Raw genomic sequence first — 60948 nt, forward strand, 5'->3', positions numbered from 1 at the left:
TTTAAACTTGGCCATAATTGGCCGAACTTGAATTAGTTTTTGTTCAATGGCAACACAACCCCAGTTATTTGTTTGGAACCAAGTGTTACATTTTGACCTTGTTCAGGATTCTGTGCTTTCAGTCAGTCCTTGTGAGCTTCCTCTCTTAGAGGTACAGTACACACCTCCACCTTCGTAAAACTACCACTGAACCACAAAGGGAGCAAACACGGGGTTTCCTTTTTCGAAATGGAGTTGAGAAACGGTGACAGTGCTCCTCATGGAAGCTCACCCTGATTCAAAATATGTTGAAGAGGGTGCCTGGGGAAGGATGGGGAATTCTGGGAGCAGATGTACGAGACTGACACGAGGGCAGACGAGGAGACCGTTCAGCTCATTGAATCCACGCCACCCTGTGCAGTTCAGAGCAGGCAGTCGACTCATTCCAACCGCCCCTCACGTTCATGCCAGCTTTTTTTTTTTGGCAGGCTGTCCAGTAACGTGCTAATTCTGTGTGTAAAAAGAATCTGCAATTGGGATGAATGTACCAGCAGAGAGATCTTCAAATTCTGCCATTCGAACCTACCTGAATAATTGTGTGGAACCACCTGGCTGCTTGTGATGCAGTGCCCACATCACTTTCTCCAAAGCCCGACAGTGAAGGAAGAGGTTGTTCGGCCCACCGGGTCTGCACCAGCTGTCCAAACGGCATCCCACCCCAGCTATCCCTGTAACCCCACACTTGCCATGGCTAATCCACCCAAAGAGTACACCAGGCCATCGTCACTGCTGTAATGTAGGTCGACCTGTGGAGTTGTTTCGTTTTTAAAAAAATCTGTCACTTGTTCAGTGTTCGAAATAACAACGTCAAGGAAGCCAGTTTGAAAAACGTGGCTCCCTCTTCCATCCCACATCCTGGAACATCATTAACTAAAAAACAAACAGCCACAAAGCAGCGTCATTCGAAGAGGAACCTGGATTCAGTTTATCGAGGGACTCCAGAGACGACTGCAGTGTAAAGGCTGGATCTCCATTTTAAACATTTACTCCTGCAGAAAGCGCAATGTTTCTGGAAACCGCAGAGCCAACGAGAAATTGCTTGAGCAAAGACGTTCGTTTCGCTGAGCATCGCCTTCTGTCAAAAGTCCAACTCCTCCTTCGATCAGTTTTCCCACAAAGTTGGCTTTTTGATCTGGTGTGTATTGTATCCATTCAAATGTATTAATGAAGGTGAGCCTTAAAGTGGGTTTCGATTAATCAATCTATATTTGCCGTAAGACTGTAACATTGTTCATTCTGTGTGTATAAAGAATCTGCAATTGAGATGAATGTACTAGCAGAGAGATTTTCAAATTCTGCCATTTGAACCTACCTGAGTAATTGTGTGGAATCACCTGGTTGCTTGTGATGCAGTGATAATGTCCCTACCTACAAGCCAGGAGGCCTGGGTTCAAGTCCCACTTGCCTCAGTGGTGTGCCTGAACAGGTTGACGGAAAATATCTCTCAAATCAGCTCAACGGATCACAGGAAACCGTTCATTTGAGAGTGGCTGGGGAAACTGACCGGAGATCCGATTTTAGATTAGATTAGATTACTTACAGTGTGGAAACAGGCCCTTCGGCCCAACAAGTCCACACTGCCCCGCCGAAGCGTAACCCACCCATACCCCTACATCTACATCTACCCCTTACCTAACACTACGGGCAATTTAGCATGGCCAATTCACCTGACCTGCACATCTTTGGACTGTGGGAGGAAACCGGAGCACCCGGAGGAAACCCACGCAGACACGGGGAGAACGTGCAAACTCCACACAGTCAGTCGCCTGAGGCGGGAATTGAACCCGGGTCTCCGGCGCTGTGAGGCAGCAGTGCTAACCACTGTGCCACCGTGCCGCCCACTAACTGATTTTAACTGAACCCGGGAACGAAACTGATGACCGAAACCTACTTTACCCGTGAGGTGATGGTCACGTCAATGGTGAGGCCACCTTTGGAACACCGGATTCAATTCCGGTCTCCCTGGCCTCGGAAACGAGTTGTGATAGGGTGCAGGAAAGATTTACAAGGATGTTGGAGGGTTTGAGCTGTAGGGAGAGACCGAATAGGCTGTTTTCCCGGAAGCTGAGGGGTGACCTTTATCCAGGTTTACAAAATCATGAGGGGCATGGGTCGGGAAAACTTTCCAAGGTTCGGGGAGTTCAAGACTGGAGGCCACAGGGGAGAGGGGAAAGATTTGAAAGGGACCCAACGGGCAGCCTTTTCAAGTCGAGGGCGGTGGGGGTATGGACGAGGTTTGCCAAAGGAAGTGGTGGAGGCTGGTACAATTACAGCATTGAAAAGGCACCTGGACGGGGACATAAATAGGAAGGGTTGAGGGAGATATGCGCCAAGTACTGGTCAATGGGACAAGATTATTTCAGGATATCTGTTCGGCAGAGACGAGTCGGACTGAACGGTCTGTTTCCGCGCTGTGCAACTCTGACCCTTTCGTGGGGAGCTGACATCCGCCATCTCCTGACACCCTGTTAGGAGAGAACCGTGAAATTCCGACAATACCCCAAGAGGCATTTGGCCCATTGGATCTGAGCGATCCTCCGAAGAGCATCCCGCCCAGACCCTTTCCCTGTAACTCTGCGTGGCTAACCCTGCATAGAAAGGGAGGCAATTGCCTTGGTGTAGTCCCGTTAGACCATTCACCCAGAGACCCAGGTACGGTTCCAGGGGACCCGGCTCTGAATCGTGCCACGGGCAGCCAGTGGTATTTGAATTCAAAGGCAAAACGTGGAATTAAGATTTTCAGTCATTTTTCCACTGGAATAAAGAGTCCAATGACACCCATAAACTCATTGTAGATTGTCAGGAAAATCCCATATGGTTGACCAATGTCCTTCAAGGAAGGAGACTGCCATCCTTACCCTGGTCTGGCTGACATGTGACTACCATCCCCCCCACCCCCCCGCCCCCCCGACCCTCCCCACACAGCAAAGTGGTTGACTCTTAATTGCCCTCTGGGGAAATTAGGGAGGGGCAGTGTGAGACCCCCTCATCCTGTGAATAAATAAAGAAACTCTGGGACGATATCTCACGGCCAAACCACCTAACATCTTCGGAAACCTGCGCAGACACCCGGGGAGAGAAAGTGCAAACTCCACCCAGATAGTCATTGAATCCCCACAAGTACAGAAACCGGTCCATTTGGACCAACACGTCCGCACCAACCCACCGAAGAGTAACCCACCCAGACGCATTCCCCTACTCTACGTTTACCCCGACGAATGCATCTAACCGACAGATCCCTGGACTCTATGGGACAATTTAGAATTGGGTAATCCAACCCAGCCTGCACAACCCTGGGCACTATGGGTAATTTGGCACGGCCAATCCACCCTAACCTACACATCCCTGGGCACTATGGGTAATTTGGCACGGCCAATCCACCCTAACCTGCACATCCCTGGGCACTATGGGTAATTTGGCACGGTCAATCCACCCTAACCTGCACATCCCTGGGCACTATGGGTAATTTGGCACGGCCAATCCACCCTAACCTGCACATCCCTGGGCACTATGGGTAATTTAGCACGGCCAATCCACCCTAACCTGCACATCCCTGGGGCACTATGGGTAATTTAGCACGGCCAATCCACCCTAACCTGCATAAATTTGGACTGTGGGAGGAAACCGGAGCAAACGCAGTATGGACAGTCACCCGAGGGTGGGGATCGAACTGGGGTCCCAGGTTCCGGGAGGCAGCCGCGCTCACCCACTGAGCCGCCGTGCCCAGCCCCCCCCCCCCACCCCCCACCAAAGCGACTGCCGGTGAACCCGCTGGTGCCTCCGCAGGTAGGACGGCGGCATTGAAGCGCATATCCCGCACCGGGAGCTGGGAGGGAAAAGGCTTCTCCCCGGTGTGGACCCGGCCACGGGCTTCCAGCTCGGACGGGGAGCGGAAGCGCTTCTGACAGTCACCGTGTTTCCGTGATTTCTCCATCGGCTGCGTCGCCCTCTCTCTCAAGATCCGACACTCGGGTAGAAATCCACGTGGAACAGCTAGGATTGAGACGATACTGTTTCCAGGCTGCACAGCTCAGTTCACGCACATGTTCAGATTTGGGCTCTCCCAGACACACCGAAGTTTATGCAGAATGCACTCCTTGACTTGCTGCGCTTTTCCAGCACCGCTAATCCAGAATCCGGTTTCCAGCCTCTGCCGTCATTGTTTTTACTTTGACTTGCACCGACTCTGTGACTGAGAATACACAACACAGCTTACAGGTCTCTATAACGAAATGTGAAATCGTACTCAATGTCCATTATTGCCAAATTGTGAAAACAAAAATCTTTCGATCCTACAATCCCCATCGTGTGGAAACAGGCCATTCAGCCCGACAAGTCCACGCCGACCCTCTGGAAAGCATCCCACCCAGATCCATCCCCCTACCCTATCCCTCTGACCCCACATCACCCAGGAATCCTGAAGAAGGGCTGATGCCCGAAACGTCGATTCTCCTGTTCCTTGGATGCTGCCTGACCTGCTGCGCTTTTCCAGCAACACATTTTCAGCTCTGATCTCCAGCATCTGCAATCCTCACTTTCTCCTCGGGCAATTTAGCTTGGCCAATTCACCTGACCTGCACACTTTTTAGACTGTGGGAAGGAAACCAGAGCACCCAGAGGAAACCCATGTGGACACAGAGAACATGGTTAAAAATCGTACAACACCAGGTTATAGTCTAACAGGTTTAATTGGAAGCACACTAGCTTTCGGAGCGACGCTACTTTATCAGGTGACAGTCACCTGTTTTTCTTTATAGATATTTTTATTGGAAATTTAACATTTTTACAAGTTTAGAAAAAGGAAGAAAACTCTCAAGTACAAACATTAATATACAAATTAAATCTTGAATAAATAATAACCAAAGTTTAACAAAAGAAAAATACCGAGAGAAAAAAAACAAAACTAACTACTAATCTAACCTACAACTAACCAGAGTGTACAATTAAGTCTCTTACGTTATTCAAATAAGAGAAAGAAAAAAAAACAACAGATAACACAGACATTGGGTAGTGAGATACATGCTCGGAATGTGTTAACATCAAATCTAACAAAACCCGGATTCGTGCGGGATTCCTCTCCCAAGGGGCCCCGGACCAGCCAGCTTCGCAATTTCAATTAAATAAAAGCCCTTGTTAGGATAGCCGAAATATCTGTATTTATATAATTCAAGAAGGGCTGCCACATTTTATGAAATAATTCGGTCTTTCGGTGCACCATATTTGTAAGGAAGTCAAGGGGAATAGATTCCATAATTAATCTGTGCCAATTTGAAAGTCCGGGGGGGGGGCCCTCAGCCACCCAGTTCACCAAAATATTTTTCCTTGCACAGAAAGAGAGAATAGAAAATAGTCTCTTCCCGTACATGTCCAGGGAGGGTAAGTTCGAAAAGCCCAAAAGGAGAGATACAGGGTACACTTTAATTTCCGTTCCTAAAATTTCTGTCCGGGTACTTGCTACTTTAGTCCAGTATGTATGGATCTTTTGACAGGTCCATAGGCAATGTACAAGAGTGCCCACCTCTATTTTACATTTGGGACACATTGGAGATGCCCCTGCCTTAAATTTTGCCAATCGAACCGGTGCTATATGGGCCCTATGAAGTATCTTCAGCTGGATAGCCTGGGTTCTGTTACAGATAGCGATTCTTCTGGCGTTTTCCCAAATATCATTCCACGTTTCTATAGAGATTTCTAGTCCCAAATCCTGATCCCATGTTTTAAGTAGATTGTCCATATCTCCCGATACTTCATCATGTAGTAAATGATAAATAGTACTGACAGAAGATACCCCCATTGGCCATAGCACTCTACATTCTCTATCTGATTTATAAAGACTAGCTAATAACGTAGTCTTTTTCTGTATATAATCTCGAATTTGGAAGTATCGATAGAGGTCTCCATTAGGTAATCCGAATTTCTGACGCAGCTGTTCAAAAGACATCAGGACCCCATCTTTAAATAGGTCCCCTAGACATGAGATACCCCTGGATCTCCAGAGTTTAAAAGTGGCATCTGTAAACCCCGGTTGGAATCCCCATGCTCCCACTATCGGTGCTTAGGGGGATGTTTTATGTGAATTACCCTCATTTTGCCGCATTATATTCCAAGCTTTAATTGTGTTTAGTATTATAGGGTTTTTACAGTGATCCGTAATGATTTTCCTCTTGTCTGAAAATAAAAGGTTAATAAGTGGGCATTTTACTTGAGAAGCCTCGATGTCCAGCCAGATTGATTGTGGATCAGACAAGACCCAATCAGCTATGTAGCTTAATAGGGAACTTAACTGATATTTCCTAAAATCTGGGAAGTCCAATCCTCCCCTTGCCTGTGGAAGCTGTAGCTTCTTCAGCTTAATGAGGGGCCGCCTATGATTCCAGATAAAGGAGTCCAACCCTATCAAATGCCTTTTCCGCATCTAATGAGACTACTACTCCTGGTATCTTTCCCTGATGGCAGGCTTGAATCTTATTCAAAACCCTTCTAATATTATTGGATGATCTACGGCCCTTAATAAACCCCGTCTGATCCTCCTTTATGATATGTGGCGATACCCTTTCTAGTCTCAATGCTAACGTTTTCGAAAGGATTTTAAAATCTACATTTAGCAAGGATATTGGTCTGTATGACGCGCAATCTTCTGGGTCCTTTCCTTTTTTAAGGATGAGAGAAATATTTCCCTCTTTCAACGAAGGCGGGAGACAGCCCTGACTATATGCATAGTTATACATGTCCATAAGTGGACCAGCCAATATTCCTGTAAATTCTTTATAGAATTCAGCTTGAAAGCCATCTGGGCCCGGTGCCTTACTGCTCTGAAGTTGCCTGATTGTGTCAAGTATCTCTTGGACTGTTGGGGGAGCATTTAAGACCGACACCTGGTCCGGAAAGGTCAAAGTTTAAAAAAATGATTGCATCCTCCCCCCCTAAAATTTTCTAAAGATTGCGTTAATCCTTTTATGATCATGAGTCAAAATACCCGTACTTTCCTTGATAGACGTGATCGTTTGAGGGGGTTGTGTGATTTTTAACTTTGTACGGTCCAGTCCAACACCGACATCTCCAAATCATGCAGTGAACATGCAAACTCTACACAGTTGCCCGAGGTTGGAAATGAACCCAAGTCCCCAGCGCTGTGAGGCAGCAGTGCTAACCACTACATGTACATTATTACTGAACAGTGAAAGAAAAACATACATTTAATACACAAACGAAAATTATTCATTTATTCAGGGGTTTTTAGATTAGATTAGGTATTAGAGATTATATTAGATTACTTACAGTGTGGAAACAGGCCCTTCGGCCCAACAAGTCCACACCGCCCCGCCGAAGCGCAACCCACCCATACCCCTACATTTAGCCCTTACCTAACACTACGGGCAATTTAACTTGGCCAATTCACCTGACCTGCACATTTTTGGACTGTGGGAGGAAACCGGAGCACCCGGAGGAAACCCACGCAGACACGGGGAGAATGTGCAAACTCCACACAGTCAGTCGCCTGAGGCGGGAGGTGAACCCGGGTCTCTGGGGCTGTGAGGCAGCAGTGCTAACCACTGTGCCACCGTGCCGCCCATTAATTTCCCTTGAGAAAGTGCTGGTGAGCTGCCATCATAGAATTAGACAGCCAGGAAACAGACCCTTTGGTCCAACCCATCCAAGTTTCCCAAACTCAACTAGTCCCATTTTCCTGCATGTGGCCCATATCCTTCTGAACCTTATGTTACTCTCTCTATCCTGCACGTACCATGTAAGAATCACAAAACATTGAGTTGCAGGCAATTAGGAAGGCCTTTCATTGTTACAGGGATGGAGTTTTAAAAGTAGGGAGGTTAAGCTGCAACTGTACGGGATGCTGGTGAGGCCACACCTGGAGTACTGTGTGCAGTTTCGGTCTCCTTACTTGAGAAAGGAGGTTTTGGCACTGGGGATGTGTACTCGGATGATTCCAGACTTGAGAAGGTTGCCCTATGAGGAGAGATTGAGTAGACTGGGACTACACTCGTTGCAATTGAGATGAATGAGCGAGGAGGATTTTGTAGAATCAAACGTTGTCAACCCCCATCCCATAGAGTCTCTCTCTGCTGTCCCTAATATACATTTATCCCTGTTTTCCTGATCCACCAATCACAGGCTCTCTTTCTCTTGCTCCGTACATCACATGGCTGAAATGTGTGACGCTGGAAAAGCACAGCAGGACAGGCTGTAATCCGAGGAGCAGAAGAATTGACGTTTCGGGCATAAGCCCTCCGTAAATCACATACCCTGTCTCTCCTGCTATGCCAGCTTCTCCAAGCTTGAGTTCCCTCTCTCGCAGTCTTGTCAGAAGAAGATAGAGTCGTACCTCTTTGGTTCGTGGGGTGGGGGCGGTGGCAAGATAAATTCTCGCTTGCTTCAAGCTGAGTGATCGGCCAACTCTTGGAACATTCCCTGCACATAGAGATGTACAGCATGGAAACAGACCCTTCGGTCCAACCCGTCCATGCCGACCAGATATCCCAACCCAATCTAGTCCCACCTGCCAGCACCCGGCCCCTATCCCTCCAAACCCTTCCTATTCGTATACCCATCCAAATGCCTCTTAAATGTTGCTATTGTACCAGCCTCCACCACATCCTCTGGCTGCTCATTCCATACACGTACCACCCTCTGCATGTGAAAGTTGCCCCTTAGGTCTCTTTTATATCTTTCCCCTCTCACCCTAAGCCTATGCCCTCTAGTTCTGGACTCCCCACCCCAGGGAAAAGACTTTGTCTATTTATCCTATCCATGCCCCTCATAATTTTGTAAACCTCTAAAATGTCACCCCTCAGCCTCCGACGCTCCAGGGAAAACAGCCCCAGCCTGTTCAGCCTCTCCCTGTAGCTCGGATCCTCCAACCCTGACAACATCCTTGTCAATCTTTTCCGAACCCTTTCAAGTTTCACAACATCTTTCCGATAGGAAGGAGACCAGAAATCACAGCAGGAGTAACTCACCAATCTTGAGTTCCCTCTCTCGCAGTCTTGTCAGGAGAACATACTATAAAAACATAACAAATCACGGCAGGAGTAGGCCAACTGGCCCCTCGGGCCTGCTTTGTCATTCAATGAGATCATGGCTGATCTTTCTCGTGGACTCAGCTCCACTGACCCGCCCTCTCCCCATAATCCTTAATTCCTTTAGAACACAGAACATTACAGTGCAGTTCAGGCCCTTCGGCCCTCGATGTTGCGCTGACCTGTGGAACCAATCTGAAGCCCATCTAACCGACACTATTCCATTCTTGCCCATCTGCCTATCCAATGACCATTGAAATGCCTTTATACTTGGCGAGTCTACTACTGTTGCAGGCAGTGCGTTCCACACCCCTACTATTCTCTGAGTAAAGAAACTACCTCTGGCACCTGACCTGTAAATATATCACCCCTCAATTTAAAGCTATGTCCCCTCGTGCTAGCCATCACCATCCAAGGAAAAAGGGTCTCACTGTTCAACCTATCTAACCCTCTGATTATCTTGTATGTCTCTATAAAGACGTCTCTCAACCTTCTCTTTAATGAAAACTGCCTCAGGTCCGTCAGCCTTTCCTCGTAAGACCTTCACTCCACACCAGGCAACATTCCTGTAAATCTCCTCTGAATCCTTTCCAAAGCTGCCACGTCCTTCCAATAGTGCAGTGACCAGAACTGTACGCAATTCCCAAATGTGGCCACACCAGAGTTTTGTACAGCTGCAGCATGATTTCATGGTTCTGAAACTCAATCCCCCTACCAAAAAAGGCTAACACACCATATGCCTTCTTAACAACCCTGTCAACCTGGGTGGGAATTTTCAAGGATCTATGTACCTGGGCACCGAGATCTCTCTGCTCATCCACACTACCAAGAATCTTACCATTAGCCCAGTATTCTGCACTCCTGTTACTCCTTCCAAATCGAATCACCTCACACTTGTCTGCATTAAATTCCATTTGCCACCTCTCAGCCCAGCTCTGCAGCTTATCTATGTCTTTCTGTAACCTACAACATCCTTCGTTACTATCCACAACTCCACTGACCTTAATGTCATCCACAAATTTACTAACCCATCCTTCTGTGTCCTCATCTAGGTCATTTATATAAAATGACCAACAACAGCAGACCCAAAACAGATCCTTGTGGTACCCCACTAGTAACTGAACTCCAGGATAAATATTTCCCATCAACTACAACCCTCTGTCTTCTTTCACCTAGCCAATTTCTGATCCAAACTTATTCCTCTCTAGATTATGTTAAGTACTATCTCTTATAACCCTTTCCAACACTTCACCCACAACCGAAGTAAGGCCCACATGTCTATAATTTCCAGAGTTGTCTCGACTCCCCTTCTCGAACAAGGGAACAACGCTTACCATCCTCTAGTCATCTGGCACTATCCCTGTACAGAATGACTATGTAAAAGTCAAAGCCAAAGATTTGCTGTTCAAAATAAAAAGATCTATCTTAGCTTTAAAAACATTTATTAAGAAAGTCTCAACTACTTCACTGGGCAGGGAATTCCATAGATTTAGAAGCTTCTGGGTGAAGATATCCGTTCTCAATTCAGTCCTAAATCTGCTTCCCCTAATTTTGAGGCTATTCCGTCTTGCCCTTGTTTCACCCGCTAATGAAAACATCCTTTCGACTCCTATCTCATCTATTCCCATCATAATCTTATATGTTTCTGTCAGAATCCCCCCCCCCCCCACTTCATTCGTCTCGAGATAGAATGTGTTAGAGAGAGCAAACCTCTGTCTCGATAAGCTGGAAGAGTGCTCTGGCTGGTTGTGGCCCCAACCAGGAGCTGCAGACAGGCCATCAGCACTCGGTCTGACTCTCTGCTGGACAGGGCCGGAGTGCTGATGAGGGTGGTGTTGGGCAGCACAGTTAAGAGTGTCAGACCAGGGAGATGAGGGCCTGAGTATCAGGGGGTTGAACCAGAAACAGAGCCCTAGCTTCGACCATGCAAGCTAGTGACGCTCCTCATGCAGGTGCAACATTCGCTTGGGTCTGGAACAAATCTGCTTCAGGAGAACTTTGGTTCATTCTCCATAAATTCTGACAGACACAACTGGTTCTCCAGCACTGTTCTATGTCAGCCTTCTAGCACCCACGGTGTTTTGCTTTTAAACTAGCCCAGATCTTGCTCTTTGCTCAGGACTACCTAAGGAAGGAAAGGATGCCAACGTCCTGAGTTAATATTCCCAGAATTTGCACCCTCCTTGAATTCACTCTTCTTTCCCTTTCAGTCAACAACGTAATCACAGAATGAAAACAGAGAGTGGAGAGAAGAAGAACAGTTGTGCTCTCAGATGTTGGACAGAGGAGGAGGTTTCAGTCTGGAGTGAAACTCAACCTCCATTCAAAGAGAGAGAGAGATGAGCAGCTTCAGAAAGTCCAAGGGCTGCCTTCAGGCAACAGGGCGGTTCTGATTGGTTGGAGGACCTGGGTGCTTCCGGTCCTCCGAAACCTCTCATTGGTCGGTGGCCATGAACGGGCGGGGTGAGAAGCAGCCAGAAGGAGACCCGGCGCGCGGCGGGTTCCAGAGCGCGCAGACACACGCGCCCCGCCCCCATCCATTGCCTCCCTCCTCGCCCCGCCCCCTTTTTGGAGCCTGGGTTGCCAGGGCAACCGGGTCAAGGCCGGCGCGAGAAGCGCCACCCCCCCCTTCACTTCAGGGGCTGCCGCTCCAAAAAGAAGCTGGCGGCACTGCGCCTGCTCCGGGCCGCCGGGCCCGCTACTGCGGCTGCGCGCTGATTTCCCCCACCTACCGGATTGAAGGGGTATGGCACCCTACAGAATCATCTTCCCTTCATTCACCTCCTGTGTGCAGAGATGTCTCTAATTAAAATCACTGGAAGGATACACAGAGTAGATGGAGGTATGAACTCCAGGAGATCTTTCTTCTCCTCGAAATCTTTGAAATTTTCAATGACAGGGGGCTATGGTTGCTCAGTGCACTGAGTAGATATTGACAGGTATTACCAATGCTGCAAACAGAGATGTGGATGCTGTGGGTTAAAACAAAATCATTGACTTGTTCAATCGGTTGTGATTAGAGGTGCAAAAAAATCATGAGAGGCGTGAATAGGGTGAATAGCCAAGGTCTTTCCCCCCCCCCTCCATGGTAGGGGAGTCCAAAACCAAAGGGTTTAAGATGAGAAGGAAAAGATAATCATTGACTTGTTCAATCGGTTGTGATTAGAGGTGCAAAAAAATCATGAGAGGCGTGAATAGGGTGAATAGCCAAGGTCTTTCCCCCCCCCCCCCCCTCCATGGTAGGGGAGTCCAAAACCAAAGGGTTTAAGATGAGAAGGAAAAGATAATCATTGACTTGTTCAATCGGTTGTGATTAGAGGTGCAAAAAAATCATGAGAGGCGTGAATAGGGTGAATAGCCAAGGTCTTTCCCCCCCCCTCCATGGTAGGGGAGTCCAAAACCAAAGGGTTTAAGATGAGAAGGAAAAGATTTTAAAAGGGCAACTTTTTGACGTAGAACGTAGTGCATGTATGGAACAAGCTGCCAGAGGAGGCGGTGGAGGCTGGTACAATTACAGCATTTAAAAGGCATCTGATGGGTACATGAATAGGAAGGGTTGAGAGGGATATGGGCCAAATGCTGGCAAATGGTAAAAGATCAGATTAGGATGTGAGTGGCCGTGCTGTGTCTCTGTATTAAATGTCAGAGCAGGCTTGACAAGCTGATTGGCCTACTCCTGTTCTTCCGAGTCACACAGTCTTATCTGAAAACAGCACAGGATTTCTTTCTAGTTTCGCACTTACTAAATTCTCATTCGTACAACATGTATCAGCGAAAACACTTACTTCTCAGAATTACAGAGATTTGTTGGGCTCTGGATCTGAGGGAGAAATCTGGGAATATCCTCTTTATTGCATGAACTAATCCTGCTCCTATTTCTGATGATCTTGTGATATCTGTGTGTCCAGGACAGGAAGAGGTGAGTTTGAATTAGTTAATCACTGTAAAATCAACAATTTTAGGAGAATGGGGAGGATGTACACTCGGGACAGCAGAGTGAGAGAATGGAAGGTGAATGTGTGGGATGGAGATTGACACACCTTGGAGAAAGAGAGAGGAAAGCATGTTCCACAGAAACTGGAATTCTGAATTTCTAGACTGTACTGACAGTAACAACTTTTGTAATCTCTGTCTACAGGATATTGGAATTTTGGGACGAAATTGCAGAAAGAAATCTCAAATCAGACATCCTTTCCAGATTTGATGGAGCCACTTGCTTCATGGGGACCTGAATGCCATTAGCCTTTGACTTTTGAAGGAGAAATATTTGTCTGTCTGTCATCTTTGAAAGAATTTAAATACCAATGTGAGGGGATCAGCACCAAGACACTCATATACCTCCCCCTGTCCAGGTGAGTGTGTTCCATAGCTTTACTTTATTTCACAGTTTGAATAAACATCACACCATTGACGGTGGAGGGAGACTGTGTTCTTTGTCTATTCAACCAAGATAACTGTAAAGGCACCATGGTGAAGCCGTGGAAATGCGGGGACTGTGCAAAGGAATTCCGTTCCCCGTCTGAGCTGGAAGCCCATCGGCGCAGTCATACTGGGGAGAGACCCTTTACCTGCTCTGTGTGTGGGAAGGGATTCAGCAAATCATCCACCCTGCAGACACACCAGCGGGTCCACACCGGGGAGCGGCCTTTCATCTGCTCCGAGTGCGGGAGGGGCTTCACTCACTCGTGGAACTTACAGACCCACCGGCGGGTCCACAGCGGGGAGAGGCCATTCACCTGCTGCGAGTGCGGGAAAGCCTTCAGTCGCTTGTGTAGCCTGCAGACCCACCAGCGGGTGCACACCGGGGAGAGGCTGTTTGTTTGCTTGGAGTGCGGGCAGGGATTCACCGACTCCTCCAACCTGTGGAAGCACCGGCGAATTCACACCGGGGAGCGGCCCTTCACCTGCTCCAGGTGTGGCAAGGGATTCGGCGACTCATCCCATCTGCTGACCCACCAGCGGGTACACACCGGTGAGAGGCCGTTCCCCTGCTCTGTCTGCGGGAAGGATTTCACCCAGTTATCCAACTTGCTAACCCACCGGCGAGTTCACACCGGGGAGAGGCCGTTCAACTGCTCCGCCTGCGGGAAGGGCTTCACTCAGTTGTGCAGCCTGCAGAAACACCAGCGCGTTCACAAGTGATTCCAGGGTTGGATTCTGATATTATTACCAGCCCTAACCGTGTTCAGGAACCATGTTTTTTTCTGAGAATGGTGAAATGGAAAAGTGGAAGACTTCCTTGCAACCGGACTGCCCGGAATCATGACTTTGCTTCCAATGGGATTAATGCTGTTTGAGTCTTACTGTAAAAATATAGTTTTGTATTTCACTTGGTTTAAAAATCATTGTGCGTTTGGAAAGTGAAGTAATATTCGGTATGTATTTCTATTTGAATCGTTCCAAAACATGCTGCATTGCCATGGAGATGGGCTGTGGGGGTTTAGAAGCTTCTTTTGTTTCATGTCTCTCCCAGAAGTCAGCTCCATACCTTGCGTGGTGACTGTATGTCAGGGAGAAAGAACCTGGATGACCTGCTGTGGGAAAAGATTTGCTAACCCACGATAGGCTCACAAAAGCAAATTGGTCTAATTGTACCAGGACACCCAGAATTCCCCGAGCAGCTCACAAACTGGGTCAGACAGCACGCAGACAATGGAATATGCTTTCAGCTCCCATGGACATGTCAGAGATCTCAAAGCCCTATGGGCAGTTTCACAACCCAGCGATACCAAAGCCACACAAAGAGCAGGACAGACAGAGAGGCACTACAGGACAATGGAAGCACCTCACCACTTTCCTGTGGAGATGAATGGAACCACGATACTGTCAGGATGCTGCATGGTGTGAAAGAACAGGACATTCATCCGATAAACCGTTTTCCAATTGGCATCCTTACAACTAAATTACCCCATTTCCAGAAACATTGTAGTTTCTCATTGTGCAGCATTACTATATTACTCATCCTCAGCCCTAGGGAGAGAAATCTGATCTGTCTGTGCAGACTGTCGGTTCTGTGTCAGCCTGGGTCAATTTCTCTTCCAGTGATATCGCTTGCAATAAAGTGTTTGTCAATTTCACTTCGAACTGTGCTTTGTGACCTCTAACCTATTGGGCAAATTTCCACGACACCTGCCAAGCTTGAGTTTCCAGGAGGAAATCTCGAGCAGTCCCCACGGAGCCATGTGGAAGAAAGCAGTCAGTTTGGAAAGAGCTGTTGTTGCCACTCACTGGAACAAAATGCTGTGTTGACAGTTAGCACAAGACTATTTAGTAAAGTTAGATGGGATTCAGAGTGAGTTTACCAATTGGATACGTCATTGGCTTGACTGCAGGAGACAGAGGGCAGTAGCGGAGGGTTGTTTTTTCGGACTGGAGACCCGTGACCAGCGGTGTTCCTCAGGGATTGGTGCTGGGTCCACTTCTGTGTGTCGTTTCTGAAGCTAGAAAGCATGGTTAGCCATGCTAAATTGCCCACTAGTGTTAGGAGGGAAATGGTTCTGGGTGGGTTACTCTTCAGAGGGTCGGTGTGGACTGGTTGGGCCGAAGGGCCTGTTTCCACATCGTAAGGAATCTGATCGAATCCAAGTTTGTAGATGACACCAAGATTGGCGGTATAGTGGATCGTGAAGAAAGTTATCAAAGTTAAAAATCACATGACACCGGGTTATAGTCCAATGGGTTTATTTGGAATCACTAGCTTTCGAAGTACTGCTTCTTCAACAGGTGGGCTATAACCTGGTGTCGTGTGATTTTTAACTTTGTCCACCCCAGTCCGACACCGGAAGCTCCAAATCAAGGTTATCAAAGATTACAAATGATTCGGAGATGCCGGTGTTGGACTGGGGGTGGACAAAGTTAAAACTCACACAACACCAGGTTATAGTCCCAACAGGTTTAATTGGAAGCACTAGCTTTCGGAGCGACGCTCCTTCACCAGGCGGTTGTGGAGGGCTCGATCGTAAGACAAGGTTACAAAGACATCTTGATCGATAGAGTCAATGGGCTCAAGAGTGGCAGATGAAGTTTAATTTGGGTAAATGGGAGATATCGAACTTTGCTAAAACAAACAGGCGCAGGACTTGTACAGTTAAAAGCAGGGCCTTGGGTCGTGTTGTAGAACAGAGAGAGACCGAGCGGTTCAGGGACATACCGTATTTACTCGAGTAAGAGTCGATCTCATGTAAAAGTCGACCCCCTATTTTTGGCCCAATAATCCGGAGTTTTCCATACACCTCATGTAAAAGTCGACCCGAGTTCTTCACGGATAACAGATTCAACGTTTGTGAGTCAGTGTGCCAGCCTTCACGTCCCGGTCCAGCATTCCAGTCTGCCGGTTGTTCCGTTCCCTCTCGGTCTTCCAGTCTGCTGGCTGTTGTGCTCCGCTCCGGGTTTTCGGAATGACCACAATTCGTGGGCTTCTGCGAGTGATGCTGTCTGCAGTTTGATGGGCATGAATTTCAGCCCCTCAAAAATTGTATCCATGTAATAGTCGACCCCATAAATTTATCCTTAAAAATTAGCCAAAACGTGTGACTATTACTCGAGTATATATGGTAATGTCTTAACATCGCATGTTAAGAAGGCATTTAGCACACTTGCCTTCCTTTCTCTCACCTTTTGAGTATCGGAGTTGGGACGTTATGTTCAGGTTGTCCAGGATGTTGGTGAGGCCTCTTCTGCAGTACTGTGTCCAGTTCTGGTCACCCTGTTATCGGAAGGATATTAATAAGCTGGAGGAGGGTTCAGAAAAGATTTGCAGGGATGTTACCAGGAATGGAGGGTTTGAGTTACAAAGAGAGGCTGGATAGACTGGACTTTTTTTTCACTGGAGCGAAGGAGGTTGAGGGGTGACCTTATCAAGGTTTATAAAACCTTGAAGGGTAGATGGGGTGTCTTTTCACAAAGGTCGGGGATTTCAAGTCCAGGCGGCATTTTTAAGGTTAGAGGAGAAAGATTGAAAAACGACAAGAGGGGCATTTTTTTTTCCACAGAGAGTGGTTTATGTGTGGAATGAATCTCCAGGTAGATGCAGGTACATTTTACAATGTTTAAAAGACATTTAGATAAGTCCATGAATAAGAAATATTTGGAGGGATATGGGCCAAGCGCAGGCAGGTGGGACTAGTTCAGTTTGGGATTGTGGTCCAAAGGGTCTGTTTCTGTGCTGTGTGAATCTATAAAGATAGTGAAATCTTCACAGAGGGAATAGCTCTGGATGTCTAAGTTGAAAAACAGAGGCAAAATCGGGATGAATTCCAGAGGCCTGTGGCATACCATTGCCTGAATCCTAAAAAAAAATGGATAAACCTTCAAGATTTTGTAAGGATGAACTCCTGGGGTGGGGAGACATGTAAAAGTGAAACTGGATTCAGACCATAAATCGGGGGCAGCTCGGGTGGCTCAGTGGTTAGCACTGCTGCCTCACAGCACCAGGGAACCGGGTTCGATTGTCTGTGCGGAGTTTGCATATTCTCCCTGTGTCTGTGTGGGTTTCCTCCGGTTTTCTCCACAGTCACAAAGATATGCAGGTCGGGTGAATTGGCCATGCTAAATTGCCCATAGTGTTAGGTGCATTAGTCAGAGGGAAATGGGTCTGGGTGGGTTATCCTTTGGAGGGTCAGTGTGGACTTGTTGGGCCAAATGGCCTGTTTCCACACTGTAGGTACTAATCTAGATATATATTCTGTAATGTTAAGGCTGTAGTGTGTATTGTGTTTCTTATTTTTCTATAGATAATAAAGTTTGTTATGGCATAGTTCTTACAGATTTATGCAATGTTCAGATTCCTCTTTAATTGTTCACTTTCCCTTCCCCTATTGTAATATTTTAGATTGCTAAAAAAGTTGTCCAGAGTCAGTCAGTGTGAATCTACCCACAGAGCAAAGCAGCAGGCCCACAAAATGAATTTGAATTGAATCATTTATTGTCAGGTGTATTCAATATCAAACAGAGTGAAATGTTTAAAATGTCGCCGTGCCTCGGTGTAATTTTGAGTAACCTAAAACGAAAGATCATTTTTTAAACAAAAACTTCAAGAGAGTTCAACGCTGTCAATAGCCATCTCCCGAATACTGCCGCCAGAGTCATGATCCTGGCTCACTAGCTGGCCAACTCTGTAGCCATGTTGCTGCCAGGACTTGGGCCTACAACACTACAGCCTTCTCTGAAGCTGCCACCGCTCCGGGCCCCATCGAAATGGCCTTCCTATCGATCGAGCTCTCCTCAGATGGTAAGTAGGGCCAAAACAAGAAAAAAGGAGAAAGAGAAAAGAGGAAGAAAAGAGCACAGAGTGGACAAGTCTCAGGCTCAGGATGCTAACGACTCCACTGCCACCATCTTGGAAACTGAACAAGTGCACGATCATGTTCCAAAAGGGGACAATGTTGCACATTCAGGATTTGGTTTAGTCACAGGGGTTGAGAGAATGGCTGCAAATCAGAATAAGAGTTTTTAAGGAGACTTTTCCAGAGGATATCAGCGTTATCCACCTTTGTTCTTGTTCAGGTGGTTGGTGAGCCCACCATCTTGAACCACCACAGTCCATCTCTGTCTGGTACAAGTGAATGTCTTCCTGCATGCTGACCGAGGGAGGGTCAAGGGTCAACCACCTTTCTATAGGCCTGGAGTTATGTACAGGTCAGCAAGGTTAGGAGAGCAGATTTCCTTCAACTGATTGCCACGCCGAACAGAGAATTCTCAATACCGTCAGCCCTCTCGGGAAAGACACTTATAGAGTCCTGACTTGGTGAAAGTGGGCCATTCAGCCCGCACCGACCCTCCGAAGAGCACCTCACACGGACGCAACCACTCCCGCCCTATAACCCTGCATTTCCCACGGCCAGTTCACCTAACCGACACACTACGGGGCAGTTTATTGTGGCCAATATCCCTTCACCGCATGGTAGAGCACCCAGAGGAAACCTGCACAGACACTGGGGGGGTGGAGGAAGGTGAAAACTGCACAGAGACAGTGACAGTTGCCCAAGGGTGGAATCACCCCTGGGTCCCTGGCGGTTGTGAGGCAGCAGTGCTAACCACTGAGCCACTGTTGCAAGCCTGGGTTTACATTTAATCTTTTTCAACAAATTCTGTATTACCAAATGATAATTTCTGTATTTTTCTTTAGAAAAGCCTCTTCTTCCACCCCAGCCTCTCTCACCTTTCGCCCTGTCCCATCGTCACGTTCTCCAATCTCTCTCTCCCCCCCCCCCCCTCCCTTCTCCTCGAGAGGCCAGGCCTGATGGCACGTTTCCTTCTCAGCTGGAGGACTGTGACAGTCGGAATAAAGGATGAAGAGAACAAAGACAATTTACAGCCCAGGTACAGGCCCTTCAGCCCTCCCCCTCCCCCCCCCCCCCACCTTATCTCAGTCCCGAACCCCCCGGATTCAGCACCGCCCTCTTGACCTGCAATCTTCTTCCCGACCTCTCCACCTCCCCCCCCACCCCCTCTCTGGCCTATCACCCTCACCTCCTTCCACCAACGTTCCTCCCCCCAAATTCCCTCCCCCCTACCTTTTATCTCAGCCCGCCTGGCACACCAGCCTCATTCCCGAAGAAGGGTTTATGCCCAAAACGTCGACTCTCCTGCTCCTCGGATGCTGCCTGGCCTGCTGTGTTTTTCCAGCACCACATTTTTCAACTCTGGTCTCCAGCATCTGCAGTCCTCACTTTCTCCTTCGGCCCTCCTAGCCTGAGCCGATCCAAATGTACTGTCTAAACCTGTCAATTCCTAAGCATCTGTATCCCTCTGCTCCCCACCTACTCATGCATCTGTCCAGATGCGACTTAAATGAATCTACCGTGTCTGCCTCTACCACCTCTGCTGGCAACACGTTCCAAACGCCCACCACCCTGGTCACTTCTTCCGGGTGTTCGCTTCCCGAAGGGCCAAATTGAGGCGAACCCAGTCCCCCAATCCGCCTTTGGAGGTTAATGGGCCTCTCTGTCTTTCCCAATCGCTCATTCTGTTTCCGATCACTTGGCAGGGGGCTTTGACCAACCGCCCGGCCCGTCGGAACGCCAACGCCGCAGCCGGGAGAGGCGGTGGAAATGCCGGGGACTGCGTGGACGGCTTCGACCACCCGTCCGAGCTGAAGGTCCAGAGGCACACCCGCACCGGGGAGAGGCCATTCGCCTGCTCCAACCGCGGGAAGGGCTTCACTCAGTCCTCACACCACCTGAGGCACCAATGGGCCCACAACGCAGCGAGACCACACAGACGCTCGGACCGCGGGAAATGTTTCAAACGTCCCACGGGCTGGTTCACACCGAGGGAGAGGCCTTTCAACGCCCACGTTGCGGGAAGGGCTTTCAGGTTGCGGGGAGTGCGCGAGCCATCGGGCCTGGTTCCGGTGCTCCCGCTGCAAGGGCCCACTTGAAGCGGTCGTCCCACCTCACTGCCCACCAGTGGGTCCACACCATGGGAGAGGCCGCTCCCATGTTCCGCGTGTGGGGAAGGATTCACTCAGTCATCGCACCTGCTGAGTCACCGGCGGAATCATAAGTCATAGTGCGGAAACAGACCCTTCGGCCCGACTTGTCCATGCCAACCAGACATCCTAAACTGATCTGGTCCCATTTGCCAGCACTTGGCCCATATCCCTCTAAAGCCTTCCTATCCACGTAGCTGGCTTTTAAATGTTGTAATTGTACTCGCCTCCACCACTTTCTCTGGCAGCTCGTTCCACACACCCTCTGTGTGAAAAGGTTACCCCTCGAGTTCCCTTTTAAATCTTTCCCCCCCTCTCACCTTGAACCTATGCCCTCTAGCTTTGGCCTCACCCGCCCCGGAGGAAAAGACCTTGGTCATTCACCCGATTCATGTCCCTCGTGATTTTATAAACCTCGATGAGGTCACCCCTCAGCTCTCGATGCGACAGGGAAAACAGCCCCAGCCTCTCCTTGTAGCTCAAACCTTCCAGTCTCGGGAACATCCTGGTCAATTGTTTTTGCGACCTTTCCAGTTTAGTCAGATCCTTCCGATAACAGGGCAGCCAGAATGATTCACAGTATTCCGTAAGTGGCCTTACCAATGTCTTGTACAGCCATAACACTGACAGAACATCTCCTGTGCTCAGTGATGAAGGCAAGTGTGCCAAATGTCTTCTTCACCACCCTATCGACCTGTGATGCCACTTTCAAGTGACTGCAGGAGTTGGATTGTTCTGTTATTTACATCCAGGATGCAGCCACCTTCAATGGATGCGAATAAAGTCCGGCCCGCTCACTGGTGTTTATTCTTTTAGACAAAAGTGAAAATAAATCAGATTTGGCTCCTTTTCTGTCCTGTCGCATCCATCCTTACCGCCAACAGCACGTGCGAGGGGCTCACACCACAGTTTTGACACGAAGATCAAAACAGTCCAGTCAAATTGCCGACGCCACTTTCTCTCCCTCCCCTGGAACAAACTGCCTCGGAAACCCTTGCTGATCTGTGAAATCACACCACTCTCCTGTCTCTCTCCTTTTTTTTTTTGATTCATTTCAAAAATATATTTCATTCATAAAACTCGTTGCACACATAATCGCTGGAGCAGTACTGTACAGTAGTAGCGCACCGAGATTAAACAAATATTGGAATTCAACTTTCCTGATGGTTCCAAACAGCCCAAGGCATTTCTTAGTCGAAGAGTCTGGGGCTGGAAAAGCCCAGCAGGTCAGGCAGCATTCGAGGAGCAGGGGAATCAATGTTTCGGGCAAAAACTATTCATCAGGAATTTCTGACTTGAGCAAGATATTATTTACACATGTTTGAGGCACGGGGAGGATCCAATATCCGAAAGGGCCCCCATTTAACTTTGTCAGAAAGATCTCAGATGGTGGCCTTTCCCCACTGCACCTTGGCAGCAGCCACCCCAAGCTTGAGTGCATCTCTCCAAGCACGTAGTCCTGGACCTTGGAATGTGCCAGTCTGCAGCCCTCGGTCAATGTCAACTCCTCGCTCTGGAAGACCAACAGGTTTCGGGCAGGCCAAAGTGTCCCCCCGCCCCAATCCCAGTTTTCTTCCCCTCTCTCCTCTGTCTGTCTCCAGCTCCCGTTCTGAGAATCCATTCAATGCAACAAATGAGGCCTATTTTTTTCTAGAATTTAGAAGGTGAAGGGGTGATCTGACTAAAGTCTTTAAGATATTAACAATAGACAATAGGTGCAGGAGTAGGCCATTCTGCCCTTCGAGCCTGCACCACCATTCAACATGATAATGGCTGATCATCCTTAATCAGTATCCTGTTCCTGCCTTATCTCCATAACCCTTGATTCCACAATCCTTCAGAGATCTATCCAACTCTTTCTTAAATGAATCCAGAGACTGGGCCTCCACTGCCCTCTGGGGCAGAGCATTCCACACAGCCACCACTCTCTGGGTGAAGAAGTTTCTCCTCATCTCTGTCCTAAATGGTCTACCCCGTATTTTAAAGCTGTGTCCTCTGGTTCGGCACTCACCCATCAGCGGAAACATGTTTCCTGCCTCCAGGGTGTCCAATCCTTTAATAATCTTATATGTCTCAATCAGATCCCCTCTCAGTCTTCTAAACTCATGGGTATACAAGTCCAGTCGCTCCAGTCTTTCAGTGTAAGGTAATCCCGCCATCCCAGGAATTGACCTCGTGAACCTACGCTGCACACCCTCAATAGCCAGAATGTCTTTCCTCAAATTTGGAGACCAGAACTGCACACAGTACTCCAGGTGTGGTCTCACCAGGGCCCTATACAGCTGCAGAAGAACCTCTTTGCTTCTATACTCAATCCCTCTTGTTACGAAGGCCAGCATACTATTAGCCTTCTTCACTACCTGGTGGACCTGCATCCTTAACCTGAAAAGATAAACTATTTCCCCTGATTGGGGTTGTAGAATTAGGTCCAAACCGTTCAAATGTCAGGAAGCACATCTATACACAGAGTAGTAGAGGTTTCACAAATGACAATGGATACTGGATTAATTGTTAAAGTTTAAATGGGAGTTCCCAATTGCAACACAGAAAATTCAATCCAGACACAACCTTCTCTGCCATTGACCCACACTGCGCATGCTCCAGCTCTCAAAATGGGCGGCAGCTGATTGATGGCAGCATTGAACCAATAGGGGCAGGGAGCGGTGCTGGAGGACCATGCGGTGGGCTGGTACTCCAACCAATCACAGTCGACGTGTGTGATTGGGCGGAACTGGAGGACCAAGTGGGCACAGCAGGTCCTCCAACCAATCAGACTGAATGACGGGAGGGGCTGAAACTCTTGTCTCATTTGGATACCTGATTTCTGTGGAACTTCAGAGCTTTCCTTTCTGTAGCTTCAAACAGTTGGAAGTCTGCAGGGCTGCAGCAAAACGTTTCAACAGCACTGTTTAAGTTTTAACCCCAGGCAGTCCCATCATCCAAAGACATGCAGGTTAGGGTGGATTGGTCTTGCTCAATCACCCACAGCGTCCAGGGATGTGCAGGCTAGTCATGGAGAATGTAGTTTTACATGCATAGTGTAGGGGGTGGGTATGGGTAGGATGCTATTTGCAGGGTCAGCATGGACTCCATGGGCCAAATGGCCTGTTTCCACACTTTAGGGGTTTTGTGATTCCATGAAAGTAGAAGGTGGAGGGGTGGTGGTGGAAGGTTGCTTTTCAGACTGGAGCCCTGTGACCAGTGGTGTGATCAGTGCTGGGTCCACTACTTTTCGTCATTTATATCGATGATCTGGATGTGAACATAGGAGGAAGAGTTAGTACGTTTGCAGATGGCACCAAAATTGGTGGTTTACAGTGGACAGCGAAGAAGGTTAGCTCAGAGTACAACAGGATCTTGATCATATGGGCTGAGGAGTGGCAGATGGGATTCAATTTAGATAAATGTGAGGTGCTGCATTTTGGAAAGGCAAATCAGAGCAGGACGTATACACTTAAGGGTAAAGTCCTGGGAAGTGTTGCTGGACAAAGAGACCTTGGATTGCAGGTGCATCGTTCCTTGAAAGTGGAGTCGCAGCTAGATATGATAGTGAAGGAGGCATTTGGTATGCTTTCAGTATTGGACAGAGTATTGAGTATACGAGTTGGGCGGTCATGTTGCGGCGACATTGATTAGGCCATTTTTGGAATATTATATGCAATCCTGGTCTCCCTTCTATCGGAAGGATGTTGTAAAACCTAAAAGGGTTCAGAAAAGATTTACAAGGATGTTGCCAGGGTTGGAGAATTTGAGCTACAAGGAGAGGCTGAATAGGCTGGGGCTGTTTTCCCTGGAGTGAAGAGACTGAGGGGTGACCTTATAGAGATTTTTAAAATCATGAGAGGGCATGGATAGGGTAAATAGACAAGGTAGTTTTTCCCTGGGGTGGGGGGCGTCCAGATGTCGAGGGTATAGTTTTAGGCTGGGAGCGGAAAGATTTAAAAGGGACCTAAGGGGCAACTTTTTCACGCAGAGGGTGGTGCGTGTGTGGAATGAGCTGCCAGAGGAAGTGGTGGAGGCTGGTACAATTACAACATTTAAAAGGCATCTGGATGGGTATAGAAGGATAGGGGCCAAGTGCTGGCACATGGGACTAAGATTAGGTTAGGATTATGTCGGCATGGATGAGTTGGACTAAGGGGTCTGTTTCCATGCTGTGCATCTCAATGACTCTATGATACTGTACACATACACTCACTCTCTCTCTCTCATTGGTTAGTGAGAAATGAACCAGCAACTGGCTGCTATTTTGTTGAGTTGAAGTTAGCATTCTACATGTAGATGCAAAGAATTGGCCCCAGTACGTTCATATATGTCACTTCCAGTAAATATGTTACACTATTTGCAAACTGGATGAACAATTCTAAATTGGTTGTGTGCATAATTCTTAACAATACTTTAGTTAGCAAATGATGTCGACTTGCAGGATTACTCCACATGCTGGACACTGATTTGATTTGATTTATTATTGCCACAAGTACCGAAGAACAGTGAAAAGTTTTGTTATGCATGCAGTCAGCAGATCATAACGTATCGAGTCACAAAGATCATAACGGTGTTTGAACAGAGTGAAAGAATACAAAGTTACAGCTGCAAAAAGGAGGTAAATCAACGTTAGATTTGAAATTTGAGAGGTCCGTTCAGAAGCGGGGAAGATGTTTTTGAACCGGTTCGTATTCGTGTTTAAGCTTTGGTGTCTTCTGCTCAATGGGAGAGGTCAGAAGAGATTATAACCAGGGTGGGAGGGGTCTCTGATGATGTTGGCTGCCTCTGCAGCAATGAGACATGTCGATGGAGTCAGTGGATGGAAAGCTGGTCTGCATGATGGACTGGGCTGTATTCACAACTCGCTGTAGTTTCTTCCGGTCCTGGGCACAGCAGTTGCCACACCAAGCCGTGATGCATCTGGACAGAATGCCTTCTGTGATGCATCTGTCAAAGTTGGTGAGAGTCTTTATGGACATCCTGAATTTCTTTAAGAGTCTTGAGGGAGTAGAGGCGTTGTTTTGAGTTCTGCAAGCACAGTCTGGTTACGTACGGTCAGTTCCCGGCCAGCTGCAACAGCTGAAGGGACATGGTCTTTGATATGATTTGACCAGTCTTTGGATGGGCGGCCTTCAAACCTAGCATCACGCCAGCACTGAAAATGCAATACTACATCACAAACTTGTGCGATGGACAGACTAGCTGATCACAGTTATACAGTCATAGAGTCATACAGCATGGAAACAGACCTTTCAGTCCAACCAGTCCATGTCGACCGTAATCCCAAATTAAGCTGGTACCACCTGCCTGGGCTTGGCCCATATCCCTCCAAACATTTCTTATTCATGTACTTATCCAAATATCTTTTACACAATGTAACTGTACCCACATCCACCACTTCCTCTGGCAGGTCATTCCAGACACAAATCACTCTCTTGTGAAAAATAAGTTGCCCCTCATGTTCTTTTTAAACCTTCCTCCTCTCACCTTAAAAATATGCCACCTCGTTTTGAACTCCCCACCTTAGGGGAAAATACCCTTGTCATTCACGTCATAAACCTCCTACACTCCAGTGAAAAAAAGTCCTAGCCTACTTTTAACAACTCAAACCCTCCATTCCCGGCAACATCCTGGTAATATTTTCTGAATCCCTCTTCAGTCTAATAATATCCTTCCCAGACAAGAGTGACCAGAACTGCATGCGGTATTCCAGAAAAGGCCTCTCCACGTTTCCATACAATCTCAACATAATATCCCAACTTCTATGCTCAAAATGGCAGACAGCTCTCAAGTTGCTACAATGACATTATAAGAAGTGAATGGCTTCCCATCAGGATGCAGGGATTCAATGGTGGTGCCGTGAGAAATACGTTTTTGATGGAGCCTCAACGTTTTCAAATTTCCAATGTGAAGACGACATATTTGTTGTATTTGAATTGGCAGCCGTGTTTAAGAAAGTCCTGATAAAAACAAGGCAGTGCAGCTGCTGGAAATCTGAAATAAGAACAGGGCATGCTGGAGAAACTCAGCAGGTCTGTCGGCGTCCGAGGAGAGAGAAACTGAGTTAACGTTTCAAGTCCGGCTGAGCTGAAGTGACTGGGAAAACAAAAACCAAACAAACTGTGGATGCTGTAAATCAGGAACAAGAACAGAAGTTGCTGGAAAAGCTCAGCACGTCTGGCAGCATCCGTGAAGAGAAATCAGAATTATCGTTTTGGGTTGAGTGGCCCTTCCTCAGAACTGGGAAAATGTTGATTTTTACGCTGTTGGCAAAGAGAGAGGAGAGGTGAGTGGAAGGTGCCCAGAGCAAATGTAGTGCTAAAAGTAGTGAGGAGCGACAGAGATGTAAAGATCAAGTGTTAATAGCAGCAAATAGGGCAGCTCTGCTGCACCCAGACCTAGTAAAGGAGTGAGCGTGACTGCGCAAGAGAGAGGCTGGTAGAATAGACAAGAGGGAAGATAAGTGATTTTACTTTACCTGCAACGCGATCAGAACTTTGAAAGAATCTCCGAAATCCTTAATCTCCACAGCCTAGTAGGACCAGGCACCAGATGCATAACCATCCCCTCCAAGTACCCTGCCATGTCATACACTGTCCAGACTTGTCTGCTACTGGATGAACAGAAATTTCCTCCACTGAAACTTGGAAAGAATTGGAACCATCCATTTCTAACTGCATCCAAGCTAATTCTCACTAAGATGCGTTCACTTGGGGGTTCCTACATTTGGCTTTGGTCTTCCCGATATGAAGGAGATTGTACCTTGTTCACTCTTGAATGTTGGACAAGGTAGGACGGCGTTTGATGGGGATGACATTCACATACACACGCTGCCCTGGTCCTTCTGTCAGGATCAGACTGCGGGTTTGGGAGGTTCTATTATGGGTTGTAGAAATGTAAAAACTCCTACTCCTTTAACTCTTCCCGTCTCTCCCTTGCAGGCCCGATTCTTATCTAGGTTAAAAACAAGGGCTGCAGATGCTGGAAACCAGAGTCTAGATTAGAGTGGTGCTGGAAAAGCACAGCAGATCAGGCAGCATCCGAGGAGCAGGAACATTGACGTTTCGGGCAAAAGGCCTTCATCAGGAATAGAGGCAGGATGCCTGCAGAGTGGAGAGATAAATGAAAGGGGGTGGGGGTGGGGAGAAATTAGCATAGAGTACAGTTGGTGAATGGGGGTGGGGATGAAGGTGATAGGTCAGACAGGAGGCTGGAGTGGATAGGTGGAAAGGAGTTAGGCAGGTAGGACAGGTCATGAGGGTGGTGCTGAGCTGGAAGGCTGGAGCTGGGGGGAAGGGGAAATGAGGAAACTGGAGAAATCCACATTGATGCCCTGGGGTTAAAGTGTTCCAAGGCGGAAGATGAGGCGTTCTTCCTCCAGGCGTCGGGTGGTGAGGGAGCGACGGTGGAGGAGGCCCAGGACCTCCATGTCCTCGGCAGAGAGGGAGGGGGAGTTGAAATGTTGGGCCACAGGGCGGTATGGTTGATTGGTGCGGGTGTCCCGGAGATGTTGCCTAAAGCGCTCTGCTAGGAGGCGTCCGGTCTCCACAATGTAGAGGAGACCACATCGGGAGCAACGGATACAATAAATGATATTGGTGGATATGTAGGTAAAACTTTGATGGATGTGGACAGCTCCTTTGGGGCCTTGGATAGAGGTGAGGGAGGAGGTGTGGGCGCAGGTTTTGCAATTCCTGCGGTGGCAGGGGAAGGTGCCAGGAAGGGAGGGTGGGTTGTTGGGGTTGGGGTGGGGGTGGGGGCGGGGACATGACTAGGTAGTCACGGAGGTCCAGTCTAGTCACTTGGGTTTCAGTCACAATCTGACAGCCTTTTTGAGTTTTTTTGTATGAGTACCAGCCTCACAAATTACCAGGTTCATTCAACTCACTTTTGCGTTCCTGTGAGTTTCTCACTCGCCTTTTCTATCGCTTTCCAGCGGTTTCCCGGGATGTCGGACAGAAAGAATTTGCAGTTTGAGCCAAATGTCACACTGGAACAGTCGCCCAACTTTTTCTAACCCGAGAGTCAATGACCTTTTAACGACGGAAGTGGGGTGGGGTGGGGGGGAGAAAAAACACCGTTTCAGCTGGCTGCAGTGTGAGTTACCAAGAGAGGGGACTCCTGGCTTCATCTTGGACTCTTGGTCATGATTGACCAGTAGCGCGGACTTCTGGTTATGGGTGAGGCACCAGCGGAGACAGGAACTCCTGATTGAGGGAAGAGTGCGGGTTCAGCATGGGATTTGGCAGTGGTGGGCCCAGCAGCGTAGAGACGTGACTTGATTTCTTGTCATGTGTACTAAAGTACAGTGAAAAGCTTTATTTATGAGCAGTACAGGCAGATCATTGTGAGCAAGGATGTACAGCTCAAAGGAGCTTAAGACAGAGGCATACAAGTTCCATTGCACAAGGCGTGCACTAGGCAGGATCAACGTTAGCAAGGTCAACGTGATGTGTGGCTAGAAAGTCCATTCATCGGTCTATTGACAGCTGGGAAACAGCTGTTTTTGAACCTGTTGGTGCATGTGTTCAGACTTCTGTATCCTCGGCCTGACACAAGAGGTTGCAGAAGATCATACCTGGGGTGCGATGGGTCTTTAATAATATTAACCGCCTTTCTGCAGTGGCGAGCCGTGTAAACGGAATCCGTGGATGGAAAATTGGCTTCCGTGATGGTCCGGGCTGGGCACACCACCTTCTGTAGTTTCTTACGGTCTGGGCCGAGCAGTTGCCGTTACGCACCCGGACTGTACGCTTTCAACGGGGCATCTGTAGAAGTTGGCGAGGGTCCTGGCAGACATGCCAAAGTTCCTGCCTGAGGAAGAAGAGGTGCCTACTTTGGCGAGTCTGGTGCAGGTTGTGGCAGAGAGGAATTGGAGGAAACTCTTTCAGTTCCACGAGGTTGGGCGCTAGTCTGGACTGTTATGCTGACCTTTTTATTTCTCGATTTTTCTATTATTTCTTTTCCTCAGAATTTATACTTAAAAATCTGTAGCTAGGTACCTTTGTACCTCAGGTGGCACTTGTAAACTTTTCACTGTGCTCATTTGAGTACATGACGCTAATTCAACTCAATGCGAGGTGAAAACCATGGAAACGTGGAAACTATGAGGAAGAATGCAGATTCCGGTCTGAGCTGGAGGTGAATTGGCGCAGTCAGACCAGGGAGAGGCTGTTCTCCTGCCCAAAGGTGTGGCAAGAGATTCACTGTTATCAACATGTCAATACACAAGTATATTCACACTGAGAGAGAGAGAGAGCACTAAGGTGCACTAACTGTGTACAGGACACTAGTGAGGCGACTTTTGCAGTACCGTGTCCAGTTTTGGTCGTCTGCTAATATGAAGAATGTTACTAAACTGGAAAGGGTGCATTAAAAGATTTACAAGGATGTTACCAAGACTGGAGGGGGTTTAAATTATAAGGAGAGGCTGGATAGGGTTGGACACGTCCCTGGAATGTCAGAGGCTGAGGGGTAACCTTACAGAGGTTTATAAAATCATGAGAGCCATGATAGGGTAAATAGCCAAGGTCATTTTCCCCTAGTTGTCGGGGAGTCCAAAACTAAAAGTTTAAGGTGAGAGGAGAAAACTTTAAAAGGGACCTGAGGGGCAACCTTTTCCACACAGAGGGTGGTGCATGTATGGAATGAGCTGGCAGCTGGTACAATTACAACATCTAAAAGGCAGTCGGACAGGTACATGAATAGGAAAGGTTGAGTGATATGGGCCAAACGCAGGCAAATGGGACTAGTTCAGCTTAGGATACCTGGTCAGCACTGACGAGTTGCATGGAAGGATCTGTTGCCGTGCTGCAAGAATCTATCAACTCTCTATGCACAATGAATAGAGGATTTCACAGGAGCTCGTTGATCGTTGGTACAATTATACAACAGATATTTGAGGTCCCAAGAGAGGTCGACTTGCAGCATTTTTCGAAGATCTTTATTTTTTTTTAAACATGTGTATTCCTCCTGCAAGGCCACGCCAAAGGATGCTAACAGGTCAAGAGGGACGGCAGGCTTTAGTTTCCCTCTGCCGCACTGACATCAGATGTCGTTGCAATAAGAGCTGTCTTGGTGCTGTGGCAAGGTTGGAAATCTGATTCAAACTAGGAGCTCCAGGAATGGTGTGGCAGGTTTGGGAGGCAACAAGGCATTTGAGGGCTTTGGGAAGTGAAGAGAGTTTGGAGGTGAGGCAGTTACTTGCAAGGGGAGGGAAGTGAAGGATTGCTTCCTCAAGGACGGGGTGTAATCCATTTCTTTGAGAAGATTTGTAGCTTAAATTGATGGTAAGTATGCAAGGTAGCTCGCTGAGCTTGAAGGTTTGTTTTCAGATGTTTCGTCACCATACTAGGTAATATCATCACCTAGTGAGAATCTCCGGTGGACCGTTGGTGATATGTCCCGCCTCTCTATTTATAGGTCTTTGTTTCTTCAGACATACCACCAGCGCTTCACTGGGGACTCTCACTGATGATGTTACCTAGTATGGTGACGAAACATCTGAAAACAAGCCTTAAAGCTCAGTAAGCTAACTTACAAACTTAACAGGGAGTAATACATGGGGAGAGAGTTAAGTTGATACATAAAGACCCTGGAACAAAGGAGCAAAGACTGTTCCCAATGTGATCATGGTTGATCCGTACCCACTTTTATCCCCCTCTGTTTCCCTTCAGCCCCAACAACTATACATCTAACTCCTTGTTGAAAACATCCAACATTTTGGCTCGACCGCTTTGCGTGGTCGAGAATTCCCCAGTCTCACCCCACTCTCTGGTTGAAAACCTTTCCCCCTCCTCTCAGTGTCAAGAACTGACAGAATTACGTGAGTAACATCAGCTCACACAGGAAGTCAGTTGGTCAGACGTGTAATGCGAAAGGGGGCTGAGGCAGCAGAGTGTGCACGGTGTGGACGAAATGTGAGTTCTGGAAGGGCATGGGACAGGACGGGAGGCAAACTGAAGAAAATAAAGAGCTCAGGGCAGGAGCAAGGGAAAATGCTGCAGGTAGTACCACCTGGTAAGCGAGCAGAAGGAGTGGGAAGCAGCACAGATAGATGATCAAATCATCTCAAACTCATTAAGAAACAAGCTCCATGACCTCTTAATGCTTGTTTTTTTTAAAAAACATTTATTCATTTGTGGAATGTGGGTGATGCTGGCTGGCCAGTATTTATTGCCCGTCCCTAGTTGCCCTACAGAAGGTGAGGGTGAGCTGCCTTCTTGAACGACTGCAGTCCACCTGCTGTGGGTTCACCCACAATGCCCTGAGGGAGGAAATTCCAGGATTCTGACACAGCAACCATGAAGGAACAGGGATCTATTTCCAAGTCAGAATGGAGAGGAGCTTGGAGGGGGTGGTGTTGGAGTTTAAGGTGGCAGTCTTCCTATGTATCTGCTGCCCCTTGTCCTTCTAAGATGGTAAAGGGCATGGGTTTGGAAAGGTGCTGTCTAAGTTTTTGCAGTGCATCTTGTAGACGGTACACACTGCTACGACTGAGCGTAGGTGGTGGAGGGATGGATGCTTGTGGATGTGGTGCCAATAGAGTGGGGGGGGGCGCTGCTTTGTCCCTGGAGGGTGTCGAGCTTCTCCAGTGTTGTCAGAGCTGCCGCCCCACCCCCCCACCCCATCGGGAGCAAGTGGGGAGTATTCCCTCGCCCTCCTGACTCGTCCCTTTTGTCGGAGGTGAGGAATGACACAGGACGGGGAGCCCCTCAAAAGGAAACAGGCCTTCACAAACATTTAAAAGACCCACCACACGGTTTACAAACAAAGCTGATTTATTTGACTTTCAGTCATGATTATTAACCCCAAACGCTAGGCTGCCGTTTGAGGAAACAGACGACAAAAAAGAAAAGATGTACGGCTCAGTCCTATTTGTAAATAACAGCAGAATCCTATTGGACTGGGTTCTGGCAAACTCATGGGTGTCTCAAACAGGTTGGACAGATTGGTAACTTCCTCCATGCACAGTCCCCCCCCCCATCGTGTGAATTTGCTGACGGACAGCAAGTTGAACTGATTACCGGAACCCAGTCGGCAGTGAAGAGTCTCGATGTGATAGCACTTTGCACTGGTGGTGGGGGGAGTGGTGGGGGGGACGGGGACATTGGTGAGGTTTATTTGTCCGTGTGGGTCTGCCGGTGCTTCTGCAGGGTTGGACGACCCGGGTGAACCTCTTGCCGCACACGGAGCACAGGTAGCGTTTCTTCCTCCATCTCCAAGTCTGACCATGCCCAAGGGAGGGAGGGAGGGGGGGGGGGCGAGAAACCCCGACGTGACGGATTGTGTTGCCTGACTCTTACTAATACTCCGCGAAACTGATTTGAAAACAGAGAAAAATAAAAAAAAGGGGGTGGTGTGGGTGGGGAGGGAATAAGGCGAGAGAAAGAAGCCGTGTAAACAGAGGTTCTGCCAACTGAGCTGAAGGGAATCTGGTCACTTTGGAGCAGCATGGGGAAAGAGAGAGGGACTGGGGGAGGATGTGTACATCACTGAGCTCCCCTCCAGGTCTCACACCGCCCCTGATCTTTCTGCCAATTGGACCTTAACAAATCAAAACGTCCTCTGGTTGAACACTGCAAAGGCTGAACTTACCAGGGTAAAAACAATGACTGCAGATGCTGAAAACCAAATACTGGATTAGTGATGCTGGAAGAGCACAGCAGTTCAGGCAGCATCCAAATCGACGTTTCGGGCAAAAGCCCTTCAACAGGAAAAAAGGCAGTGAGCCTGAAGCGTGGAGAGATAAGCTAGAGGAGGGTGGGGGTGGGGAGAGAGAAGCATAGAGTACAATGGGTGAGTGGGGGAGAGGGGATGAAGGTGATAGGTCAGGGAGGAGAGGGTGGAGTGGAGCTTCAGCGCAGAGGAAATGACCTGGGAGTTGCAGTGGGAGAGGGATTCCCTGAGATTCTGGTTAGAGAGAGGAGGAAAACTTCTTCAAGGCAGGCATCCTTGCAAGAGGATTCGCAGCGGGGACGGGGTCAATCCCCCACTGATCCTGTCCACACGTCCGCTTCTAACTCGCATAACCTCCGTCCGTCCAGCCCGCCTGCCGAGAGGATGCTCAAAAATCCATAAATGAAACCACACAGCAGGTACAGGGAAAGCAGTTCTGACAAAAAAGGGTGACTCGTCCCAGAAACGTTCACTCGGATTCCTCTCTGCCAGACCAGTCGAGTTCCTCCAGCCCTTTCCTGTTTTCGTCTCGGGTTTCCGACAGCCGCAGCTCTCTCGGTTTTTAATCGAGTTATGAGACTCAAAAGCATCCCCCCCACCCCCTCCTCCACCCCCACCTTTTCCTGAGTACCAAGGCCCCACGAGATTAGCGGAAAACCCACTCAGCGAACGCCACCGCCTCTCCGGCTGGTCGGGTTTCCCGCCCGTGACCTGCCTGAGGAATCCCCATGGTCACTTGAGCCAAAAATAAAAAGACCGGGTTGATCTACACAGAGCCAGCATAGGCTTGCCGGGCTGAACGACCTCCTTCTGTGGCTCTGACCACAGGACCGTAAGTAACAGGTCAGCCTGCTCTGCCACTCAGTAGGGTCATGGCTGGTCTGAAAATCCTTACATCCACTCTGTGGCATTTCTACCCCCCCCCCCCCCCCCCCAATAACCTATGATACTGACCCATCAAGTGTATACCTCAGCCTTAAATATGCACAAGGAATCCAGTCCCACAGCTCTCTGTGGCAAGGAGCTCCCCTCAGAATAAAGTCTTCTTCATCTTAATCTTAAATTGGCGCTCCTTCATTGTGAAATTATGCTGTTTTGTCTTAGACTCTCCCATGGGGGTGGGGGGGGGGGGGGAACATCCTCTCAGCATTGACCTTGTCAAGCCCATAAAGAATTGTATACGTTTCAGTGAGAACACCTCTCATGCTTCTAAATCCCAGTGAGTGCACAGTCCCAACCCGTTTGCTCATAAGACAGTCCCTCCAGGCCAGGGATCATCCGAGCGAAACGTCTTTGAAATGCCTCCAGTGAAGTGCTATCTTTCCTTAAATAAAGGAACCAAAACTGCGCACGGTATTCCACGTATGGTCGCCCCAGCACCTTGTCCAGTTGCATGAAGCCCCACCTACTCTTATACTCTTAACTCCCCTGGAATATGGGCCAGCATTCCATTAGCCTTCGATAGACCTGCTACCCTCCGTGTGCTGGTTTGCTGTGTTATGTGCGCAAGTCCCTTTTTGTGTTGCAGCTTTCTGCAGTTTTTCTCGAGTTATATAACAGGCCGCTCTCCCTTCCAAAATGAACAAATTCACATTTTCGTGTACTCCATTTGTCCCACTTCATTAACCTATCAACATCTCTCTGTAAACTGCTTCTTTTCTCTCTCTCTCTCACACACACACACACACACACACACAACCAGCCTTGCCACCTACTTTCATATCTGAAAAGCTGGTTACAGCAAGTTTGCTTTCTTCCTCCACGTTATTAACGCATATTGTTGCCCGCTCGCTGTTTCCGATCTGTGAATCTATCCTCGATCTACGCCCAACTATATTGACTATTTTACTCACTGATCAACCTCTCCTTGGAGCGCAGGTATCATTCGGGTCAGCCCGTGCTGTCCACTTTCTAAGCTCCTCCCCCAGGTGTGGTAGCTAGACTGAAGACACTTCTCCAGTTATGGTCTACCCAGGGCACATACACTCAGCAATTCCCAGTCTGGAATGATATCCAGAATGGTCAGGTATGGATTCTGCTTCTTCTCTGCTGTTCCTTGGGAGGATCTCTTTACTCCTGGCCCTTTATCTGGTTAATGCCTGTTTTCAATCACAGTTCACCTCACTCAGTCACTCACTGTGTGTCCATCATTGGTCCAGTCTTCCTATTTTCAAGGCCATGACATCTCGTTCTTCAACGTTACCGATATCCCTTTACTCATCGATACAAGCACCTTCAAAAGGTTTGTTTTCGCTTTTAGCTGCTGTGAACATTTTCAAAATTGATATCAACTCGCAGGGTCCCTCTATCTTCCCATTTTATTTCCTCAAATGGATGTCCAACCTCTTACATTTTCTCACTCTGCTGCTGTTATGACCCCCACTCCTCCTTTTAACGCACCTAAAGTCAACCCTTGTGTCACGTCTTGTAATATTGTACTGTGCGAAAGCTTCAATGTCAACCCAAGTCTTGAAACAGCTGCATCAGGAATGTCTCAAAAACATTTGAAATCCTGGGACCAGAACGACCCACAGTCACTTCCAGCCTGGAAATGTAAACGGGCCCTTTCAGGTGCAGAACATGGTCTGTCACAAATCTCTGACTTGGCAGTGCCTTTCCCACACTCGTCGTCCTTCCGGACTCTGAACGCAGTTGTAAAAGGAGCACATGTCCAATGTCCCGGAGTTCTGAACCGTGGAACGCACGCGTGGACGGGGCTTAACAGCTGGAATCCAACACCTGCAGTTGCTCATGAACATGCTGGCGCCCCAGCAGAGTGGAAAACTGGCTGAATCCCTTCCCGCACCCGGTACAGATGAATGGCCTCTCCGCAGTGTGAGCTTGTTGGTGTCTCAGCAGGCTGGACGAGTCGGCGAGTGCCTTCCCACGCTCGGAGCAGGTGAGCAGCTTCTCCTCGGTGTGAATTGGCTGGTGCACAGTTGGTTCAGATGATCGCCCGGAGTCAGCGCCACAGTGAGAGCACCTGAACGATTTCTCCTCTGGGCTGGCAAGTCGACGGCATGTCAGTGCCCTGGCGCTGTTGTGGCATTCCAGGCACGCCGCAGGTTTCTCCTTAGCGTGAACCCGCTGGTGTTTCAGCAGATGGGACGACTGAGTGAATTCCTTCCCGCACTCGGAGCAGGTGAACGGTCTCGCGCCGGTGTGAACCCGCCGGTGCCTCAGGAGGTTGGAGGAGTCGGTGAATCCCTTCCCGCACTCGGAGCAGGTGAACGGCCTGGCGCCGGTGTGAACCCGCCGGTGCCTCAGGAGGTTGGACGAATCCGTGAATCCTTTCCCGCACTCGGAGCAGGCGAACGGCTTGGCGCCGGTGTGAACTCGCTGGTGCGTCAGCAGGTTGAACGGCTGCGCGAACCCTTTTCCACACTCGGAGCAGATGAACGGCCTCTCCCCGTTGTGACTGCGGTAGTGAACCTCCAGCTCAGACGGGCTTCGGAACTCCTTCCCACAGTCCCCGCACTTCCACGGTTTCCATGCGGGGCGGGTGCTCCTCTGTCTCTCCAGTCTGGATGATCTGCTGAACCTTGTCTGCACAACAACACGTTGTCTCGACACTCAGTTCATTGGAACACCCTCATTGGGGCAAACGGGATTCTGGGTGCTCTTCCCATCACGCCAATTATTGAATATTTTCCCACAAACAGACGGACGAACAATTCTCTTCCCAAAGGCTCAAAGGCTGACAACATTCGGACCCTGACGAATCGAGAGACTCTGTAGTGTTTGGTATGATTTACTTGGTCTGCGATTCATTCGCTCAATCCCCTGCAATAGGTGTTTATAAACATCGTTACTACAAGGACAGACAATTCTCGTTTTCTTTTTGTGTGGGACACTTTATCCATCTCCTGGGCCCTGAGAGTTGTCCCATCCTTCCTTTACTCGAAACGATTGGAGGAACAGCTTCCCCCTGCTCAGTCCGCCTCTTTTCTTTCTGGTCCAGGACGGATGACAATCACTACGTTCCTCCCCCTCCCCCCGAGATGAGCTGTCAACATTTGAGGTCACTGTCAGCAATGGATCAGTAAACCCCCGTGGAGGATGGAGTTTACATTTCTCAGGGTGGGACAGAAGCGATTTGACTTGACAGAGAACCAACACATTTCCAACATTCTGATAGTTACACGATGGGTCTCTCACTTTTCAAAAAACAATGATTCACTGAATCATTCAGAAACAGGAGCAGGAGTAGTTAATTCAGCCCATGAAGCCTGCTCTCTGTCATCGACTAAAATCATGATTGTGGCCTTAACTCCACTTTCTTGCCTGATCCCCATAATCTTTGACTCCCTTGACAAATAAAAACACACCTGACTCTCAGCCTTATATATTAACAATCCACCCTCCACTGCTCTCTGTGGAAAAGAATGGTAAACACTAATAGCCACCCATCAGGGAAATGAATGTTTTATCTCCTTATTGAACAGCAAATCCCTTATTATTAAACTCAGCCTGACAAAGAATGAAACATCCTCTCAGCTTCTATCCTGCTAGTACCCATCAGAATCCCACGTGTTTTTAGACTGTTTTTCCTTGTTCAAAACATCACTGAGTATAAGCCTAGCCTGCACATTTCTCCAGAAAACACAATTCCTCCATCCCAGAATAAGTGAACCTTCTGTGCACTGCTTCCAATTCAAGTATTTGGCTCCTGAAGTGCAGAAATCGAACAGTATTTACATCATCTCTCAGCCTACTGAAGTAGCCTCAATGTCACCCTGGCCCAATCCTCCATCGCCCCCCCCACCCCCGCGCTGCTGCAACTTCTCAATGAGTTGCAATAGATGCCATTTTAACCTCCTCACAAAAGCCTCCAATACCCCTTCAAAATGAAGTCGCAATTTACCTGCACTTCTTTCAACACAAGTTCGCAATGAAATCTCCTACGAACTTGGGACCCTGCACCCACAAGGCATCAATGTCGATTTCACCAGTTTTCCCATTTCCCATCTCCCCTCCCCCCCCCCGCAACTCATCTGATTCAACCTTCCAAGTTGGCACCGCCCTCTTGAGTTATCCTACCTGTCCATCTTCATTCTCACCTATCCGCTCCACCCTCTGCTCCAACCTATCACCATTATCCCTTACCTGGATCTACCTATCACCTTCCCAGCTACCTTCACCCCAGCCCCAGCCTCCTATTTATCTCTCAGCCCCCTTCCTCACCCCTCCCACATTCCTTATACCAGAAACGTCGATTCTCCAGCTCCTCAGATACTGCCTGATCTGCCGTGCTTTCCCAGCGCCACAATTTTCAACTCTGAACAGAGGAAACCATTTGCAGACTTGGAGTCTGCTTTTTGTGGAGCGCCTCAACTGAATCCTCAAGAACAACTCTTGACTTTCCAGCCGCACGCTATTTTAATTCACTACCTTACTCCCCTCCCCACATTTTCTGTCCGCACTCACGCCCCAGGAGGGGCTTCACGCAAGATCGACGAGCAAGCACCTCGACTTCCAATGAGCACTTCGGCACTCAAAAGCCTCACTCGACAGATTTCAAGCTGCGAGCTCTGTCAAGAGTGTGGTGCTGGAAAAGCACAGCAGGTCAGGCAGCGTCCGAGGAGCAGGAGAATCGACGTTTCGGGCCGTAAGCCCTTCATCGGGAAGGAGGCGCGTTGCTGATGGAGGGCTTATGCCCGAAACGTCGACTCTCCTGCGCCTCGGACCGCTGCCTGACCTGCCGTGCTTTTCCAGCACCGCACTCTGGAGTGTGAACTCTGTCACCCATTTATTGTTTTGCCTCACATCTCTCTGGGAGAGACCTTTACCTTGATTTTCCTTTTGAGACAGGTCTTTCATGATTTTGGCATTAACAGCCAGGGTGAGGCAATGCTTTGTTCCTTGACAACAACCATTAGCATCACCATTGCTTATGAGTCCAGGACATCTTTGACATTGACCACATCCCTTTGTTCCCTCCCAAAGAGCACGACAGCGCATGCGCAGCTCACTGCTCTGCCTATTTTCAAGATGGCGGCCATTAATTCGGGCCTGAAGGAGGCCGGTAGCTGCCTCTTCCTCCTCCTGCTCCCGTTTGCAGCAAACGGAGGGCACTGAGAGTTTCTAACGCGCCCCCCCCCCCCCCCCCTTGCAACCGATTGTCGAAGTGAACGTGCCGCCCGTCCCGGGCTCTCAGCTCCGTGACTTACGGCTCAAACGGCGAGGCTTCGGCCGCCGGCCAAAACCGATCATGGCGGTCCGACGCCGACTTCACAGCGGCAGTGCGCATGCCCCGGCTCACCATGGGGACCGGGTGATTGATGGCCACTCAGCTCCAATAGGAAGAGGGGGGGGGGCACCTGTCACCGACGGACACGATAGACCAATAGGGAGAGGAGATGGGTGACTGACGGTCGCTGCGGCCCAATAGACGGCGGGGAAGGCTGGTCCTCCAACCCATTGAAATGAATGAAAGGGCGGGATTAGAGGACTGAGGAGGAACAGCCAAAGGAAACTGGAGCATCTTTATTTCAAATTATGTACTTCATTCATAAAAGTACCTTTATACATACACACCCATAGGCTCTTAAGATATTCGGTTCTGTTACAGTGGCTTATGAAGAAGCAAAAGAAAAACTGGAGTTTGACCCCATCTAGCAAACAAACCAAAGGCATTTCTTAGTTGTACAAGAGAATGGGAATCCCTCTCGTGTGTAAACAGGCCCTTTGGCCCAACAAGTCTGCACTGACCCTCCGAAGAGTATCTGCTCAGACCCATTCCCCTACCCTATTACTCTACATTTCCCCTGACTAATGCACCTAGCCTACACACCCCCTGAACACCGAGGGCGATTTAGCATGGCCAATTCACCTAACCCCGCATATCTTTGGACTGCGGGAGGAAACCGGAGCACCCGGAGGAAACCCACGCAGACGCAGGGAGAATGTGCAAACTCCACACAGACAGTCGCCCAAGGCTGGAATCAAACTTGGGTCCCTGGCGCCCGTGAGGCAGCAGTGTTAACGACCGAGCCACCGTGCAGCCCCCACCCCATTGACCAATATATGAGGCATTGGGAGGGTCAGGTAGCTGAACGGACACCCCTTCTAACTCCAGCAGAAAGACCTTAGGCGGTGGTCTTTTCCCCACTGTTCCTTGGCAGCATGGATAAGGATGAATAGCCAAGGACTTTTTTCCAGGGTAGGGACATCGAAGAGTGTAGTGCTGGAAAAGGCATCCGAGGAGCAGCAGAGTCGACGTTTCGAGCATAAGCTCTTCATCAGGAATCAGGGGAGGGGAGTCCAAAAGTAGAGGGCATAGGCTTGAGGTAAGAGGGGAAAGATATCGAAGGTGCCTGAGGGGCAACTTTCTTACGCAGGGGATGGTGCGTGGATGGAACGAGATGCCAGAGCAAGTGCTGGAAACTGGTACAAATACAATTAAAGGGCACCTGGATGGGCACCTGAATAGGATGGGCAAATGAGACAAGATTAATCAGCACGAAAGAGTTGGACCTCCCCTCTCGCCGCCCCCAAGTCTGCTGCAGACCAACTTTGTGGTGTAAAGCCACACAGGAAGTGTCTGTCATCCTGTGTTAAGCCCACAGATGTCTCCTGCACAGCCGTGATCACGACCCACAAGGAGGTAGCCTCTCTCTTCATGACTGACCATACCGGTGATCCCCTTGAACCCAAGATGCCCATTCCCTCCTCTGATTCACACCCTTTCCTACTGCGAGATTTTTCATTAGTTTTACTTTCATTCTTTGAAGCCATTTGGGTTTGGGGCTGCAAACGTGGAATGGCGGCAGAAAATTGGGACAGACTTGTGCTGAAAGTAAAAGCTTTTGTTTGGTTTGTGAAGCTCAGGCCTAATCCTTGAATTAAAAAAAGGTTTCACCTGACACAGCGACCCCGGGATCGCAGAAGCTGGCCGCTGACACGATCGGTATGTAGGAATTGGTTCTGCTGAGACTGCAAGAGGCCCTATATTCAAAGTGGTAATTGAGGTTCTCGGGAAAAGATCAGCCTATCAGGGCGGAATCAGAGTTGGATGTGTTTCTTTCAAACTGTTGGTTTTCAGAGGGGCTGCTACTGACACGGGTGTGAAAGTTTGAAAGCTGCCTGCCTCATCTCTCTCACCAAGCTTCCGGCAGCTTGGAGAGGAGAAAGCTGGAGGTGGAAGTCAAATACCTAGAGTGTGGCTGCAGGCCGTTCAGCCCACACCAACCCTCCGAGCAGCATCCCACTCAGACTCAGCCCCTACAACCCGCTTTCTCCGTGGCTAATCCACCTAGCCAGCACACTCGGGGCAATTAACGTGCACACCTTTGGACAGTGGGAGGAAACCGGAGGAAAGCTGCACAGAGATTGCACAAACAGTTGCCTGAGGGAGGAATCAAACCTAGGTCCCTGGTGCTGTGAGGCAGCAATGCTAACCACTGAGCCGCCATGCCAACCGTATTATTACAGCTACGTGAGTGGACTGAAAAGACGACACTGATCAATGCTTCCAGGAAGGAGGGAGGCGATGGCCTCGTGCTATTGTCAGTGGACCAGACACCCAGTGAATGTCCTGAGGACCCAGCTTCAAATCCTGGCACAGCAGATGGTGGAATATGATTTCGATTCAAAATCTGAAACTGAGAGTCTAATGAATCCATGGTCAGGGAAACACCCATCTGGTTCAGGAATGCCCTTTCGGGAAGGAAACTGTCAGCCTCGCCTGTTTCGCCTGACATGTGGCTCCAGACCCACAGCGATGTGGTTGCCTCTGAACTGCCCTTGGGACAATTGAGGATGGACGATAAATCTTCACTTCCGCTGAAGAGTGTGGTTCTGGAAAAGTACAGCTGGTCAGGCAGCGTCTGAGGAGCAGAAGAGTAGACATTTAGAGTGTTAGCTCTTCATCAGGAATGTGGCCCAAGGAGGGGGCTGCAAGATAAATGGGGGGGGGGGGGGGTAGTTGAGAATGCAATAGGTCGATAAAGTTGGGGGTGAAGATGACAGCGGGGATGCTGCCTGACCGACTGCGTTTTTCCAGCGCCACACTCTTCGAATCTGATCTCCAGCATCTGCACTCCTCACCCTCTCCGAGTAAACGTCCACCTTGTCCAGCGACACCCTCATCCCATGAGCAAAACGGCATGCTGTGAAAGTATAACTCCATTTTCGAGACGTTTACAGAGGGCCTCAGAAGCGTGAACTTGCTAGGAAATTCGTTGGCAGTTGGGACTCCTGAGGGATCGCCAGGCTATCTTTCAGGCAACGTTGCTGCGAATGACGATGTCCCATTCAGAAGGTCTGCGCTCTTGACAAACTGCACGCATCACTTGCGATGTCACAATCCAATGACAGCGGCTATAGGGCCTGCAAGTAATACAGATGAAAGCAGCCCGGTGACACAGAGGTCCGCACTGCTGCCTCGCAGCACCAGGGACCTGGGTTCGATTCCACCCTGGGGCGACTGTATGGAGTCTGCACCTTCTTCCCCCTCAACGTGTCTGCGTGGGCTACCTGCAGGTGCTCTGGTTTCCTCCCACTGTCTAAAGATGGGCAGTTTTTAGATGGTTTGGCTAAATATTGCACTGCAGCGTTCAGGGATGTGCTGGTTAGCTGTGGCTTTTTAAAACAAAACCCACGTGGAGTTACAGGGATGGAATCGAGAGTGTGGTGCTGGAAAAGCGCAGGCAGCATCTGAGGAGCAGGAGAATCGAAGTTTCGGGCATAAGCCCTTCATCAGGGATGGTGTGGATCTTGGAGGGATGCTCTTTCGAGGCCTAGTGTAGCTTCGATGGGCCAAATAGCCTCTTTCTCCACTGTAAGGATTCCATAAGTAATCGAGCCAGTTTTGTAATTTTCTTTTCATTATTGTGGTTGTTTCTTTGTCTGTCCTTTGTGCGAATGAGGAGCTGACAACCAAGTTAAAGTGTAGACATTAATTGTAATACTTTATATAATTTTCTTCTCTAAAGTTATTGTCTTTAATAAATTTATTATCTATTTTGTTTAAGGCACAAAACTGATGTGTGGAATTGCCAAAGTCTGGGACTGGTAATTTTAAAGATCTGGTCGGCAAATAATGGCGTAATTATTGAGAGGAGGTGCTGCTGTTGCACTGGGTTGGACAAAGTTAAAAATCGCACAACACCAGGTTATCGTCCAACAGGTTTATTTGGAAGCACACAGCTTTCGGAGTGCTGCTCTGAAACCTGACGAAGAAGCAGCACTCCAAAAGCTAATGCTTCCAAATAAACCTGTTGGTCTATAACCATGGTATTGTGTGATTTTTAACTATTGAGGGTCTTTGAAGGATTTCAATTTTCGTGTGTTGCAAATGCAGAAGTACAGAAGCAGGTACGGTTGGACTGTCTGTCTCCGTGGAGTAACACTACCCTCACCTACATCGCTCCAACGTAGGTAACTCTGCCCAGACCAAAAGGTCGGGAAGTATCTCTCACTCTCTCAATCCTCCTCTTTTTCTTTTAATAGAGACTTCTTTAAAGAAAACTCTATGAAGCACTTTGTAATTATTGGACTGTGTGAAAGGTTCTAGACAAATGCTTGCAAAAAAGTAAAAGCCATCTGGAGAGGGGGATGAATAGGAAGGGTTTAGAGGCACATGGGCCAAGTGCTGGCAAATGAGACTAGATTAATTCGGGATATCTAATCTCCACCACTTCCTCTGGCAGTTCATTCCATAATCGCACCACCCTCTGCGTGAAAAAGTTTCCCCGTTTGATTCCATGTTAAATCTCTCCCGTCCCAACTTAAACCTCAGCCCTCTAGTTTTGGACTCCCCTATCCCGGGGGAAAAAGTCCTTGGCTATCCACCCTATCCATGCCCCTGGTGACCTTATAAACTTGTGTAAAGTCAGCCTCCGACACTCCAACCTCAGAGCCTCTCTCTCTCTCTCTCTCTTTATAGGTCAAACCCTCCAGCCCTGGCCACTATCCTTGAGAAGACGACAAAAGCAGGAAGTTGCAGCTGGTCAGACGGTATCCATGGAGAGAGAACAAGCTAACGTTTCAAAGTCTAGGTGAGTCCTCCAGCCAGAGTGAAGGATGTGCTCCGACTTGTTATGAAGGTGTAGAAGTGTACTGTACTGTGCAAGCACACAGAGTGCTGGAGAATCTACAATGTAACATCTGGTCCAGCAGCTAGCACTAGCTGAGTTGCTCGGAGACAAAAGCAAATTCGAAGTCGGCCAATCAGTTTATTTTTTCTTTTTTTAATAGGAAAAACGCCCCAGTGGCCAGTGACAAGCACTGTCCTTCAAACCAAAGGGCAATACTGTGTGATCAAAACAGTGAAGGGGAGGGTAGGGACTAAATCAAAATAGAGTTGGACGGGGAAATAATACACTCCACTCCCTGCGGCACCCACCTCTCCCTGAACGACGCCAGGGTGTTGGTGGACACCGCGTGCTCCTTCTCCAAGGACACCCGGGCTCTAACGTAACCCCGGAAGAGGGGCAGTCAGTCGGCCCTAACGACCCCCTCCACGGCCCACTGCCTGGACCTGTTGATGGCCAGTTTGGCCAGGCCCAGGAGCAGACCCACGAGGAGGTCCTCGGACCTGCCCTCCCTCCTCCGTACCGGGTGCCCGAAGACGTGGGCACTGGGACTGAAGTGCAGCCAAAAGAAGAGGAGGAGGTTTTTGAGAAAATCAAACAGGGAGTGCAAACGCCCACACCCAATATATACATGGTCCACGGACTCCACAGCGCCACAGAACAAGCAGTGGGGCTGGGAGTCCGTGAACCACCGCAATCTGCGGTTGCAGGGGACTGCTGCGTGCAGCGCCAATCAATTTAAAGTGTACCCCTCCAATCATCCTCTGAGAAGTTCCAATTTAATATTGATCGTTGTAACTTATGCTAATCTTATATAGGTTTTATAAACACTGGTGTTGTCCTTTTTTAAATATTTTAATTAATAATTGGGTATTAATTGTGGCATTAGAACAGAAACTAGTGCTGTGGAATGAGAAAAGTCAGTGGCAATTTTGTAATCGCCAACAATGTTACTTCTGTCTTCTATCACATAAATAAAACTGATTTTGTAAAATAAAATTAATAAAGCACTCTCTCTTCTAAATAAAGTGCCGACTCTCCAATCGAGTTTGAACTTAGTGATATGGACAATATTAAAAACCAATGAAACGATCTGATGCTTTGGGATATAAGACCGGGAAAAACGGAACAGTTGAGAGAGGAACTGCCAAGCCACCAGCATGGACAGACTGCCCGAAATACAGCTCTCTTCAAGGTACCTTTATCTATCGACGAACTGTGAAAGAGAAATCCCCAAGGAGAAGATAACCTACAGAGGAAGGTACAAAGGGAAGATTCGACAGCTGCCTGGTTTTGAAATTTGAATTTTTGGTAAATCTTACTCGGGGGTTTTACTGTACTAGTATTCCAGAAGGGAAAGTAAAAGTTAAGTTAGAGGAAGTTGTAAATAGTTGTTAGTTAATTATTCTCCGTTATACTTTAAGAAATAAAGTTGTTATTTTTACTTTAAATAGTTCTTGGCCTCTCGAATTTTCACAGATTTCTACAGGGGATAAATCTTTTCTGTGTTGGTGGTTTAAATCAAGCAGGAAGGTTTACCCCGTGTTGTAACATACTCTTGTTGCTATCGGTTATGGTGCTTTTTTTTGGGAATGACAAGGATTGTGAGTGAGTGAATGAATTAGCTTTATTGATTATGTCCGGAATATTGAGAAATATGTGACATTCAAGAACGATAGGTAAAAGGTGGAGGGAAGAGCACTCGAGGATGGCATTTGTGCAAATAAAGAGTCATAGGAGATGTACAGCACAGAAACAGACCCTTCAATCCAAGGTCTTGTTACAGGAGATCAGGAGGGAGATGAGGAATGGGAGGATGGAGAGGAGGAATGGGAGGATGGAGAGGAGGAATGGGAGGATGGAGAGCAGGAATGGGAGGATGGAGAGGAGGAATGGGAGGATGGAGAGGAGGAATGGGGGTGGGGGAAAATGCTCTTCAAAAGGTCAGTGTGGACTGACTGACACACTGTAGGGATTCTATGATTTAAGACAGTCATGAGGTGGAGATGTTGGACAAGGTCATCAGTCACACAACACCAGGTCATAGTCCAATAGGTTGATTTGAAACAACAAGTTTTTGGAGCGCACTCCACTGGGTGAAGGGGGACAGCGCTCAGTGAGCTTGAGATTTCAAATAAACCTGCTGCACTATAACTTGGTGTCGTGTGACTTCTGACCATGATTTAAGGTGAGCCTGGCCAACGGTGACCACAACAAGATCGAATCCTCCATGCTGTTCAAGAGGAGGATATCGGCTCTGAACCTGGGGCTTTGAAACTAAATAAAAACGACAATGTGGGCAGAGCAGCTGAACGAGGTGAAGTGAACAGGCATTCTAGGGGTAGATCAACGAAGAGCCAGTCACACATCTGAGGGGATATTTCAGCTAAGTATGTACCTGTACTTACGGTGGCTCAGTGGTTAGCACTGCTGTCTCACAACGCCAGGGAACCAGGTTCAATTCCACCCTCGGGAGACTGTCTGTGGAGAGATTGAATGCTCCCTCTCCCCCCCCCCCCCCCCCCCCCCCCCCCCCCCGGGTCTGCATGGGTTTCCTCCCACAGTGCAAAAATGTGAAGGTCAGGGTGGATTGGCCATTATTAAATTGAGAGAAAGTGAGGACTGCAGATGCTGGAGACCAGGGTTGAAAAACGTGGTGCTGGAAGAACACAGCAGAGGCCAGGCAGCATCCGAGGAGCAGGAGAATCGACGTTTCGGGCACAAGCCTTCTTCAGGAATAGCAGGAGATTCGACGTTTATTAAATTGCCCAGCATCCAAGAATGAGCAGGCTAGGTGGATTAGCCACGGGATATGCGGTGGAAAAATGTCAGGGTGGGGGGGTCAGTATAGACCCGATGGGCTGAATGGCCTGTTTCCACAGTTACCTGACAGAAAAATTCAAAAAATGGCTGACGCACCATCCAGAGGGACTTCAGCAAAAGAAAAACTAACTTGTTTTCAAGACTTTAAAAACATTCACATTGTCCTTGTAATTTATTTGATTTTATTCGCCTCTAAAACCGAGGTGGAGTTTGCTAACGCCAGCAGACACAGGCCCTGTCAGAATGGTTCAGGCCTGCGTGCGGTTTAGTCTCAAGTGAACCGGAAAATCCAATCGCTGCGGTCACTTGTGAACTTGCTGGTGCCTCACCAGGCTGGAGGACTGAGTGAATCGCTTCCCACACGAGGCGAGGCTGAACGGCCTCTCCCCGTTGTGAGTCTGCCTGTGCCTCAGCAGGGTGGAAGAGGTCGTGAAGCCCCTTCCCGCACTCGGAACAGGTGAACGGCCTCTCCCCGGAGTGGCTGCGCTGGTGGATCTCCAAGTCCTAGGGCGACCTGTACCCCCTTCCCGCGGTCCCCACATTTTCCCCCCTCGTCTCAAGAGCCACGGCAGCTGGGGTTTTACCACATGGAGTCACCCAGCGCCGAAACAGACCCTTCGGCCCAACTTGTCCGCGCCGACCGGAGATCCCAAATTAATCTCGTCCAGCATTTGTACCCCCTATCCCTCTGAACCCTTCCTATTCGTGTACCCATCCAGAAGCTGCTGTTAAAATGTTGTCATTATACCGACCTCCACCACTTCCCCAGGCACCTCATTACACACACACACCACCTTCTGTGTGAAAAAATTGCCCCTCAAGTCCCTTTTAAATCTTTCCCATCTCACCTCAAACCTATGCCCTCGATTCTGGACTCCCAACTACCAGAGGAAAAGACCTCGTCTATTCACCCTATCCATGCCCCTCATGATTTTATAAACCTTGATAAGCCTCCAGGGAAAACAGCCCCTCCCTATTCAGCCCCTCCCTCCGGCTCAAAGCCCGGCAATATCCATTAAAATCTTTTCTGAACCCTTTCAGGTTGCAGAACATCCTTCCTGTGGCAGGGAGACCGGAATGGAACGCAGTATTCCAAAACTGGCCCTAACCAATGTCCTGCACAGCCGCAACATGACCTCCCAACTTCGATATCAATGCACTGACTAATAAAGGAAAGCATAGCAAATGCCTTCAGGGTCTCTTTGTTTGGCAACACTCCCCAGGACCGTACCATTAAGTGTGCAAGTCCTGCCCTGCTTTGCCTTTCCAAGATGGAGCACCTCACATTGACAGCTGCTGGACCCAACAGGGTTACAATATTCTTGGAGTTAACCCCATCGGCTTCTCTTCCATCTCCACCCCTGCTTTTAATTGATACAACAGCACTTAAAACGCTCCAAAAGGACGCGGTGTCCACCAACACCCTGGAGTCGTTCAGGGAGAGGTGGGCGCCGCAGGGAGTGGAGTGCATTATTTCCCCCTCCAACTCTATTTTGATTTAGTCCCTACCCTCCCCTTCACTGTTTTAATCACCCAGCATTGCCCTTTGATGTGAAGGGCAGTGCTTGTTGTCACTGGCCACTCGGGTGTTTTCTTATCTTCCTGGTGGTAGAAATTGAATCAAGGTTCGTGCATCTTGTGTCTCTCACCTATACATACACACCAGGGGTGCTGGGGAAAAATAAGCACTACCGCAGTTAGGTGGTAGTGTGGGGGTTAAATTAAAAAAAACAAAAAGAAAAAAAAATACAAAAAAAATAAAACACTCCAAATTGTAGGTGTATGGTCAAAAGTACTCACCCCTGAAACAACCAGAATAAACAGGAAGAGGAATTGCAGAAAAGGCTCAGCAGGTCTGGCAGCATCTGTGGAGAGAGAGAGAGATCAGAGTTAACGCTTCTGGCCCAGCTGAATAGATGACCAAAAGTGCAGGATAGCGTCACACACGCACGAACACAGAGCATATCAGTCTCCGCAAATTAACAAACGCTGCACTTTGTGAAGGATGCGATGGTACTTTGGGGGAAGTGTCGTCAGATTTTGCCAGAATGGTTGGAGGAAGGAAACATTTAAATTCCAAGGTTAGGTTCGTTTTGGCGGGGAAGGAATTCAAGAGAGATTTTGTTTTAGGTGCACATCGAATCGCAAAATCCCCAACAGCGTGGAAGCAGATCATGTAAAGAGAAGCCTGGAAACTGTCGACCATTAAGTTTAACATCTGTAGTGGGTAGGTTACTTGAAAAGATTCTGAGAGAGAGAAGGTATACATGCGCTTGGAAACACAGGGTTTGATTAGGAGCAGTCTTTGTGCTTGGAAGATCATTTCTCACAAAGTTGTCTTTTGATGAGGTGAGCAGGAAGGTTAATCACGGCAGGACGGTCGACATGGATTTCAGTAAGGTCTTTGGTAAGGTTCCACACGGTAGGCTGCTCTGGAAGGTTCGATCACATGGAAACCTGGGGAAGCTGGCAAGTTGAATACACAATTGACTTGATGGCAGAAAGCAGAGGGTAATAGTGGAAGGAGGTTTGTCAGACTGGAGGCCTGTGACCAGTGGAGTGCCTCAGGGGTCAGTGCTGGGTCCATTACTGTCTGCTATCTGTATCAATGATTTAGATGAGAATGGGCAGGGGATGATTAAGTCAGTTGGGTGATGACGCTAAAGTAGGTGGTATCGCGGACAGTGAGGAAGGTTGTCAGAAATTGCAGAGGACCTTGGTCAGCTGGGGGAATGGGCCAAGAAATGGCAGACAGAATTTCATACACATAAGTGTGAGGTTTTGCATTTTGGAAAGTCACGTCAAGGGAGGAGTTTCATGGTGAATGGTCGGACCTGAAGGAGTGTAGTGGAACAGAGGGACCTTGGAGTTCAGGTGCACGGTTCTCTGAAAGTGGAGTCACGGATAGACAGGACAGTGAAAAAGGCTTTTGGCACACTGGCCTTCATCAGTCAGGGCACGGAGTATTGAAGTTGGGAATTTATGTTGCAGTTATACGGGACATTGGTGAGGCCACACTTGGGAGTAATGTGCTCAGTTTTGGAAACCTTACTACAGGAAGGATGTTACTAAACTGGAAAGAGTGCGGTCGAAAATGGCCCAGATGTTGCCTGAACTTAATGGTCTGGGATAGAGGAAGAGGTTGGACAAGACAGGACATTTTCTTAAGAGCATAGGAGACTGAGGGGAGGACCTCATAGAGGTGTATAAGATCAATAAGACCTTATAGAGGTGTAGAAGACCTTATAGAAGTGTATAAGGTGTATACACTTTATAGAGGTGTATAAGACTGAGGAGAGGGCCTTATAAGGGTGTACAGGGTGAATGCACTCAGTCTCTTTCTCAGGAATGGACAATCGAGGACTAGAGGGCATCCGTTTAAGATTAGAGGGGAAAGAATAAAAGGGAACCTGAGGGGCAACTTTTTTTTTACACAGAGGGTGGTACGCATATGGAATGAGCTGTCAGTGGAAGTGGTTGAGGTGGATACATGAACAACATTTAAAAGGCATTTGGACAACAGCAAAGGTTTAGAAGGGTATGGGCCAAGTGCAGGGGAACGGGGTTAGCGTGGACAGACATTTTGGTCAGCATGAACAGGATTGGGTTGAAGGGCCTGGTCTCCGTGCTGTAGGACTTTGTGACTCCATTCAGGCCATCAAGTCAACACCGACCCTCCTCCTCTGTCACCCAGGCGAGTCCACCCCAGCCTGATGTAGAGTCGGTGGGTGTTGGACTGGGGTGGACAAAGTCAGAAGTCACTCAACACCAGGTTACGGGCTTATTTGAAATCACAAGCTTTCGTAGCGCTGCCCCTTCATCAGGTAAAGTGGAGGGAAACGCACAGGCACAGAACTGATATGCCGAGGGATAATGGCAAGATAATTCCAGGTAACGCAGAGTGTCAAAGGGTGAGGACCAATTGTGGGGGTGGAGTGGCAACAGGCTGAACAATTTAGCATGGCCAGTCCACCCTAACCTGCATGCCCCTGGGCACTATGGGTAATTTAGCACGGCCAGTCCACCCTAACCTGCATGCCCCTGGGCACTATGGGTAATTTAGCACGGCCAGTCCACCCTAACCTGCACGTCCCTGGGCACTATGGGTAATTTAGCACAGCCAGTCCACCCTAACTTGCACGTCCCTGGGCACTATGGGTAATTTAGCACGGCCAACCCACCCTAACCTGCATGTCCCTGGGCACTATGAGTAATTTAGCATGGCCAATCCACCCTAACCTGCATTTCCCTGGGCACTATGGGTAATTTAGTGTGGTCAATTCACCCTAACTTACACATCCCTGGGCACTATGGGCAATTTAGCATAAGCAATCCACACAAACCTACACACCCCTGGACACTATGGGTAACTTAGCATGGCCACTCCACCCTAATCTGCACATCCCTGGGCATTATGGGTAATTTAGCACGGCCATTGCTACAAACCTTTGGACTGTAGGAGGAAACCAAAGCACCCAGAGGGAACCCACGCCGACACAGGGGGCAAACAGGTAACTCCACACAGACAGTCGCCCAAGGGTGGGATCGAACCCAGGACCCTAGCATGGTGAGTCAGCAGTGCTAACCGATTGAGCCTCCATATCACCACAAGCTTTTCCTGCAGCAGATCAAGTAGAGTCGTTCCCATTAGCTGATTGTGAGACAATTAAAGGACAACAGTTTAGGATTTTTGTCGGAGCATGGGGTGTCAAGAGAGCTGTTTAACTAACCTGGTGCTCAGCACTCACACTTCAAAGATCAGAGTCCTGACGAATCAATTCATTCTCGTGGATTTTGGCGTGATGTTTGATCAGAGTTTCTTCTTGGCGAAAGACAATGTCTTCCCAGGGTAGAAATTCAGGGCAGCCAACATTTTTCTGGGTTTCCTTGTGTGTAAACATTCCCCTTCTAGCCCTCAACCTTCCAAAATCCGTCACTGTCTGTCCAGAGTCGAGTTTCACAATTTGCAGTTCCCAACTCAAAACGTTAACTCGGATTTCTCTCCACAGATGCTGCCAGATTTGCTGAGTTTTTCCAAGCAATTTTTGTTTTCGTTTCCGATTTAAGACCCTTGTCATTCACCTCATCTTGTGCCCCTCGTGGTTTTAGAAGTCTTACAGCATGGAAACGCACCCTTCTGTCTGACCAGTCCCTACCAAACTAAACTAGTCCCACCTGCCTGCTCCTGGCCCTCCAAACCTTTCCTATTCATGTACTTATCCAAATTACTTTTAAACGTTGGAACTGTACCACATCTACCACTTCCTCAGGAAGTTCATTCCACAAACGAACCACCCTCTCTGTCTAAAATTTGCCCATCGTGTCTTTTTTAAAATCTCTCTCCTCTCACCTTGAAACTGTGGCCCCTTAGTTTTGAAGTGCCCCATCCCAGGGAAAAGACAACTAACAATAACTCCGTTTATATCCCTCATTATTTTATAAACCTCTATAAAAGGTCCTCTCAGCCTCCTGTGCTCCAGTGAAAAAAAAAAGTCCCAGTCTTTCTTTATAACGCAAACCTTCCAGGCATTTGAGTGTATTTAAGATAGAGATAGTAAGGGGATCAAAGGTTAAGGGGAGAAGGCAGGAGAATGAGGTTGAGAAACACAAAAGTCATGATCGAATGGTGGAGCAAGCTTCTTCGGCCTAAATCTGCTCCGATGTCTTACTATGTATTCTGTTTTGTTTCTGTGTACTTAATAGTAGTGCAGACAAAGGTCAATAATCATTGAGTCAGAGAGATACACAGGACAGAAACAGACCCTTCGGTCCAACTCATCCATGCCGACCAGATATCCTAAGTTAATCTCGTTCCATTTGCCAGCACGTGGCCCATATCCCTCTAAACCCTTCCTACTCAGGTATCCATCCAGATGCCTTTTAAATGTTGCAATTGTACCAGCCTCCACCACTTCCTTTGACAGCTCATTCCATACATGCACCAGCCTGTGCGTGAAAACGTTGACCCTTAGCTCCCGTTTAAATCTTTCCCTCTCACCGTAAACCTGTGCCCTCTAGTTTTGGCCTCCCACCTTCCCGGGGGAAATACTGGTTTTTTTTAAAAAAACTGTATCCATGCCCGTGATTTTATAAACCTCTACGAGGTCGGCCCCTCAGCCTCTGACACTCCCGGGAAAACAGCCCCAGCCTATTTCAGCCTCTCCCTGTGGCTCAAACCCTCCAAAACCTGGCAATATCCTTGCCAATCTTTTCTGCACCCTTGCAAGTTTCACGGCGTCCTTCTCATAGACGGAAGGGAGACCAGAACTGCACACGCTGCTCCAAATGTAGTTTGACCAATGCCGCTGTACAGCTGCAACATGACCTCCCAACTCCTATCCTAATGCGAGGCAAGTGGACCAAACGCCTTCTTCACTATCCTATTTGCCTGTGACTCCACTTTTGAGGCTTTCTGTCATGCATGTGATTCCCTGCCTCATCAGTCACACATTGGGAGTCAAAAACTGAAGCAGCTTTTGATGGACAAGCTGAGCCCATTCAGAACAATGGGCAGCACAGCTCCTGCCATTCATCCCAGCCACCACCTCCAACAAACATGGCGGCTCGACGCCCCCAACAAACATGGCGGCCGCGCTGGCGCAACGCCCCCAACAAACATGGCGGCCGCGCTGCCTCAACGCCCCCAACAAACATGGCGGCCGCGCTGCCTCAACGCCCCCAACAAACATGGCGGCCGACCCACCGAGCGAATGGAGACGGGACCTTCGAAAGATCCTTTTTTGGGGGGTGGGGGGGGGGTGTCCGCTGTGTTTGACACGCTTCCCCCACCGCACTCTGGGCCCGTCGCTGCCACCCTCGGCCACACCTAATTCTCAGCGAACCGCGGCGCCCAGGAAAGGCAGCCCCGCCTCCGTCGCCATTCCGCTGACCGCGCATGCCCCGTACCCTCAGCCCCCGCGCCTGCGCACCGCTCTCCCGTGTGCTGGCCAGGGGACATTCCCCGCCGCGGGGGATGCTGGGTACCACCCTCAACCTGAAGGCCCAAATGTCTATGTCCTTCCCCAAGAGTAAGGTTCCTGAAGGGACAAATGAGAAAAGGGAGAGGATAATTCATGCTGAAAACAGGGGTGGGAGGGGAGACGAATGCAATTTGTGAATGGAATCCTCACCTTTTCTTTTTCGCCTCTTAAGGAATTCAAAAAGCAATTCAAAGCAAAATCCAGCACAATTTTGTTTTACTGATGCAGCGGGATGGGGTGAGGGGTCTCTGGCTGGGCCAACGTTTCTTGCATATTCCCAGTTGCCCACTGAGTGGCTTCCTGGGCTTTCAGAGGGCAGTCAGAAACCCATTGATTCATGGCAAATGAACTGGCTGTTTTTGGTGAGACTTGTGACAGAAAATTCAGAGCTAATGACAAACTTGGTGCTTTTGTTTCTTTATTGATTGCTGGATTTATTGTTGTCACGTGTACCGAGATAGGATCGGAGAGTCATACGGCTTGGAAATAGACCCTTTAGTCCAATCAATTCTTGCTGAATACCTGACCACCTGTGCTTGCCCCATATTCTTCTAAACATTCCTTATTCAATTCTTTTAAATGTTGTAACTATACCTGCATCCATCACTTCCTGTTGAAGTTCATTTCACATGCAAACCACCCTCTGCGTAAAGAAAATTGCCCCTCGTGCTTTTTCAAAATCTCTCTTCTCACCTTAACAATGTCCCCCACTATTGAGATCCCCCACCCTAAGAAAAACATGCCTGCCATTCACCTTATGATTTTATCAATCTCTATAATGTCACCTCTCAACCTCCTATGCTCTAGTGGAAATAAAAAGGTCCTCGCCTATCCAGCCTCTCCTTAGAACATGAAATCTCTGTTCCTGGCAATACTCTGCTATATGCAGTCGATACAGTGCAAAGTGTGATGTGCCTGCTACCCAGGGAAACCATACCATACAAAGTGCATCAAGGAAGCAGAACAGAGTGCAGAACACAGTTGCAGAGAGAGAGAGAGAGAGAGAGAGATCAGAATGAACATTTGAGAGGTCCGTTCAAAAATCTGATAACAGCAGGGAAGAAGCTGTTCTTGAAACTGTCGGTACATGTATTCAAATGTTTATATCTTCTGCCCGATAGAAGAGGGTGAAAGAGAGTACAACCGGGTTGGGCGGGGTCTTTGATTATGTTGGTTGTTTTCCTGAGGCAGCGGAAAATATACATGGAGTCAATAGACGTAAGGTTGGTGTGCATGATGGACTGGGCTGCATTAACAACTCTCTAGTTTCTTATGGTCTTGGGAACAGCAGTTGCCAAACCACACTGTGACACATCCAGATGGAATGCTCTATATGGTGCATCTATAAAAATTGGTCAGAGTTGTTGTGGTCATGCTGAATATCCTTAGCCTCTTGGGGAAATAGAGACATTGTTGTGCTTTCTTGATTGTCACATCGACATGGCTGGACCAGGATAGATGGTTGGTGTTCGTTACTCCCAGGGACTTGACGCTGTCGACCCATCACCACTTTGGCACCATTGATCTAGACAGGGGCGTGTCCGCCAATCCACTTCCTGAAACGATTGACCAGCTCCTTCACTTTGCTGACATTGATGGACAGATTGTTGTCCTCACACTGCCACTTCCCTCAGAGTATATTTTTGACGTGTAGAATTCACCTTGTAATAAACTTCGTTTTGGTGTTAAAAAACAAAGGATCAACTTCGCTGCTGTGGATCTGAATGACATGATCAGCTAACAACGATAAGTTTGTGGCCTTCAAAGGAAACCGCGAGGGGTTTTTATAATAATTAAAAGTGGTGACATGCATGCATGCTTTTACCTCTGGATTTTTTCTTGCTGAATTCAAAATTCACTTTACAGCAGGTGGCATTCAAATCAGAGTTGTGGTGGAGGCTGGTACAATTACAACATCTGGATGGGTATACAAACAGGAAGGGTTTAGAGGTATTTGGGCCAAGTACTGGCAAATGGGACTAGATTCAAAGATATCCGATCGGCATGGACGAGTTGGACTGAAGGGTCTGTGCTGTACAGCTCCAGGAGTCCAGTTTAAGAAGTGTTCACTTAATCTGTCTGAACACTGGGGAGAGGCTATTCATTTGCTCCAAGGGTAGGAAAGAAATTACTCCGATAATCCGATCTGCTGACAAACCAGCAAGTTTACAGGTGATCACAAAGCTTGCATTTTGCTGGGGATGAGTCTAATTCCACTCCCCCCCCCCCCCCCCCCCCAAGTGACTTGGACTCCCTAGCTGATTCTGATTTTGGTTTTGTTATTCTATCTTGGGATGTGGGCATCCTGGCAAGGCCAGCATTTGTTGCCCAGCCCCAATTGCCACTCAGTCCGTTTAGTTTTCAAGGCTGTTCCAGAAGGCGTTGCATAATGACCCACATTGCTGTGGGTCTGGAGTCAGATTTCGGCAACACTGGTGGTGCAGAAGAATCATACCAGGCACGAAACATTAAATTATCTTCTTTCTCCACAGATAGTCCGTGGAGTCCCTCCAGCGTGGAAGCAGCCCATCGAGTCCACACCGACCCTCCAAAAAGCATCCCATCCAGACCCAACACCCTACCCGATCCCTGTACCTCTGCGTTTCCCCATGGCTAACCCACCTAGCCTGTACATCCCTGGACACTACGGGGCAATTTAGCATGGCCAATCCACCCTGACCTGCACATCTGTGAGAGGAGACAGGGCTGCCCAGAGGAAACCCATGCAGACTTACCCAGAGTCAAGCTCCTGGGACTGGTCATCCACAACAAGCTTTCTTGGACTCTTCATGTGGACGCACTGAAAGGCCCAACAATGTCTCTTCTCCCTCAGACAGCTGAGAAAATTTGGCATGACGGCGAATACCCTTGCCAATCTTTACAGGTGCGCCATTGAGAGCATTCTGTCTGGATGTGTCACTACCTAGTATGGCAACTGTACCATTCAAGATCGGAGACGGTTACAGAGAGTAGTGAACTCGGCCCGGACAATCACAAAGGCCCAACCTCCCATCTATGGAATCCACCTACCAGGCCCGCTGTCAAGGAAAGGCCGCCAGCATTCTCAAGGATCTATCCCACCCAGGCAATGTTTTTGTACAACCTCTACCATCGGGGAGAAGGTACAGAAGCCTGAACACACGCACCAGCTAGTTTTGTAACAGTTTCTACCTGACTGTTATTAAAATACTGAAAGGACTCACAAACTCTTAACATTTGCCTGTCCCAGTGTTTTTGTTTTTGCCACTGTTTACCTATTATTTACTATCTATGCTACTTAACTCTATGATCCAGCTGTATTGCTCGCAAGACAAAGCTTTTCACTGAGTCTCGGTACACGTGACAATAAATTCAATTCATTCAGACACTAGGGGAGAACGTACATACACGGTTGCCTGAGGGTGGAATCGAACCAGAGTCCCTGGCGTTGTTAGGCAGCAGTGCTAACCACTGAGCCACCGTGCCATCCACGCCTGCGGAGTTTTCCGACACTTTTTAAAAGAAAGTTTTCTTGCATATTTTAGGATTTTACGACAATCAATGATCCTGTGACAGTCACAGACACAAACCTTCACTTTATAACTTTGTGAAATGCCACCGTAAAACAAAGATTTCTGCAGAAACACTGCAGCATCTGGACACTGAGAAACAGAGTTAACGTTTTGTGATCCTTCTTCAGAACTGTTGTAAGCAAATGGGACTAGATTAGGTTCGAATATCTGGTCGGCATGGACGAGTTGGACTGAAGGGTCTGTGCTATACATCTCTATGACTCTAACTGTTAGCGGCAAGGAAGAGGTGGTAATTATGCTGTTGACAGGGGAGGCCAGGCTGAGATGAACCTCATCTTCTGTTTGGTGCCTTATCGCCTTCAGGACCCAGCATTGAGTTTAACTATTTTAGACAAGGAACAAAGTGGTCATGGATGTTCTATTACCCACCCCACCTGGGATTTTTTGCAACACATTTTTGCCTACTCATAGCCCCCATTATAACTGATCAACATCTCTCCTTCCCTGGCTCAGAAACATAGAAGATAGGAGCATGAAGATGCCATTCGGCCCTTCGAGCCTGCTCTGCTATTCATGGAAGGTAGGCAAGCAGGAGGCTAGAAGAACAGAGCAAGCCAGGCAGCATCAGGAGGTGGAGAAGTCAATGTTTCGGGTGTAACCCTTCTTCAGGACTAGGGGTGGGGGAGCTCCAGATAAAGTGGGGTGGGACAGAGGGGGAAGTGAGGGAGAGATTTGGGTGGGGGGGGAGGGGCAGAATGGTGAGGTAGGGATAGGCAAACACAGGTAGAGGGTAAGGCCTGATCGGTCGATGAGAGCGATCTATCCGGTTGGTAGCTGGAAGGAAGGGTCGATCATAGGAATGGAAGGGAGAGGAAGGGGTTGGAAAGGGAGCCAGGGGATGGAAAGGGAGGTTTTTTTTTAAAATTGGAGGACTTAACGTTGAATCCTCCAGGCTGTAGACTGCCCAGGCAGAAGATGAGGTGTTGTTCCTCCAAATTGCGGTCTGATTTGCAGCGGCAATGGAGGAGGCCAAGGATGGTCATGTTGGAAAGGGAGTGGAAAGGGGGAATTGAAATAGGCAGTGACTGGGAGGTCAGGTCGGCCCCTGCGGGCCTGGCATCTCACCAATACAGAGAAGACCACATCAGAAGCACTGGATACAGCAAACTCTATTGGAGGAGATGCAGGTGGACCTCTGCCTCACCTGGAAGGACTGTATTGGGGCTCTGAATGGAGGTGAGGGGGGTGGTAGCTGCCAGGTTTTGCGTCTTTTACAGGGGTCTGGAGGGGAGAGTGGTGCCAAACAAGGATTGGCGAAGAAGGCAGTCCTTGGGGAAGGCAGAGAAGGGTAAAGAGGGGAAGATGTTCTTGGTGGTGGGGTCTCATTAGAGTTGGCAGAAGTGTTGAAGGATGTTAAGTTGAATGCAGGGACTGGTGGGGGTGGTAAGTGAGAACAAGGGGGATCCTGTCTTTATTGCGTTTGACGGGGGCGGGGCGGGGCAGGGCGGGTTTAAGAGCAGTGGAGCAGGGAATGGAGGAGGTGCGGTGGAGGGCTGTCTGGATGACAGAGGGGGAAAAAGCAGGTTGTTCAAAATAGGTGGACATCTGGGATGCTTGGGAGTCTCCTCATCCAGGCAGACGTGGCAGAGACTGAGGGATTAAGAGTTCTTTGCAGGACACTGGATGGGAGGAAGTGTACAGCATGGAAACAGACCCTTCTTCGTTCAAACTCATCCACGCCAACCAGATATTCGAACCGAATCCAGTCCCATTTGCCAGCACTTGGTCCACATCCCTCGCAACCTTTCCTGTTCATATACTCAAACATGTGCTTTTCAAATGTTGTAATTTTACCACTCTCCAAGACTTCCTTCGGCAGCTCATTCCATACATGTAACACCCTCTGCGTGAGAAAAGTTGCCCCTTATGTCCCTTTTAAATCTTACCCCTCTCACCTTAAACCTATGCCCCCTCGTTCTGGACTTACCCACCCCAGGGAAAACGCCTTGTCTATTTACCGAATCCATGGCCGTCATGATTTTATCAACCTCTATAAGGTCCCCCCCTCAGCCTCCAACATTCCAGGGAAAACAGCCCCAGTCGATTCAGCCTCTCCCTGTCGTTCAAATCCTCCAACTCTGGCAAATACTTGTAAACGTTTTCTGAACTCTTTCAACTTTCACAGCATCCTTCCTATAGGAGGGACATCAGAATTGTACACAATAATCCAAGATTTCATTCCTAACGATCATGGCTAATCACCCAACTCAATTGCCCACCAGAGGGTACATCCTCCCTGCATCTACCCTGTGTGGTCCTGTGAGAATTTTATAAGTCACTATCAGATCCCTCCTCGCTCATCTGAACTCCTGCAAAAAACAATCTCTCCACATACATCAGAACCGCCAACACCTGGTAAACCTTCGCTGCACTCCCGAGAGAGCAACAGCATCCTTCCTCAGAAAAGGAGACCAAAACTGCACACAGTATTGCAGACGTGGCCTCACCAAGGCCCTGTAGAACTGCAACAACACATCCCTGCTCCAGTACTCAAAACCTCTCGCAATGAAGGCCAACACTTAATGTCAAGGTCCAGGGGAGTATTGCTCCCAAGAGACCTTGGAGTGTGGGTTCATAGTTCCTTGAAAAGTGGAGTCACAAGTAGTTAGGATAGTGAACATACCATTTGCCTTCTTTACTGTTTGCTGCACGCTTACCTGTCATTGAACTGCTGAATGGACCTCCCAAATTTCGAATCTCACGTTGAACTTGCTTTTTGTGCACTTTCTCTGTAGCTCGTAGCTATGTATTCCTCGCTCTCCTCAGTCACCCTACAATCTTTGCTCTGTCTGTGCTGCATGCAAAACAAAACTTTCCACTGCACCCAGGGACGTGTGACAATAATAAATCCAATTAAATGCGACAATGTAAGTCAAATCGAACCACTGATCTAGCATAAATAAAATGCACACCACCCCCCCCAAGCGTGCAGTCAGTTCTTGAAGCAGGATCAAAACGAGCTGTTTTCTTCCTGTTTCTCCTGAGTCAATTTCAGCTTTTGTTTGCTGCGCTCATTCCGATTGGCTGGAGGACCAGCCGTTCGCCAGGTCCTCCAGCCCCGCCCATCCACTCCCAACGCCTGGATTGGAGGACCAGCTCCCCGAACACGCTCCTCCAGCCCCGCCCATCCTTTCATTCCGATTGGTTTGCGGCGGGGGGGGGGGGGGGAAAGAACCGCCGGCTCCGCCCATCCCTTCACTCCGATTGGTTGGGCGTCCCGCCCGGTCCCGATTGGCCGATGGGTCGCCGGCCCCGCCCCTCCGGCCCTCCGACTGGCCGAGACGCGCTGTCCATCACCCGCCGGAGCCCCACGGCGCGGAGCATGCGCACGGCTGGGACCCGATCCGACTCGCAACACTCGGCTTTGGA

At 48.7% G+C, this 60948-nt stretch overlaps 2 protein-coding genes and 2 long non-coding RNA genes across 7 annotated transcripts in view; 2 read left to right on the forward strand and 2 right to left on the reverse strand.

Annotated features, from left to right (window-relative positions):
* The window catches only part of LOC140460211 (uncharacterized), a 7951-nt gene extending 6643 nt beyond the window's left edge, over positions 1–1308 (forward strand). Inside the window, exon 3 of one of the 2 annotated variants that reach the window (XR_011953913.1) lies at positions 1–1308. This exon is cut by the window's left edge and continues 726 nt beyond it. This is a non-coding gene — a long non-coding RNA (uncharacterized lncRNA). The other variant, XR_011953912.1, reaches the window with a different exon arrangement.
* A 10272-nt stretch (positions 1309–11580) lies between these two features.
* On the forward strand, positions 11581–15151 carry LOC140460212 (uncharacterized). Its single transcript, XM_072554632.1, has 2 exons — positions 11581–11916; positions 13213–15151. Exon 2 carries the CDS (start codon positions 13542–13544, stop codon positions 14214–14216), a length of 675 nt encoding a protein of 224 aa, XP_072410733.1. The 5' UTR covers positions 11581–11916; positions 13213–13541; the 3' UTR covers positions 14217–15151.
* Positions 15152–24952: 9801 nt separating this feature from the next.
* Positions 24953–60739, reverse strand: LOC140460214 (uncharacterized). 3 transcript variants are annotated; one of them, XR_011953916.1, is made up of 4 exons: positions 60237–60739; positions 48828–48892; positions 39339–41996; positions 24953–25645 (listed from the first exon to the last, which is right to left on the reverse strand). It is a non-coding gene; the product is annotated as an uncharacterized lncRNA (long non-coding RNA). The 3 variants fall into 3 exon arrangements; XR_011953914.1 differs by lacking the exon at positions 60237–60739 and adding an exon at positions 51758–53821; XR_011953915.1 differs by lacking the exons at positions 39339–41996; positions 60237–60739 and adding an exon at positions 51758–53748.
* Positions 30907–36741, reverse strand: LOC140460213 (uncharacterized; the record flags this gene model as incomplete). Its single annotated transcript, XM_072554633.1, has 1 exon — positions 30907–36741. A coding segment is annotated over one exon (855 nt), but the record flags the coding sequence as incomplete, so codon positions are not given.
* Positions 60740–60948: the final 209 nt, after the last annotated feature.

Source organism: Chiloscyllium punctatum, chromosome 36 (assembly GCF_047496795.1).
Source record: "Chiloscyllium punctatum isolate Juve2018m chromosome 36, sChiPun1.3, whole genome shotgun sequence".
In the NCBI taxonomy this organism is placed as follows: Eukaryota; Metazoa; Chordata; class Chondrichthyes; order Orectolobiformes; family Hemiscylliidae; genus Chiloscyllium; species Chiloscyllium punctatum.

Coding starts and splice junctions, on each gene's coding strand:
- LOC140460212 (XM_072554632.1), top strand. CDS start 13,542: ATGGTGAAGCCGTGGAAATGCGGGGACTGTGCAAAGGAATTCCGTTCC.